The sequence below is a fragment of the Accipiter gentilis genome, chromosome 31 (assembly GCF_929443795.1).
Source record: "Accipiter gentilis chromosome 31, bAccGen1.1, whole genome shotgun sequence".
Lineage (NCBI taxonomy): Eukaryota > Metazoa > Chordata > Aves > Accipitriformes > Accipitridae > Astur > Astur gentilis.
This window is the reverse complement of record NC_064910.1, coordinates 4282475-4354563: the sequence shown is the minus strand read 5'-3', so window position 1 is coordinate 4354563 and position 72089 is coordinate 4282475. Positions and strand designations below refer to the sequence as shown.

General features: G+C 41.3%; 1 protein-coding gene across 1 annotated transcript; it reads left to right on the top strand.

Annotated features, from left to right (window-relative positions):
- The first annotated feature begins 42296 nt into the window (after positions 1-42296).
- SLC5A7 (solute carrier family 5 member 7) lies at positions 42297-71401 on the top strand. Its single transcript, XM_049834359.1, has 9 exons — positions 42297-42330; positions 43321-43543; positions 50190-50303; positions 53329-53484; positions 58316-58464; positions 62423-62566; positions 64448-64601; positions 65819-66036; positions 66786-71401. The coding sequence occupies exons 2-9, from the start codon at positions 43366-43368 to the stop codon at positions 67407-67409; spliced, it is 1737 nt and encodes a 578-aa protein (XP_049690316.1). The 5' UTR covers positions 42297-42330; positions 43321-43365; the 3' UTR covers positions 67410-71401.
- Positions 71402-72089: the final 688 nt, after the last annotated feature.

Genomic DNA, 72089 nt, shown 5'->3' with positions numbered 1-72089 from the left:
AGCACCTAGGGGGATGGAAATACAGAATAAAGTCTCTGGTTTTTCAGTTTTCTGTATCTCCTATTAGTTTCAGTCAAGATCAGCCATAACACCTTTAAGAATATCAAGGTGCAAAGTTGAATTTACATGCTGATGTTTTCAAATACGGCTTATTTTCCTGCTTTATATGGACTGCCTGTGGTTCTGCAAATTGTGTCAGTTCTTTCGGTTGATAAACCTGTAGATCAGCCAATTGGTCTTAAACTAGTCCTCTGCTAGGAATGCCACATGTTTCACTGGAAACAATGTGATCAACTCTATGAAACTCACAATCTATGTCTTGGTTTTTTGGAATTGAAATTAGATTTAGTGGCTTCAGATTTGTGAGTTTGGAACAATACGGTCTAGCTATTAGAAAATAAAATGAAAGATACGGGAAATAATATTACTCACACAGAGAAATTGATAGGACTGAAATTTCAACAGGGTTATGAATAAAAGTTATTCCCTGAGTTTCTTGAAATATCATCCCAACAGTTACTTTCTTCAGCACTAAGACCACCTCTGATCACCCGCTTCATATGTTGAATTTATTTCATATTGGGTTAAATTGACGTCTGTATAGCATTTTCACCCTCTTCCCCTGCCTTCTCTTCATCCTGCCCCTGTTGCAATCAGCGGGGCTTTTGCTTTTATTTCTAGAAGTCTCCATTTTCATTACGTAGGTATGCCAAAACCGTCCTGGCGAGTTGGCATCAGCAATTTGCTTGAGGGAGGCACCTACGTGGAATTTCAGTAGCGGTCCCTGCTGAAAGCAGCGTCACAGAGCTGGGGCACGCTTAGCCAAGAGAAACAAGTGCTTTTTGGATGCTCCTGCTACATCCATGAGCTCCTTTGGCCAGTACCAGCCAGTTGAGTGGTCAAAGGGAATGCCTTCTTCCCTCCCTGCTCCTTCCCTCACCCTCCTCTCTGCAAGAATAAAGCAGGGCAGCGGGATAGGTGGGGGGAAAAAAAAAAAAGGTTTTTTTTAGCTTGGTGAATTTTAATCCGGAGCTGGCTGGCTGCTCTGGTTTGCTTTGTAAGTGACACAACCACAGCGGCTGGGGAAACACAAGAGGAGGAAGAAGTGGGCTTGAGAGGCTGTGGAGGGAACGGAGCGTGCGTGGAAGGGAGGATTGCTCCTTTCCGCAGCACAGCCCTCGTGCCACCTGGAAACATGCAATGTGGGAAGGACTCGTTGCTGCTTCATGCAACACCTAAAATGTCTCACCTAAGTGAGACAGACTGGATCCCATCTTATTATTTTACAGCAGAGAGTGCTTTGTTTACAAAAGGAACGTATAGTTTTTTAAAAAAATTATAATCTTGCTACCACATCTTTATGCAAGCCAACAACAATGATCTTGTTTTAACCTTGAGGTTTTGTTCCTCAGACTTCCTAGATACTGTAAGTCAATTATCAGATGAAGACGTAGGTATTTGTCATTCAGGACTGTGCCACGAGGAACCTGGGGCCACGGAGTAGCTGCATTGCCGTGACCCCAGTTCTGCAATCAGACACCAGTGCGGTTCTGTGTAAGAGCTTACCCAAGTGGAACTGATTGCAGAGTTAAGACCTAAATTTACCCATTAGAGTGCATAGCAGTGGCAAGGTCCTGATGAATAGACTTTAGCTAAATCCCTTGTTTCTCTGAATATTCTGATTAAATAAGAATGGTTTGGCTTTTGGTTGATTATACAATTTATTGCAAAAATAATTTTCCTCTCACGAAAAGTCAAGGTTATATTGGTGATGTACATTTATACTAAGGAAGCCTTTTTTTGTGTGTGTTCCGATTGGTTCTTTGAGGCTTTCAAAGGCTTTTATTTTTGCAAACAGAAGCCCTAAAGCTCAGGAATGAGAGTAGTTTGTCACCTTCGGGTGAGCAGGGAAAAGTGCGTTAGGCTCACGGAGAGGCTGATGCTCTCTCGCCAGCCGTTGAATGCACCGGGTCTCATACCGATCTGTCCTATTTGGTGGTATTTTGGTCTGACGGCTAAAAGGTTTTAAGAATTTGAATAAAAAAATCTCTCTGACAAGGAGAGGGGCACACCCAAGACCTGCAGCAAATGTGCCTAGGGTGAGGATCATTGGTGTGGCTAAAGGGTAGCAGAGGGAAGGGGATGCGACGGCAGAGGGAAGGGGATGCGACGGCAGACGGGACGAAGCAACCCGGCCTGTAAAGACTCTGGGAAGTGCAATGTCCGAGCCAAACCTGGGCTCCAGCCCCTCATTCCGGACACAGCGACCGTGACCCCCGGGAACGGCGACGCAGCCTCCTCTCCGGCGGATTGGGATAAAGTTTCAGACCGCCCTGTCACAACCTGTGTGTGTTGGATGTAATAAGGGGATTTTGATTTGATGCGTGGACAATGTTGTTGATTATCATTGGCTTTCCAGATTAATTCCATGTCCCTTTCCATTCTTCACCTCCAATAATGTTTTCTTTGTTTTATAGACTTGCTGCTTTTACAGACTAAACTTGGTATTTGCTAGGAGGAAGTATTACATGACAAAAGTATTTAGTTTCCCAGGGACCTGGATGAAAAATCAATCTAATACCCTTTGGTATTTATACAAGAAAGAATCCCTAGAAAATTAAATAGGCCTTTTTTTCTTGCCAGTAGCACCTGAAAAAAAAGAGTTACAAAAGGGTTCTTCTTCTCATTCATTTCCCAATGGAAAGATACTTCATTATTGCTTTTGTTACTGTAATTATCATCATGCAATCTGAATAATTACAACAATATACTTTGGCAAACTACAAATGCTGAAAGGAATTAAGTGTAAGAAAATCTAGACGGCATTTTTTCCTTTGCATAATGCAAAAGAAAGTTATATGAACAACATCTATTTACTTTTCCAAACCAGCTGCTAGTAGTATACTTAAAAAGCGTGAGAAGTTGCTTCACAAATACTTTTCTCAGCCAATATCTAATGGGTAAAAACCCACTTATTCACCCAGGTGTCATAAAATGACCCAATCATAAAATGACCAGACTGCATGAAGTTCATTATCCGATCCGCTGACTTTTTCACGAGAATCAGCTTATTTATAGTATGGTGCAGTGTATGAGCTGCCAAGAGTATGCGTATAGTAGTATTAAACTGTACAGAAAAAAAAACATTTTGTAGCACATTAGTGAGATTCCATTTGTGTGTGTTCCTGACAAATGGCTCCCCTGCAGTTGTCTCAGCATTTACTTGCCAGACAAGACCCATTTACTGCTTCATTTATTGATATGCAATGGAAGTTATAGAATAAGTATCATATCAGTGAATCTAAAGCAGTAATTCACGCGGTTCTTAGAGACATAATGTCTGGAGAGTCTAAAACTAAACTAACTCCAGGAGATGTTTACGAGTACTGTGAATGAAGGAAAAAAAAAACCCACCCAAGAGCGATAACTTGATGATGGGATTTTAATTTAATTTGAAGTAATGCAACCAAACTGCATGAGGGGAAGGAATGGAGGGAACAATCAAGTCTCTTAACCAACACTATTTTATCCTGCCATTAAATTGTTATAATTACCCAGTATTTGACCAGATGGCAAGTCATTTCTAAAGTCAGACCAGGTGTTCAAGATGCAGAGATAATCACAAAGCTGATGACTGTGGTGAAACTAATTAAAAAGTGTGTTGCAGTGGCACAGTGGTGCTGTGGAGACAGAGTGACCAAAAATAACAGGCTAGAAAAGATCTGATGTACACACAACAAAGCGATCTGGAAAATAGTAAGCAAAACCAAGCAGAATTTAATTAATTTAAATCATGAAGTTCAGAGGAGCATTCTAATAAACTATTAGATAGTGCAATCTATTGGGGGCTTTCTGGGGTTTTGCTGCTGGTTTCTGACACAAATGGGAAGACGGAAGTGAAAGGCAGAACTAATAAAGATGAAAACTGTCAACCCGATCAGAAGAAGGGCAAAATACGGGCACAGATGCACATCAAAATGAAATATGGGCACAAAAAATCCTTTTCATGCGGATGAACGCTGATTACATGGCCACAGCTGGAAATTACAGAGAGCTTTATTCATTAAAGACTAACTATCTTCAATTAGGCTTTGCTTTCATGACAAAACAACGGAGTAGCAAAGAAATGAATTGCCACGCTGTGCCTGCGGCTCCCCCGAACACGCTGCCGCCAGCACGCTGCTTCTGCTTAATAGACACCTTCACCTTCCTGGGACCAAAAAAGCAATTCGGACACGAGGGAAAATGCATTTAACTGGGGAAGGGTGAGGGCGAAAGCAAACTTTAAAAACAACCCCAGCAAGTAAACGCCCCGGCATACGATAAGAGAAATCAAAACGTCTTATTGCCAGCTCGGTGCACGTCGGTCCACCCTGCCGGCTCGGTACTTTGTGATCCTCTCTGGCTGTCTGCTCTAAAAATGTAAGTGCGAACGCTCACGCTGTGCCCGTGGCCCTGAGGAGATCACTAATTGGCTCCGTGCTATGCCCATACACGAAGCCTGATGCTAAGGGGTCCTGGACACAAGTAAAAGCTGAGACCTATTAAAGACAGCTCTCCATGAGGTTTTTTCGGTCAAGAAAGGAAGGCACGCCCGGCTGGTTGTCTCCTGCAGAAGGGGTGCTCCTCTCTGTGCCCTTGCTGCCTGCTCCGGAGCCGGGGGACACCCACGAGGGATGGGGGTTGCAACATCCACAGGCCGAGGAGAGCCTAAAAATCTTCATTTTTTTCAGTGAGCATTTTTGCCATTACGGAACGATGAATATCAGGGGCACCCCTTCACCCTGTGCTGCCACATTGTGCCGATGATGGATTTTGGCAGAGTGGCACGGGGAGGTTTTGCTAGCAATAGCAATTAGGATTCCGAGTCACTCTGCTGCTTGGCTTTTTTCTCTGAGAGTTTTCAGCTGTGCGAGCTTTGCGCAAGGATGCTAGTAGCGTTTGCGGTCTCATCCAGCCCTCCAACATTTGGGAGAGTTTCTCCTTGTTGCGGGCGTCTTCGCCTGCAGAAAAAGCTGGAGATTTCTTGGTGCAGAGACGCTACGATCTGAAATAGGAACAGGTAGCAGACGGAGTTGATAAATCAGTTGATAGTCCAATTAATTCTGCCAGTAAGAGTTTTGCATTCACATTAGTACTAGCAGTAACATCTTGTTGGCCCCTCTCCTGATTGGGGCGACAGACCGCAGGAACACTGCTCCTGCAAGCAAGTGTTTCTTCATATCTTCTCCAGAAAGCAAAAGGGATCAATAAGTCAATGGCTGTGAACAACTGGTATCTGTTGTACCTTACTTAGTCATTGATGTCCAGAGTAGAATGAGCTGAAAAACAGTCTGTTAAAACATTCTCTCCCTGTTTTTTTTATCAGTTCTCTAGCTGGCTCAAAACCAGAAGATTAATTTTTAATCTATTCCTCTTTTTTTTTTCTTTTTTTTCTCTCCTTCATTTTTGGTTTGGTTTTTTTTTTTTGGACCCTGGATTTTGGAACTTTTCGGCCAACTCTGGTTGTGACATTGATGTTGGGAACACATTTCCCTCACTGGAATGAGAAAAATAAAGAGCCATAATTGGAAACAGGAGTGCAGACCCCAGATAACGGTGCAAGTCTATGGAAAACAGTTTACCCAGTTGAAAATACAGCTGCATTCATTCCAGCAGTGCTTCCTCACCACGGAACACACACTGCAGGGTATGTAGCTTTCCAAGAATTTCTAGCCTTTTAGGCAACTGGTATTCTGGCAAAAATGACCCAAGGCATTTCATATGCGGTGCTTTGCAGTTTCTAATGGATATTTTTCTAGGGATGATTATGAGCAAGTAGCCCAAGGACTGCAGCTTCTCTGGAAGCTGGTGCAGGCACAATGCCTTTTGCTACTTTTATGATTATTTTCAACAAGTTCATAACCTCCTGCACTAGCTGTTGTTTCTATGCTGTCTTCCTGCTGCCATACTTGCCTGTCGTTTAAACAAGCAGGGGGGGTTGCTACTTTTTCAAAACAGGAAAATAAAGGTAATTTTAAGGAATTTGGAAATAAAAGTTCATATATGGATTCAATAAGAACACCACAGGCTTGAACTAAGCACGCTGCTAAGTGGGGGAAGAAGAAAATTTCCTGTTAACCTACAGATTTTTTAATTAAAAAGGGCCACATAGTTGGCCCTCTGGCCAAGTCTACAGTGACCTGCAGAGGTCTTTAAGGGCAACGCAATCAATTTTTAGTGTTCCATAGGCTTTGCCACCCGCTCACATTTGCATGCAGAAGTGAGCGAAAGGCCCTTTTCCCCTCTGGCCCTGCCATACAACGGTCTCTGCTGGTTAGTGGCAGGTAACATTTCGCAGAAAGAACTAAGATTAGGTTAAAGTCTGCTGTCTTCCTTGCACAAGAGAAAGCAGGTAGGAATGTAGGTTTCCCTAAATCAGGTATGTGCCTTGGCTGTTAAGCATAAAGAGGGAAGACGCTAAAGAAAGGGAATACGGGGAGAGAAAAAGAAGGACAAGAAAATGTTTCTTCTTTCCTTTTTCATAACTGAGCATTTCCTTATATTAGGAAAGTTTAAAAATAATCTCTGGCTATAACTTGATGCATGATATACCTGTAGGAGCCCATCTCGTTGCCTTTCACAGCCAGATTCAACCCCAGGTGGGCTTTGGCTTTCCAAACCCCATCCCTGTTGTAATGACCCTGGGAGCATCCCCCGTCCTGGGGGTTTGGCTGCAGGGGCTCACGGCCAGCTCAGAGCTGGTGTAACCAAGGGCAACCCCCATCCCATTCAGACAGTGTCTTTATATCCCTCCTGGGTTTTCTCTCCCTGCTTCCACCTCTTGTACGCTTTGGTTTTTACTGTCAGGATCTCCTTGCTCACCTAGCAGGCCTCCTGGCACCTTTACTTGACTTCCTTCACGTCAGGATGGACCAGACTTGAGATTGAGGAGGAGATCCTTGAAAATCAACCAGCATTCCTGGATCTCTCTGCTCTCCAGGGCCATATCCCATGAGACTTTTCCAACAAAGTTCTTGAACACGCCAAAATCTATCCCAAATAGGGGATACAGAGGTCCTAAGAAAACTCCACAGCCTTCCAGGTTATTGCAGAGCAGACATGAGGTCACCAGACATTCATGCAATTTAATGTAGCCTTGATAGTCATCCGGCCCTAAGCTCACAGACATGGTTTAATTCATCACACTCTGCGATGAATTTCCATAATTCGTCTCAGTATCTGCTTTGGATTTGCCCTTTCAAAATAAACAGTTAAACAAAATTCATATTTTGAACAATACAGTTTGAGGTAACCTTTTTTTCCCCAAGAGGAAACCTAGAGGCTCCGTGCTGGTCCCATGCTGGTTTCACAAAAATGCAGCCCTGCTAGCTTTGTGAAAGGCATCAGTCCTGCAAACCTGCTCAGCTGTGACAATTCTGTGCCATTTAAAATTTAATGCATGCTCAAGGACCTCAAAAATCAGGCCCCGCATCGGGTTCTCAGTCCAAGTAGATGTAACCTACTGTCATATTTACATATGTTAATTCTGTCACAGAAGGGAGAAGAGCATCTCAGTAATAACTGCACTCATGCTAATAAAACCAAGGCGTCTAGAGAGGATAATTACTCTATGACCTTGCTGCTTCACGGTGAATGACCTTGTAAGATTGGAGAGTAGAGGGGGTCGAAAATGTTCCGGTAGAATGTTTTTCCATTAGAGGATGATCCCAGAACCGGGCCATTGCATAAGAACATATATATTGTCCTGAAGATTTTGAAACAAAACGTTGTTTGTTTGAATAATTCTGCAGCTCGCAGCTTAATGGGATCGCAAAGCTCTGTTTGAACTAGTGCATCAGGATTTGAAATGCATAAGGTACAATATAAAGTTCAAAGCAAGAAGATAAGAATGGAGACTTTCAATAAAGTCACGTCAATGTTTCTTACACTTTTTAATTTGCTCTGTGAAAATTTTTTACTTTTCTCTCCCAACATGAAGAAGAAATGAAAGGTAGAATGTTTTGCATTTTTTAACTAGAGGTACTTAAAGGAGTGTATTACCAAGGCAAAAGACAGACCAACATCTCCTAGATAGGCAAAAAGGTGTCAGTTTAATTATTTTGGACCTCGTTTCAATTTATATAATTAAGGCACTGAGACGATAGCAGTGTTCTCATAGTTTGGGAAGAAATACCTGCATTCTGCAGAGAAAACAGATGTTTTATCAAACTCTGAAGATAATCAGCATATTTACATACACACTTTCATGTTTAACTGCCAATTTCTGTTTCCCAATTAAAGTGGTTTATTTGACTGTTATCTTTAGCTAATTAGTACTTATTTTAGCGAGTGAATACAGAGTAGGTTTCATAGGAAAGTAAACTCATTGGCTGCAAGTAGGTGGAATAGCTTGATGGCTGAAAGAGAATTGCCCCAGATAATGAATTCCTACGTGTTTTGTAATGTAACCTAATGCCTCATGCAGCTACTAAACTCCCAGATGGCCCAGCAGAGGCATATACTCATCAGGTGACATATTAGCCAATTTAAAAGATAATTAGTAAGCACCACTCTTTCTGTATTCTTTAAGCATTAGGAAGATTCACATTCTGCTCTTTCATGTACTGGCCTCCAATTCAAAACATATGGAGCAATTTCTTTTCTTTTTTTCTGGAGGTGCTGCTCTCCTGCTGCTCCCACTGACTTCAGCACACACTTATTTGCTAAAGATGCTGCTGTGCATTTTTGCTAGCGCGGCTTTGTTTTTCCAAGCATCTTCACTTCTTAAGGGAGTCGCGCTGTCAGGGTATCTGCCGTTGCAGATGCCTGTTCCGGATTTCAGAGTAGGAGCAATTTATTATTATTTCTCTTATATTAACAGTCCTGATGCTTTACTTTGCCAAGACAGGTATGGTTCAATTACTGGAGGATGTAAGTGCTGTGTATGTGTCGGCATTAGGACAAGCCAAAAGTTTGCTAAAATTATTCACCAAAACCAGGAGGCGGACGAGGGATGTCCGGGAAACGGGTCCACAGTCTGGTTTAATTCTGAACCATACTACGGACCTGGCTCCTCTGGGTTCCCATCTTTTTAGACAAGCAGATTAGCCCCAACAAACCAAGTGTGTAACTAGGTATATAGCTGAGGGTGTCCAGCTCTCCCTTGGGATTTAGGCTGGGCAGGCTCCGAACCAAAGGGCACAGCTGCTCTGTTCTGGTGTTAAGGAGATTACTAAATCCCTGTCCCCAAAACACCCCAGCCAGATTTCCTTCCCCAGGCAGCAAGCAATGAAAGGTGTGAAGTATTGGGTCAAGTCAATGGGAGGAACGTGCTGGGACCTGACCCTTCACCATCTGGATTTCGGACAATTTACCCTGGGTCTGCTTTGCATGCCTCGGGTGCTCAGCCCTACAGTTAATTTCTCCATAGAATACCCACATCCATTCTAGCAACTGTTTATAACTTGGAGGGGTTTTAGCTATAGTCAACATACATAGAATTGTTGCGTATACTGGATTCAGTTATCTGTCAAAAAACCTGTTTAGAACTTCTGATCACAGCTGTTCCTTCCGCCATTTTTTAACCCAATCACTTTTCAGTCATAAACTTCACTTTTTTCCTGTTTGCTCATACCTCAGTCTCAATTTTCTACCATTAAAATCTTGACAGGACAATTATATAGGTATTATAAATAGGAAATTCCATTTGAATACACTGTCATCCACCTACCAGTTAGTCTCATATAAGTGCTTAAGCAGCGGCGTTTAGTAGCAAAATCCTAGAGCCTACCTCTGGATCTGTAATTATTTTATGCTAATCCTTTATATGTAATTCGGGCAGTCCACAAACACCTCCACCCGTTTGCTCTATAGGTTGTGGTTCCTGCTGAGTTCAGTGACATGCAGGGGGAGCAGGCGGCCATCCCACTCCTCTCCCCAAATTCAGGCCCTGGAACTTTTGCAAGACATTTGCATTTCTGGATGGTTTGGCCTCCACCCCAGGTAAATAACCCACCGAGGGTGTTATTTTCCCAGGCTGCGGCAGGGATGGCACCCAGCTGATCAGCTGGGGGGTTTCCACGCTTTGTCATTGCTTCTTTCCTTTGTTATAAACTTATATATTTTGATATATCTTCTAAGCTTTCACAGCTGCTCTTCTCCAACAGCCAATAACTGTCCCTCGCGGAGTTGTTTATAGCTGTGCAGTCTCCGTTTATAGCCCATGCCCCAATTTTCAAGTCCTTCACTGTTAGCCCACACTTAAACCCCACGTCAGACCCAGGGACGCCCAGTGCCAAACTCCAGTTCAGATGCCAAACTCCCACAACAAGCTGGTCGCAAGCCTAGAAGGACACGAGCGGGGTCCAGCAGCGTAAGGCAGCATTAGCAAAATGCCTGTGACCACTCTTACTGGGCTTGCTACCTCTCATAAATGCTTATGAGGAGTAAGAAGTCTTTTGTGTCTGAGTGATGTAGCAATTACATACCTTCCCAGTCATCATAAGGACGGGATTCATGGTCTCTGCCCTTTCCAAACTCTGTATCCAGCAACTGATCGTTGCACACGCTGCTGATGTGCAGCGGCTCTTTTTTCCCACTGGGAAAAATAGGAAAAACGGTAGAAAGTTCCCTTCCCCACCTTCAGAAGTACCAAACCAGTTCAGCCCCAGTAATTTTCAGTGTGCTGGCAGGGAGCTACCACTGAAATTTCTGTCTCTGTGCCTCCTCTTGGAATAGGTCCCAACTGTAATCACTTAGGTGTCTGTTGCGGATTGCAGAAATGTGGGGAAATATCTGGATTTCATGAGCTGCTGCTTCTGCACTCCTTCAAATTAAGGACGATCATATAGATCTCTGTGAAATGTTGGGGGGGGGGGGGGAGAACTCTAAGACTTAGAAGTGAATTTTGTCACAGCTGTGAATGTATACACAGCCAAGTGTTAAAACCTTGAAAAGGAGATTAAATGTGTAAATGAGAGGCATTTCAAAAAGAGAGCAACAGAAGTCTGCACGGTAAAAATTAGGAATACTATGTAAAAAGTGTTATTCTGAAAGCGGGAACCTACAGGTTCCTGTGAATGGGGCAAGGTTTAAACCATAATTAGTCTTGTTGATGGGCTAGCAATTTTGCCTATCGAAGGCACATTGTTTATAAAAGCTGGTTCATACTAAGAGTATTACGTCTATGAAACTCTAATGATAACAGAGTCAATGGCTCAAATATTAGAAGACAAAGTTTTAACTGTGTGTTGGAGAGCACATAGTAATGATTGGACTTACAATTTACAATGCAATTATGAAACAGGTTTGTTCTCGGATATGTGTGACATTCAAAGGGAAGACTCTTATAGAAGTTTTGCTGTCCTTAATACCTTCAGGGATCTGCCAGAGGTTTTGCATTTTACTGTGCTTATTGAAGTAGGCAGCTTTTGGCCCTGAATCATGGAGACAGGTTCATTAATAGAAACAACACTGTTATGCTGACTTCCACCAGCTGAGAATCTGTCTCTTCAGGATGTATTACAGCCTCACATCATGAGAGGAAAAAAATGTACATCAAAGTCAAATCAAGGTGGCGGAACGGCAATGGGTCTGAGCCCGGCATCATCGCTCAGGAATAGCGCTGACAGGTGCCCAGCGGGTGCTCTCCTTCGGTAGGAGACACAGTATTGACTTCGAAGAGCAAAACCAGCTCTCCCTGAAATCAACAGAGACACCCACACTGACTTCAGTGGGAGCTGCCTCAGACACCGGTGCCCAGCTCTAAAGTTCAAAGACGTTTCATCAGTTTTCAGCTAGAGAAAGGGTGCTCAGCAGGACACAGCTCGGGCCTTAGGAGTAAATGTATTTACATCTGGTTGGTGAATAATTCTATATAATGCATATTTTGTGCTGCAGTATTTATGAATATATGTGGTGGAAGCCTACAAATTGTGTAGTAATGCAGTACCCAGAAGAGTGAGGTAATTTTCAGTGCATCTCAAATAAAGCAAGTCGAGAGAAGTTTAGGTAATATTCTGAAAAATTGGTACAGACTACTCTTTCAACATGGCAAAAATTATCTATAAGATTTAGGGAATAATTATATTCATTAAATTAATGGTTGAAAGCTTATATATTGCAGGAGTCTCCTCCTACTCAGCATTCCTATAAATTATAAATAACATTCAATTTCATGTGACTCCACAGAGAAGACAGTGTCCTTAATCTTCAGATGGATTTCAAGCTTATGCCTTCATTAATCTGAAGAGAAGGACTTCCCTTCACCATGTTTTTTGGCAGGAAAAAGAAAAGAAAATCTACCCATTTTAGGTGGAAAGTAAAAGTGAGATTTCTTTCCCAGAACCTCTACAATGAAGAAACAGAGGTTTTGCACATTCCTATATAACAAAACTATTTAGAAAGAGAAAGAAATGTACAATTTGCACCCTGGTTCTAATTTACAATTCAGAGGTCATAGCTGCTTTCAGTTCAGGACAACCCAAGAGCTTTATTAGTTTTGGGTTTGAGCAAATTTATAGGAAAAGCATTGTAAGTTCAGATCTGAGATCAAGGCAAGATTGGGCTTGATTTTGTGGTGCAGTGACAAAACATACCATTTCTTCGTGTTCTTCTGATGTCTTTTCATGGCTACGACTAATGATGGATGTCATGTAAGATTAGTTGACTTTCAATACCAGACTGTGCTGAACTGAGACTGGGTTTGAAAGGAGGATCCTTAGGCAAAATTGTCTGTATCTGTGCAAACCAACAAGGCCTTTCATGTTCCAGAGCTGACCTGTAATTATAACTGTAGGTTCAGATTCAAGTCAGATGATTCAGTATGAAGCACTTAAAAATGTGACGAGATTATACGTTGAGGCTCCATTACTCAATCCCTCTCCCCCTTCCCCTACACTGGAGTGCTTTACAACTTTTTTATTATTATTTTCCATTATAAGCGGTGCTTTCTGGTCTCCTTTCCCTTTTTCCTCTCATAACCTCTGAATGTATTGCTTTGTTCAGACATTAAAAAGCTGCAAGTATTATAATAAAATTGCTTAAAATCATTGGAAAGAAGCACTGGAGCACAGGACTTTGCATTCCAGATCGTAAAACCAACACAAATAATTTAGTTCAAATTGGGAGGACTGTAACTCACTGTTCACCAGAGGGGCCTGCTGCTGATCCATATTTTATGGAACGTACATTTTTAATGAATAAGGAGCGGCTTTCCATTTCGAAATGGAATGAAATACTGATTGTTCTGTAATTTAAAAAAAAAAAAAAAGGGAAAAAAGAAAAAGAAATCTCGCTGCTGCTGGCTGCAGTGACAGACTTGATTGCTGGTTTCCCTTGTGGGTCAATTCTATTGCCTCATTTCTCCCCTTCCCCAAAGAGCACTATGCACCCCCTCATTTTTTCCTCCTCTTCCTCTTCCTCCCCCCTCTCCCGACCCTTTTCCCACAGGTACCCCCCCAGGACTATTGCTCCTTCCCCCTGAGCGCGACGTCCACAGCGGTCCCCGGCGGGGTGTTGCCTCCACGTCCAAGGCCGGTGGAACAGATTTTCCATATCAACACTTGTCTCGGCCATCTGTGCTGAACACCTCCACACTTTCACTCCCCGAACAGCGCCGTTATTCAGAACCCAGGACCCCCCTTCCATAAATCCACGTGCCCTTCTTTGCCCGGAGCCCTTTGGGCAGGACGGTCTAAAGAGACGATTGTTCCCCTGTGGCTGGAACAAGTGGGGTTTGTGCTGCGAGTTTCATCTGTCATTGTGGGTTTATTTTGATTTAAGGTAGCTACTCTACTGTTCTCAGATTACCTTTCTCTCTTATAAAGGGTGGTGTAGATTGATGGCGTTGGCAAAACAACACAAGGAAAGGCGAACTGCAGATGCCAGCTCCCTGTCTGGCTTGAAGAGAAACTTTCTCCTTTCACAAGCACCGTACAAATGCCCAGTCATCCATTCCCTAACAGGAATAAGGGAGAAATTATCCCGGCCTCTGGCTCGTTGCCAGCATCCCACAGGGATTCACGGACTCTACGGAGCGGCGCTGCATTTCGTATATTTTTGACTCCCAGGCATTTCTGCGAGAGCCACCGCTGGATCTCTAGAATCGGCCACGGGCCCTTGCAAAAGGGAAGGGGGAGGATTTCGAAGGCCGATTATCAAGAAACCTTCCCGCAGAAGAAAACCTTTCCAGGGGCTAAAACCAACTGAAATCAAACTTTGCTTCGCCAAGCAGCAACGCCGCTCCTCTGCCTCCCTCTAGTGAACTGGCAGCGCCCGGGACAGGCAGGAAAAAACTTTTGTGTGGGGATTTTGCTCTGTAGCTCTTCTCGTACTCTTTTATTTCACTTAGCAGAAGTAGGGGTGATTAAGCCTTTGCTGGTGATTGCAAAACTCCAGGTGTTTGAAAAAGAAAAATCACTCCATAGTTAGTTCTCCTAATAAAACGTAAGCAAGATGAATGATTTAATAAATTCTGACGACAGCATCCAGGCAGCTGTTGTCAGTCCTATATTAAATCTGACTAGTAAATGGGATACGGTTATTCCCTTTAAAGAGTATCTTGGAGGATGTTTGGATCAGGTCTCTCTGTCAGCTGCATATCAATTAATTTTGTATTATAGAAAGTAGCAGTACAGAGACCGGCAGCCAATGCAATTATTTGCATCCTCCTAACACAATCTTCTGGTGCAACAGCACGTCAGAAATAGTAATTCACATTAGGTGAGTCATATGCCTTTCCTTTAAAATGCAGGCAGTATGTGTACACGGCCATGCAGCACCCCAAGACTACTGCAGTCCTACTGGTTTAAAGCCAACATTACTTTAAAATTAATTTAAAGCTTCATATCTGACCAGCAAGTACAGCACGTGAGACATTTTCCATCCTCCGCCAATAAAACACTCATTCTAATCTCCAGGTCTTTTTTTACGGCAAAGCCAAAGGCAGAATCTGACTTCTTGCATTTGATGAATGTTCTTGCTGGAGCAGGAAAGTTAAGAAGCCGACTTGCAAACTCCCCAGCTGCTGCGAGGTCCAGCGCTCTGTTTTGGACTGGTCCTTCCTTCATGCACTGAGTTACCGGTTGGTCACTCTAACGAAAGTGCCCGTCAGTCACGTTTCAACAGTCCCACACAAAGGGCATTTGGTTTTATCTTTACACCCTACAGAAGCGCAGTATTTTTCTAAGACAATAAATTTGAACTCAAGAGGGAACACTTAACCAGTTCCACAAGGTGGTATCGCTCTCCCTGATCAAATGTGTGATTAATATATAGCAGGTGAGAAAGTGAGTCCCAAGAGGGTGATGAGGGAAGACTAATGCTACCTTTACATCATGGTTAATCTGTAACAAGAATCCATTTAAGCCTGGAGATTTGATGAGCCTTTTCAATTTGTACATTTATTCAGCTACAGATTGATTTTAAAATATGTTAGCTGGCCCTTTTGAGGACAAGTGGTTCTTCTAATCAGTTCCACCACAAAACTAGATACTGTTTACATACTATAACTGCGGGCATCCTTGACTTCTGCAGATTTGCATTCCACAGATCTCTGTTCCTTTTTTCTTCTGGCACTGTTATGGCATTACAGAAGCAGAAGACTCATCTGCCAGCATTACTGATCCTTTTCTTTTTCTTTTTCTTTTTTTTTTTTTTTACTGTTGCTCTCTCTCTGTGTATTCCTGACATGCACGAGATTTGTTAGAAACATGCTCACTAATTGGTGTTACTGGTTTTCTCTGCTGCAGGGTGTACTGTGAGGATGTACATTTTAGAGAGAAAAGGGAAATCAATGACTTTCTAGCGGTCTATAGACTGTTTTCAAATATTTTCTACCTTACTTCCCATTCAACATCCCGGAGGAGGAAAGAAACTTGGGTGGAAAATCAGTGGAAATAATGTTACTAACTGCAATACTATATGTTAGATACATTATGTGCACATAATATGCATATAGATAGAGTTTTATATATGTATATACTTAGCTCCTCTTTCTTCCAGGAGAATCCCAGCATGGCGGCAAATTCCTGCACTGGTTTTGCCAGTGTTGTAGTGGGGCTTGGAGTAGCTGAAATCCCCAGTATGAGGCAGTACCTGCCCCAGGATGTCTAAAGACAAAGGACACAACTTGAGATAAAAATCACAAAGAGGCAAAATGGTGCTCCTCAGATTTCCAAACCCTGTCACCAGACAAGGTCATGCGTCAAATCAGGTGGGATCTGCAAGAGGTTCAACCAGCTGTACCGGTATTTCGGGTAGTGATTGAAAGGAGACAGAAAAGCAGTGATTTATTATCCAAGTTTCAAATTCCAGCTTCTAAAAGTGACAAGTTCCTGTTTTCTGTGACATGTGAATAATAAACACTGTGCCTCATTTTTCCATGCTAAGGCATCAGGTTAGCTCTGGCTCACAAGAAAAAAATATAAATCCTCCTATTAGGTAATGAACGTCATGACCTGCAACTCTCAGCACCTATTAGTGACAAGGGAAAGGACTCCTTAAGAGCTGTATTAGTTAATTCAGCAACCAGCAGTAGAATAGACAGAACAGTGTTTTTTGCATGTAAATAGATCCGAGCTGATTGCTTTTAGGTCTGTAGCTAATTAGGAAGTCTGGAAACCTCTGATACTAAGCTGCTAACCTCAAGAGAAAATCATTGCAAGAGAAGACATTACAGAAATCTATACCCAGCTGTGACTGTTGTTGGGTATGGCTAGCAAAGCTGTTAGCCTGTGCTGCTAGTCTCTCTCTGCCTCGCACAGGTAAAACCACAGACCGGCAGATGAAAACCTTCCCCAGCCCTTTTTCAGGAGCAATCGACTTAATTGTTTGTCCGGCAGGTGGAACCCTCCTACTTCTTTTCTCCTACAAAGGCACTCGAAAGCAAAAGGCAGTGCCCTGCTCTCCCTCCCCATCTCTGCTCCCACTATCACTACCACCAGGAGATGTACAGGACCTTTCCAAAAAAAAAAAAAGAAAAAAAAAAAAAAGGGGGGGGAGATAAAGTTGTTTCCTGTGGGCTGCGTTTCATTGCCTGGCTGCAAATGAAACTCTGAAATACTATAAAAATAGAACGAGCAAATGTGTGTTAATTTTCCGTCCTGTCTGCGGATAAGGAGGTTGCTTACAAAGCTGTATGTTATTAGCCAGAAAGGATTCACACTAACCACATCCACATTTCCCCAGCTTACCTACATGTCTCTCAAACATCTTCTTTTCCAACAAGCGAGACAGAACCTCCTCAGGTCCCACGACCGGGGATGCTTTGCCTTGTCAAATCGGAAGATGCTGCAGGGACCATAACGGTACACGGCGGCTGGGACGATGGAGAGGGAGGCTGAGAGGGTTTTTTTGGAAACGTGGGGTTGCACGTCAGAAGGGGTTGGTGACAGCTCTGCACTCCGAATATCTGAAGTTAAGGCCTGGCTGAGGAGGAAGATGAAGAAGGACCTGCAGTGGGACAGTCGCCCTTGTCACCCACTCACCTCTCCTTTCACCAGTGGAGGCTGAACTTGGTTCCTTCCTGCCATCCCTGTCAGGTTCCCCCAAAATTCATCGTGATTCAAGGACTATCTAGTCAAAGAGCTCTAGGACACTGATTGGAGCTTTAGCATTTACAGCCTGAACATTCAACACCTTTCACACAGAGTTTCTGATTTAAGCACAGCTTTAGACAAGTGTTTTTTCAATATTGTTTCTTTATTATTACTTTGCTTTCTCACTGTCTTTTTCCATGTTCCACACAGGCATTGACTCACTTTTCTCCCTTCAAACACATCACATTTTCAGAATATTCCTTCTGTTTGTCACTATAGAATTATTTGATTGGTTAACATAGAATAATAATCAATTCTTTCCCTTGACATTTTCGCCTGTCAATTAATTACGAATTGGTACTTCTGCTGAGCCCTTTCTTCAGTCAAGGTATATTTATTTTTTTCTCTTTTTTTAAACTTTGTATGTAAAACAGTCCCTCTTACCTCTGGAGTCACTCTAACCACGTGTAACCACCAAGGCCCAGAGCCAACAGAGCCATGCGGGAAGAGAGCTGCCGCTTCCCAGCGCCTGATGTATGTCCTCGCATCCCCCCTTTCCCCTCCATCCAGCTGCACGTTCTACCAGCCTTTTCTTTTGAAGCTATATTACATTGCAAATGCTTACCTCTACATCCTCTTTGCTTTTAGCGTTACTGCGCCAGAGGTTTTTCCTTCCCACTGCATACACGTGTGTCAGCTTAATTTTTCTCCAGATGGATTAGCTTCATGTTTCCAAGTTCATCATCGCTCCTTCCCCACGAGTACTTGCAACTGCTCCCCAGTCTCCTTTCTGGGAAGCTCTATCACTCCTAAGGGCTTCAGTGTTTAATGCTCCTACTCCTCTTTTCCCTTTAACTTTCTTCTCTGAGACAGATCTGTCACTTCCTGGCTTGCCTCTAAAGAATAGTTAATGTAAAGAATGAGAGACACAAGTCTGAAGCTCTTCTGGAATTTTTGCTTCATTATTCATTGCTCTTCAGGAGCTAACACTTTTTTTAGATATTGAATTCAGATTGCCTCCTCAACTACACTTAAACACATACCGTATAGAAGTATGCTTTATATAGTCTTATATCAGAATTCTTGTTTTCTTTTTAAAAGTTTAGTTTACTATGATTTTTTTTTCTGCTTTGTCACTGCAAATTATTTTGTGTTTTATTACAGTGGGCTGTTGTTTATACCTTGCTATAAGGTATTTATATTTTCTCATAAAATAAACAGGAAAGGCAGCACATCTAACTTCATACTGCTCTGACTATCTTCCCTTTTTCCTTTCCCAAACTTTTTTTTTTTTTTTAAACTTTAAAATTTGAAATAATAATGCTACATCTTCATCATTTGGTGAGGAGACTTTTCACTTCCAGTCTCTGATGTTTTCTGACTGACCAATGGCTGGACCTAAATTCCCACTGTATTCCAAGAGGGAGTTTTAAGAAACTCATGTTACCAACATTACTCAAGTGAAAAGTATTTTTTGAGGAAAAATGTATATTCACATTTGTATATTCAATGAAATATGATATCTATTCCATGAAAAAAGAAGTATATTCAAGACATACAGGAGTTGTATCAACACTCATCTGAAATTATTAAATTTTTGGGAAGCTAGAAAACCTCCGCTATCCTCTGCTCTGAATGACCACACGTCTCGGAGCATGACTACAGCCAGGTCTCCTGCCCACTTGGCTTCCAGCTGTTTGTGGATGCAGCCAGCTCTGACCCTCTATTTTTTTTTTCTTTTGGCATTTCTATGAGTTTTGAACTTGTAAAAGGTCTCTGACTGGCAGCATCAGAAACGGGACATCTGTATTTATTCTCATAACAAGCCTAGCACGAATAGCAGCACCAGCGCTGCTCTGACGCTGGCTCTACCACAGAAAAGAACAGGTCCAGTTCCCCCCTTCTACGCCAATGGATAAATCATCTCAAGTGCAGAGGGAGATGCACCACGTAAACAAACAAAAAGCGGAGCCCACTACCACGAAAGCTAAATATATCCTTAGAATATGTCATTAAAGTAATGGTGTCTCTGCTGAAGCTGAGGTCGCTTGCCAAGGAAAGGAAGAGCCGCACGTGACGGATGGGAGGCACGTCGTTTTGGCTATGAGGACAAGAATAAGATACTACAGCATAAAGATATTGATTTGTAACGTCAGCTCCATTGTGGTAACTGCTTGTGTTTACCACAAGATAATTGAGAGGCAGCTTCTTCCTAAGGAAACTGAAATCAAGCTGCCCCACGTTTACCGATGAGGCAAGATATGCCAATAAGCAATAGCAGTGGAAGAGTCAATAGTAAATCCACTGCCTCCTGTACGTGGTGTCCATGCCTGTAAAGATTTTCTGAGGTGTGTACGAAGTCCTTGATGATGAGGATATATGAGAGTCTAACCAGGACTGGAAGCGAGTGCCCATCTTCAGCAGCCAGTTCTGGATATAGTTTTGTTCCGAGGTCCCTGAAGATTGACACCGAGAGCAACAGCTCATTCGCAGCAGACCCACAATGTTTGCAATATGTTAATACCTTCTGCCTACATTAGGTCTGAATTGTGAATTGGAACCAAAACAATTTTCCCAGATTATCCCTTGCTCTTTACTAGCTTATTTTGCTGTAAACAGTTGTTTTCTGTGATTTGGTTTGGAGGCAGGGGACAAAGAAAATAGTGTTGTTCTGTCCTTTTTTCCTTTCCACCTGTGGATATAGAATAAATTCGGTGAGATCCAAACCCATTCTTCACACAGGCAGTGAAAAGCTGGGTTTGTGCTGAGTAAAGCTATATATATCATCACAATCTTGATTTTTCCAATAGTGTCCTCCGGTTTTCCCACACGAAAGATCCAATAAGGCACATCTGTATGACCTTGTTATCCCAGTATCAGCTGGGATAAAGGGCTTAAAAACCTGGTCCTATTTTTCACACTGCTGCTTCTAAACAAAAGGTCTGAGGAAGGAGTGAAAACTCTTCCCCTCTTCTCTTTGCTCTCCTTGAATGAGCCAAGGAGTAGAAGCCACGTGAGAGTATCTCTGGTAAGAGAATTAAAGAGCGAATTTCCCATCCATGGCCCCTTGCGCCCACTCAGGGAAAGGAAGCCCTGTTTCCACCAAATGCTGAGGAGAGGTGACAAGTGTTTTGTTTGCCCACCAGCCCCGCGGGAGGTCATCGCTCTGTGACACTGCAGGAGCAGCTCCCCTTCCCTGAGCCGCCGGTGCTGCTTGGTGAGCAATTGTCTTCACCAGTTCCAGGCTTTTCACGCTCCGGCAGATATCATACACTTAGCTGTAATCTTTACTCGTCTCAAGTGGCTCTTCTCACACAAAAGGTCTGGAATCGCAGTACCTTTAAGCTGCTTCTTTCTTTTTCTGCTCCTGGAAGAGTTTGAGATGCAGCCGGGTGCCTCGTGTTGACCCCATGCTCAACGCTGTAGATGTATAGCTGCCCTCCGCAGACATCATCCTGCAATATCACATCCAAACTACAGAGCATACAAAAGCCTTTTCAGCCTGTCAGACTCACAGAAGTCTTCTTTGGGGTCCAAAATCCAAGCTAGCAGCAGGATGAAAGGATCTGTGAGAGCATCTCCAGTTGCTCCCGCTTGCTTCCAGTGCCTCTAGTACCTCACTGCTGCCCCATGCAGGGCCTTACCTGCAAGTAGTTGTGGCAAATCCAACGGAATTATTTCAGAGATTGTATGGAAATACAGTATTTCACAACTTTGGGGGAGTTATACTGTGGTCCCAAACCCAAAATGGACAGACATAAAAGTAATCACATCAGTAGCCCTCTTCTGTTTTAATTAAAAATCGGTACCCCTCCTCTGTTTTAATTAAATTTCAGTACCTCAAAGCAAACATCTAATGACTATTGCTCAGTACTGTTACTGCAGGAGACTGGCATTTTTAAAACCATCTAACACCCAGTGGTCTATCTTAAAAACATCAGGATTCTGGGGCCAAAATTTGGCTTTTTGTCATGAAGAGAAGATGAAATAGACTAGACAACAGGGTATTTGTTCCGAAAAAACTTTTGTAAGAAACATAAACAAGTGAAACATTTTGCAAGGCTAGATGCCATTGAAAGATTAGATAGACAAGATTTCTATCTGGGAAAGAAAAAATATTCTAAACCAAGTGGCTACAAAAAACTGAATTTTCCAGAAATTTTGGGAATTGTCAAAGCAGCTGAATTATCCTAGTGGAGTTTGGAAGGTACCTACATTTACCCGGCTAGGAGCTAATCACAGCTCTCTTAGCAGCTTCCCACCGCCATTAATATAAACCAGGTAAACAATCAGATCCGGTGTCACACACTAACCACGCACCCTTCTCACCGCCTCCAAGGTCTGAACCTCCATTAAGAAATCATTTTATGATACCGAGACACTCATTCTCACCTCTGTCGAGCATCGCATGTCCCTGACAGAAAAGCAGCATGGATTTTCGGGGGTACCCCGCTGATGAGATCACACCTATTACCAGGTGGGCAGCTCTATAACGGGGTGTCAGCAAATCCTCTTTGCCTCTTCTGCTTGAGTCAAAAGCATCTCTGCCTGGGGAGGTGGGAGCCTTGCCAAGGGCAGGGGGAAATATTTTCCTGGGGCAGGAAAATAAGAAGAGGGAAGGTTTGTCTGTAGGGGCACAGGGAAGGAGTGACAGTGCCAGAGCCATGGCGGAGTGACGGGCAGGGAAGCGGCTCTCCCACCGAGCTCTCCTCTGCACCTCCATCCCTTGCTGCCGAGCCGAGCTTTCCCAGACAATTCCTATTACCACCCGGTGATTTATAGGCATCTCTCTCTCAGATGGACCAAAACACGTCTCCTCTGATGGACTGTGTTCTGCAAAGCGTGAGGTTTCACGATACAGCTGCTACGTGTTGTCCTCCACAAAGCAAATGGGGGAATATTTATATGTTTTTTTAATACAACAAAAATACTTCCCCAGATGCTCTTGAGTGCACATGTTGCTAATGGGAGTGTGTTCAGCTTTCGAGCATAAAATGCCTTTAGAAAAGAGAGGAAAATATTAAAAAGCTCAAGAATCAAAGCTGATTTTTAAAAGTAAAACAAGCTTTCAACTGCATCTGTGATTCTTTCTTCTCACAACGGCTCTAAAATCGACATTACAATATTGCTCATCAGCTCCTTCTTAAAACTTAGCATTGCCTAGAGGAGATGGGTCATACCAGCTGGGTAGGTTCAGCAGAGCAATGGAAAGCAAGCAACGCCCTACCATGTGAGCAGGCACGTCGTATGCTCACCGTTGAATATACGTCCCACGAATGGGCTGGAAACTGAGTCAAATATTAAACAACACAAGTTCTAACACTCAGGTGTTGGACAAAAGCTTTGCTCTAGTTATTTCAAAGGTTATATGAGCACCCTCCTTAAATGTCCATAAGGCCATTTCCATTTGTACAGCTTGTTTACTGAGAAGTGTTAATAGATGCCAAGAAGTCAGACCATTTGTTGTGAAGTGCATCACCATAAAATGCTTCCTTAAACTGGAATTAAACAGATTACCACAATCAATTCCTGGATATATAACTTGATGAATGTTCCTATTGATTCTCAGTCTCGCTGAAATGAAGGAAGCATATTTCATTGTGAAGAATAAGATATCTCAAAGAATTTGAGAATCACCAAGTATATCATGACGACTTCAGAGCAAGTGCTTTCTTGACAGTCCACTTTAGAAAGAGGCCGCTTTCACATTTCTATGTGATCGAACAATTATAACTTGTCAATTTTTTTGTGATCCACAGTCACTTGAGCCTTCCTGCCACAATCGCCAGGTTACTTTACTTGACTGAGAAATGCTTATGATATTATGTGCTAAAGAGCTATTTGCAACACAGTTGGCAATTGCTGTTATTAGCGCACCTTTACTGACCATCTTTAACGAGCTTATCTTTGCCAGCTGCCCTTTTTGTATTTTGTCACGTGTGTTATCAACATGCAGGCTGCTTCCCCCGTGGTCCACTACTCTGCTTTTATCACAGAATTAAATCTAAAGGACACACATCCCTGCTCTTGTGCTCAGCCCACTAAATCCCCTTCCAAGATTATTTTTTTCCTAGTGAAATGAGGCTACTCCTACTTAACTTCTTTGGAATTCTGTAACACTTTGCAGCCTTGGAAAGTATGTCTAGAATAACAATATCTAGCTATTAAATATAAACTAGTAGCTTGCTCTGAAATGTATATATGTGCTACTAAAAACCACCATTCTCAAGCATTTAGTATAAAGTGCAGTAAATATATATATATATATATGTATGGTACTTTATGGATGCTAACAAAGAATTTTAATTAGAAAGATGCTTAAATTTCTCAGATTTCAAGGTAATGTTCACATGATTAATTTCTCTATTGACCTATCTTGCAATAAATTCTAGAGTCCACTGAAAACAATGGAAAAATTGACACTGAATTCAGTAGAGAAAATATATCAATATTTAATTTCTAGCTGTATATACTGAGGTACACAAAATGCAAAAAAAAAACAAAGCAAAACAAAAACAAACAAAAAGTGAGGAAAAAAGAATTAAAATTATAAACCAACTGCAAGCCATATAGCTGTTCGATACAGCTGCAAAAGGAAAAGCACCATTCTGACAAATATTGAAACAAGATTACAGACTCTGAGATATTGAAGTAATCCACCTGATTGATAGACCCAGCTCTGATGATAGGAACCTTACTGGAGTACTGCATTTTGCTTTAGGCACAAAATTTTGAGGAAAATAAGAATCCATCAAAGAGAGAAAAGCAGGGAATGACCAAAGGCCATATGATTTTATCTATGAGGAAAAAAAAGCATAAATAAAAATAATTATAAAAAAGAAGGAGGAGATGACCACATTACAATACATAAAAAGTTGTCTTAGGAAGGAAGAACTTCCTTTTCACTGGTGGGCAGCAATATGCTTAAATAACAACAACGAAGATTATGGTTAGACATTAGAGACCAGATTCTAATAGTAGACCCAGGCCCTGGAATAGATTGCCTGGAGACGTTGTCAAACCATTGGCAGATCTTTGGGCAGACATTGCCCAAATATTTTTCAGAGGAGATCTAGGTATAATTAATCCTACCTTGCAGAAAGGCATGGGATTTTTTGGAATTTTGGCCATATTTTTTCCTTTGATTTTATGTTCTTAATTTTAAACATAATATTTGCTAGCTTCAGTGGGTCTTTGTACTAGTTTGTACTAAAATGGTTTTGTGAATTGAGACAAGCCTTGAAAGAGTAAATTAATTTTTAAACTTATGTATGCCAGGCATTCAATATAGAAGAGCATTTTTGAAGATTTCCTAATCAATACTGTTTTCAGGTGGCACTAAAGGAATTAGGTGATCAGCTGCTACTAAATTTGACCAGATCTGTGTGTTGAACCTCCTCGGAACAAACCAGATCTAAGAGGTACTTAACCACATTTGAAGATTTTTTTTGTTGTTGAGAGAAATTCCTGCCAATTCAGAAGCTAAAGGCTAAACCAGAATGGAAAACAGACTAAATGGCCTCTTGGAGTGCCTTCTTGTAAACATACCTTTACAAATAAGATTACACTATAATCTTTATATGCTTGCTTCTACTGCTGGCTGTTTGCTCCTGATATCTTCATGGGCTGCAGGAACATTTGCATTTCCCAGGCTGTGTTCATACCTTGAACAGAGATAAGGCTTTGTCTCCAAACTTTATTTGGATACCTTCACCATCACTAAACTGTGTACAAAGAACCCAAACTTCAAGTGATGTATGTCAACAAAGTACGAAGAATGCCATGGCAGCATGGTAATTCAGAGCAGTGGAAGATCTAGTCTAAAACTGTAATAGAATGGGGAAAAGGGCTCTGCCCAGATTTACAAATCGTGCATAGAGTAGTAGGATTACTGTTCGCATTTAGCATTTTAGTGTTTTTATAGGCATGGATAAAAGTCCTTCTTTAAGCAAACCTGTTTGATAAGAATAATCTCTTGGTTAATATCTCCCCTGCAAATTTATTTGCATCTCACATTTTGAGAATGGTGTGTACATAATCATTTGTGTTACTGCCACAGCCTCTGTTTGCTCAATTGATTGCCTTGTTATTGTTTTTCTGTCTGCTCATCTATACAAGTGAAATTATCTTGCCCTTTTCTCTTTTCTGCCTGTTTTCTCAGATCATTTAACAATGAGCTACATTTTCCATGTAGTTCTTTCAAAAGAGATGAAAGAGGGGAAAAGTATGGGGGGAGGGACAGAAAACTGAAAAGTCAGCGTCAGATCCATATGAAGTAATTTCCTTTCTGACAGTGATATTGCTCGGTCTTTCAAAAAATCATTGTGTTCATGGTTACATTAATTTCATTGTTTCTATGGGGTCATACTTCAGTGATTCATTACCACAATTTAGCTTTATTTCAATTTGGAAATGCTGAGAGTGTATTTCTCTTTGGAAAAAAAATTAAATAAAGGTAAAACAAAACTGTATTTTTGTTACAGTTACTATTAAATTGCACTGAAAATTACAAGAAGCTATTAAATCATTCAACTCCCACTTCTTTGACCTTTTTTTAAAAAATGTTATTTACAGTGATATTGCCACCTTATTCCTGAATAACCAAAATTGTATGCAATAGTCTGCAATGAGGGCCTTCTTGAACTCTGCTACTGGGTCTGTGCCGGATTGTAGCCCGGACGACATGCCTGCTCAGGGGATACTCATACTTTGGCATCACCTCCATATCCCGCAGGTTGGGGTGCTGGGTCCGGTGGTTGCTGAGTACTCCGCTGACTGACCAAGAGAATGGGTAAGGGAATGGCACGTACCCAACACCAACTATCCAGGTACGTTATTTCTGCTTTTTGCCTAGCCTGATAGCAGATGGGAGCAAAGCCAGAGCCAAAGTGGGAGCACGTCTGTCTGAGGGGGGATTCCTTCCCTTCGCTGTGCCCCACGATGGCACCCGTGCCTCTGCCCTGACCCAAGGCAGCTTGCGTGATCACGGTCTGACACATGAGGCATGAGCTCCACGGGCTTAAACAAATAGTAAGCATTCAGTTCCCTGAGTGGTAACATGTTAGTCTGTAAATTATCTATGACACTAAATTGTAAATGATAACTGAAGAGTACATTGTGCTGTGGGTAGTATTTAGGAAAACCATAAATAAACAGCTGACTTTTTTTTTTAATACATCTGTCACCTACATAATGTACTGGTCTAGGGCAGTACAATACCATTTAACTTCATCAAATCAGCTTTCAGTGTTGCAAGCCTGACACATAAAATAAGAATATTTCTGTGGTCTGCGACTCTTCCCTCTGTGCGACTGAACTAGGAATAAATAGAATGAGGAACAAAGCAGGAGGGGGAATGGCCCCTCAGCGTAGGCTGGCTATTGAAGAGTGGGATTCAGTCTAGACATAAAATAAGATTGTCACAAACAATTTCCCCTGAAGCAAAGTAGAAGCAGGGAACCAAAATGTGGCCATTGCTTTTTCTTCATCTGCTGTTATTACAGCACAGCTATGCCCTATTCTGCAATGAGAGGAAATAATATTGTTAGGAGGAGAATCACATAAGGAGGAAAAGAGGAGAGGAGAGGAGAGGAGAGGAGAGGAGAGGAGAGGAGAGGAGAGGAGAGGAGAGGAGAGAAGATGAAAATCTGCTCCATGATCCCTGATGTCCCCAGGTGGGTCTAAATTCTGTGGCAAGAATTGTAGAGGTGCTCTGGGTAACAGAATGGAAATGCCACAGCAACTTCCTTATTATAAAGAAGTAATATATTTCCAGTATTAAATGTGAGCTTTATGAATACATCAAGTGGGACAGGGGGCCTTTTCCATTTCCAAAAGGAAAAATAAATGTTTCTTGTACTTTGGGTCATTATCAGATTTCCAGTTTTAAGCATACCATAGACATTAGTAAAATCTCTGGCACTACAGATAAGTGTTCCTGACTATGGCAAATATGGCAACACATTATTCAATCCTTTCTATACCAAGAAATTTGTTTGCACTGGGTTTACATAACAAGGTTTTAGTAGCAGGTGGGCAATCAAAATCTGATGGCATCAGAAAAGCTGATGACTGCATCAAAGAAACTGCCCTTTTGCCAGAGGAAAAGCTGAAAGTTATAGCAATTGCATGCCCTCCTTTCTGGCACATAAGGAGTTTAGTCAACAGCTTTGAACTCTGGGATAAGCACCTCAACTTAATGTCCTGAGATGATTTTTCATTCACTAATTTGGATGGAGGGAGGCAGAGAAGAGGGTGAAAAGGAGTGTGTGCTGTATAACTTCTGGCAGTGAATGGAAGTGCCTACAGAAAGAGCTTAATCATGTACAATTTCCCTGAAGAGTGAAGGAGACAGAGATCTCAGTAGATGCTCCAGTCCCATCTCTAGAGGAAACCATCTGTCTTCCTTGTTTGTATACATAGCCTAGGAAAAACTCAACTTTTGGCTCAAGTAGCTCTGTCAGACAACTAAATTTGGGTAGCACATTTTCAGCCTTCACCTTCAGTCTTTAGCATTTATCCACTTCATTGGATGAGTTTAGAGCATCCTTCCCATTTCCTGAAGCAGAACTGTTGCTTCAGGCTGTCTGTAGATTCAAGAGGACAATACTGCATTAATTTTTTCTGCAATTGATTTTCGTTGGACTAATAGGAAGAAGAGGTTTCATTCAAAGCAGGACCTTAATCCAAAAGAGGGAGTTTTAAATACTTTTCCTTTAAATACCTCTATCCTATAATGTAAATTTTATTTCTATCTTCTTACTCTATTTTTCCTGGATCAATAGTAGATACCTAAAAAAAATGGGGTAGTTGAACTGAGACATATTTTTCAGCTTTCAGTGTCTCTTGAGTCATTTCATTTGTTTTGACTGAAATTTTTAGTGGAAAGGATGTTGAAAAATTATATAAACTAGTGAAGTATAACCAGCATCCAAGATAGTGAGGAGAATGTAAAGCTAAATTAGTTACGGTCTCATATATAACACTTTTGTCAGAGGCTTATATCCGAGATATAAAATGCACACAAAGAAAGTGTAATGTGTGGGTTTTCGCCATGAGGTTGTATTTCAGTATGAGTGGAAGTATTTGAACAAGTCAGATACTATTTATCATGTGATGGCATATCCTCCAGGCAAGTGTGGGGTTGTGTGGGGCTTCCCAGCAGCCTCCCCACCCCTAGGTATTTAATCCTCCCAAAGACATTGGCACTTCTAGATGCTTTCCCAGTTGCTTGCATACTGCTTAGTGTCAGTGTTCAAGGGCTCTGTTTGGATAAAAACAGGCATGTGTAGTGAATGTGTCTACTTCTGAAGCAGTTACCCTTGTGTCCCTTTTTAACCAATGGTAAAAAATCAGAGTGCAGTTTGTCTTGTCCTTAGCAGATGTCTTCAAAGATTCAGGTGACCTGCACCCTTCACTTCAGGTGAACACACACTTCACTGACCATAAAGGGAGTCTGGAGTGACTAGCTCACATGAAGATGCCTATGATGGTGATGTCTAAAGTTAGGTAAGAAGGCTTGTTTTTTTGTTAAGATTGTCACAGATGAACCACAGCCACTATCTACTGCCACTACAGTACCTGGGTTTGATACAGGCTTTCAACTCACCTAATGGAAAATTTACTTCCCCAGTCATTCTTGGATCAGAATCGTGAGAACTTAATGCTATTGACAAGATTTGGGGTTTGGTTTTGGTTGTGTTTGGGTTTTTGGTTTTTTTTCTTCAAATAAATGCAGTGTCACATGTAAATGCAGCTTTGACATTTCTGTTTTGTGGGAGTCTAGCCCACCTCCTAGTGAGACTGTCCAGTGTTATTCTTCTCCACGGGAAGGGAGGAAGAGAACAAAATAGCCTCTTAATTTGACTAATGTTGTCATCTGATGTTGCTCAGGAAACTTTGCAGTTCAGTTGCCTAGTAGTGGTCTAGTCCATAATAACTGAAAGTTTGTTACCTAACAAGTAGGGGGGTCATGACTAATATGACTTGCTCAGAGATGTTCCCTATTGTTTTTCAAGAGTATCTACAATATGCCAGACTGAAAAACAAGGGAAAATAAAGTCCTATCTGAAAGAGTTAACAGTGTCAGAGTAGTTTCTTTAGCTGGTAAAGCGCGATTGACTTCATTTTTCACTGCAGTGTATATTCTGAGGTCTTAGAACTCACGAGACCTTCACATGCAGCAATCTTTCTCTCCTGGCTCCCAACACACGGGTTATCTGGGTGCCTGGACCTGGTCTGTGATGCCAGGGATAGGCTAAGATTTGCTTTAGGCCCCCAGTCCCTTGGGAGACTTTGGCCATTCCATGGGCTCGTGTCCCAGCCCCGCCGCCTCTGTCCATGGTGCTGATCGCCGCCCACCCGCCCGCTGCCTGCGGGGGGCGGGGCAAGTAAAAATAATAGTCTTACTGGAAAGTCAGGGAAATTATGGGGTTACAAAATGTACAAATTCATTAAAATAATCGATATTAACCCTTATAAATACAAGAATTTATAATTACCATGATGCTTAATAATTAATACGGTAGTATAAGTATCAACGTAATCCCTTGTGCCAATTTGTATGTCTCGGAATTCCAGCACAAATTTGTATGTCTCGGAATTCCAGCACAAAATCCATCTACAAACTACAAAAACAAGTTAAAAAAATGAGGAAAATTCATGAACAAAGATAAATATGTGCCTTTCAGTTTTCTTCCATACGCTGGTATTTTTGATTACCCTAAGCAGAGAGGGAGAGATTGCATTTCAAATGCTTATATGCAAATGTATTTTAAAACAGTATACAGCCATAAAGCACATATATTGAAACACTAAGTCAGAGTCAGGAGGCAAGTGGGAAGAGCTACTGAGTTTCCGAAGAGCCCATCTTTTGTTGCGATGTTTCACCAGTTTTGTGTGTAAAAGCCTTCTTTTTATATTGTTTGAAAGTTACTTCAGGTTTGCTATCTTCTGCTAAAGCACACAAGGTCTTTTTCTTGTTCTCATTACGTCTAACAGCTGCAGGATGGATAGCCCGTATACCACAGGGTATGTAATAAATAATGAATCACTTTGAAACACTGCTTTCATGAAAAGTCACATACAAATATGATGTTTACTTGTAATTTGTTTAAGTTATAAAAACACTAGCTGAAAGGGTGACTTCTCAATAAATCTGCTGGAGTACTGGGTAATGGAGCCTAGCTTCTTTTCTTTTCTTATGTTTTAATTTTTCACCTCAGCTAATTTATGAGCCCTTTCCAAAATCATGCTCCAAAGCACATTTTTAGCAAATTCCCCAAGTGAAATGCATCTATGGAATTGTCACTGGGTTCACTTCAATTTTTAATATCGTTTTCTCCCAGCTTCAATTTCAATGAACAACAAATCATAGAAAAATACCAGCTTTCATGCTATTTGCATTTGCTTCCCAAATGTGTCAAAGCACTAATACCTTAAGGATTCATTCACAAATGTGAGCTTAGTTATTTATATTTTTCATAAATAAAGCAATAGAAGTAATTATTCTCATTAAAAATGGACTGAATTAAAACTGCCAAAGAAAGTTGTTCTGACAGTGTCGGTTGCACCACTGCTTTAGTAACAACTACATATTTTAAACTACTTAAGCTTCTTACAGATCCACAAAGAAGTTTTGCAAGACTCTGAAAGCTTCCTTCTTTCTGGGCCTGCTATGACCCAGGTCTGCAGAAACCACAGATCTTAAAAGGTTGTGTGCTCCTTTATGACTATGAAGTGTGGGCTTTTGACACACAGAACGCAGAACACCTTTGCAAACAGTACCAAAAGCCCAAGAAGGTAAGTAGCTGTAGGTACAAGGTTTTCTGGCCAACATTGGCCATTCCAATTCCAAGGTCCTCTTTCAAAATCCTTCTTGCTGATTAAAATCATCCAAATCAGATGCTCTTTTATCAAGTATCTCTGTCTCACAACCTGGAATGTTTTTTGCCATTTACACTATACTTTGCAAACTGTAATAAATAAAGAATTCTGTAATGAATCTGTGGCATTTGGGGACTCAATTTTATTTCTCTAATTAACCATTTTTTTACATCCTGATCCAAATTTCACTGCAATCCGTTACAGTAATTCTGCCAGGCACTGGAGCAGTCCCCCTGAATTGGGATTATGGATTTATTGATACTCAGAAGCTACAAGAGTGTCCTGGTTTTGGCTGGAATAAAGTTAATTTTCTTCTTAGTAACTGGTATAGTGCTGTGTTTTGTATTTAGTGTGAGAAGAATGTTGATACCACACTGAAGTTTTCAGTTGTTGCTGAGCAATGTTTATACTAAGTAAAGGACTTTTCAGCTTCTCACACTGCCCTGCCATGGAGGTTGGGAGTGCACAAGAAGTTGGGAGGGGACACAGCCAGGACGGCTGACCCAAATGAGCCAAAGGGGGGTATTCCATACCATATGATGTCATGCCCAGTATATAAACTGGGGGGAGTTGGCTGGGGGGGACCGTGGCTCGGGCACTGGCTGGGTACCGGTCAGCAGATGGTGAGCAATTGTATTGTGCGGCTCTTGTTTTGTATATTCTATTATTGTTGTTGTTGTTATTTTCCCTTCCTTTTCTGTCCTATTAAACTGTCTTAACTCAACGTATGTGTTTTACTTTTTTTTCCCTGATTCTCTTCCCATCCCAGTGGGTGGGGGGGGAGTGAGCAAGCAGCTGGGTGATGCTTAATTGCCAGCCGGGGTTATACCACAACAAAGAGACATTATTCACAATTTTATCAAAATGGATTTGTGTGCCAAACGCTTTCTGACTGCATTTACAGTACAAATGCTTTAGATCAGAGAAACACAGAAACAAAAAAGTGCTTTTTGGATGAAAGCATTCTTACACAAAAGAGGAGCTAAGACATTTTTGTCCACAGTCAAGAACTTTTCACTGAGGTATTTTATAGCTTTGACTTATCAGTTTCAAAACAGCTGTAGGTGCTGAGGTTCTGATTTAAAGAGTTTTGTAAACCTGTTAGTGGAACCACTGAAATCCACCAGATTAGCCTGATTACCAATTAGTTATCCATAGGAGGACCTGAATTACTGAAAGCAAAGCCCAGCCACTATATAGTGGCAATGGACATCAAAACACAGAAATAATATGTTTTAAATAGATTTCATTACAGATACAGTAAACGTGATGTTTGTATGTAAGCAGCAATGACTGAAACAAATGACAAAGTGATAAACACAAAAGAAAGAACTGGTTTGTGTCAAATACATCTGTGTACAAGGCAGTGTCTATGCACAGGCAGTGTCTAAGTTTCACTGAAGCCCTTTACTGAGAAAAATATTTTTATATTGTATCATTAAAAACACCAAGGTTATGATGTTAATCCAGTTGTCTCCCCATTCCATTCCAAATCCTTTAAAATTACTGTTTGATTTTAAAAAAACCCACTTTTTTCTTGAAGTTAGAGGTGTTGTTTAAATCCCATCCATTTCAGTAAACTTGTTCTAAACCAAGCAGAAATACTCCAGTCAACTTCAACCAAGTGTTATGGTACTGTGTTAGACAACATTTATGAATGTGCATTAGTAAACAAAAAAAATACAAACCAGTGCACTTCTCCCGTGAAGTCTGAGGTCACTCAGCAGTCCTAAAATAATAACTTGTGGCTAAAAAGGACTGTCCTGGTGAAACCAGGCAGTATTTCAGGCCAGAAGTATTGGCTTTGTGAATCTTGTCATTAAATGTGCAGGTGTTCCAATTTGACAATTTCACATAAATTCAGGACATCTTTAATGAGATTTAACTACTGTAGACCATGCAGTTAAACAGTATCTTTATAAACTCCTATGTATTCTGCCTAATATTATTACTAACCCCCCTCAAAAACCCACCACATTTCCTTCACATTGCTCCAAGGATATATCTACTGTGATATTATTTTCCCACACTGATTACAAACCCGGTTTACAGATTCCTGGTAGAAGTAGATGTGCTTATAAAATCATCTCCTATCAGTTGAAGGTGATGTGAAGAATGACTTCAGAGGGGATAAAATCAGAATTATTTTACTGTTTGTTTTCATTTTGGCTGCAAATACTATTTTAAGTTGTCTGGCTTAACAGTAGTGAAATGATACCTTTTCCATTTTTATTTAGACAGATGATTTAATTTGAAAAGACCAAATTGCATTTCTCATAGTTCACTTATAAATTAGATCACAGAATTCAGAAAACAGCTCTGAATTGTGCCCTGATGACTGTATGCAGCTCATTGGCTACTGAGAAGCTGACACATTTTTTTTTTCAGTATAAGTGGCTTTTACAGTAAGGATTACTATTTTGGTTCTCCTCTGTTCGACCATGCACTTTGTCTTGTGCGTGCTTTTTAAGACATCAGTAAGTAAGTACATACTTTAATTTTCCTGAAAGAATGGAGCAGTGGAGCAAGTGAGCCGATATGGATGTTTGAAGAGAAACTGGGTAACTCTGAAGACAGAATAAATTTCAAACCCCTGCAGAAGATAAGTCTTATGTTTACTCTGAAAGCTTTAGAAGTGCAAAGAAGCACAGAGATATTATGGCTTAATGGGTTACTGCCTGTCAATGACTGACTATCTACGTATGCCTCACTTTCATTGCCTCATTTTCACTGTGAAACAAAACATGCTAGCTTAAATCATATTCTGTGTGACTTTCACAACAAGCTAGGCAGGTATAGACTTTATTTAGATTCCTGTAACTATTATACAGAAGATCCATAAATTGTTCTGGCAAGAGTTGTATTAAAAACTAATTTAAAGCTGATATATTTTTTTTCTCTCTCAGTATTCTGAAATTGGCTGACACTAGTTTCAACTTTTTCATTATTACAGACCATGCACATAGCAACAGATGAAATCCGTGCCCAGATAGGGTTATCCATCTGACTTATGTTGCATGGATATTTCAGCTATACTACTCAAAAGTTACTGCTATTTAAAAAAAAAAGGGTTGATTTATCTAATCCTAAAATCCTCACAGAATCCAATCAATATTTTCAGATTTTCCCTCACGTAATCATTGATTCTTTAGACAAAGCGTATAAACATGAGTGAAGAGAAAGTGAGTCCAAATAGCACCAGCTTTTGATATATCAGTCTACCCAGTGCCATAGAGAAAATGGTTTTATACGGGTTAGGATTAGTTACTGGCAGCGATGCCTGGAAGACGAGTTTTTCACGCTGCCCTCACTAGATGTTTCCAAGGAAATTCCCATGGTTAAATCTCAATGGGATTTTATTCAATTTTTTTTACCTGTTCCTACTTGATCAAAACTATGCACTGAAAATGATCACAGGGTTCATTTAAACATATCTATAGTAAGAACATAAGCACCATGTCTATTAATAATGGTAACATTTAAAGTAAAATTTATACAGTATCTTCGGCTCAGTTAACAAAATACAATTTCTGCGTGGTTTCATTTAGTGCTTAACATTTTTACCATTTTTTTTTTTGCTTTTAATTCTGTTTGCTTTCTGATTTCTTAGTAGAGGGTGGTATCCATGGATCTATAAAAGATATATTGCTCAGGTGAAGTTCATAATGAGAAAGAACCGGTGATGAGAGGCTTTACCAAAACTTTTCACAGAGTTCCTGTAAAGGCTGAAGTCCTGTTAGAGCAAAGATCGAAGCAGCATGAAGCTGGGTGGGTGGTTTTTTTCAGGGAAGTACAGAAGCACTTTTTTCTAAATTCCCCTAAAACTGCCTTTGTAAAGATCTCTTCCATGCTATCACCAAAAAAATCCTCTCCTAAACTAAATTTGAAAACTTAATGTCTTGAAATACTTTCTCATTCCTACTTTTTTTTTTTTTTTTTTTTCCTGCGACAGCAACAGGAAATTGGCTGGTAAATAACGGACGATTTGAATTCAGACAGAGTAACCTACAGCCCTCGCGACTGGCACTGCAGAGCAAAGTAGCAGAGTGTAAACAACAACTGAGACTGGCTTAAACTCACCTGCTAGTTTTTGTTTTTTCTGGCATCCCTTCCAGTTCAAAGCCAAATTTAGGACTACGAGCCATCTTCAGCATGGGTTAAGAATATTCACATAGTCGGTAGGAGCTCCAGAAGTGTTTCAGAAACTTCTCTCCCTCCTTTGCTCTCCCTCTTTGCTGTGATATGGCACTTGACCGTCTCCAAGGTGTGCAGACAGACCTGTGGCCCCCTTCTGCATCAGTTCACTCATGACTTTGTGACTTTATTTTCCAGGGTAAAGCTCTGGCACCCTCCACTCTCCACGCTCCTCTTTTCAGCTTTGGGTTATATTTGGATTTCTGTTTCCCGTGGGGATGTGAAGTACTAATGTGGTTTCAAGGCCATAATGCCCATGCAGGCATGGTCCTTGCCCTCTTGGGTATGTGATTGGGCACTGACACACTGTAAGTCGTCGTACAAGGCAAATTAAAAGTGGCAGAAATGCTAGCCTAACTGAGGGTGTTCCTATGCCAACTGTCCACCAGTTCAAAGGCCTTTTGCTGTAAGTTTGATAAATGGTGGGTCTCCGTTCAGACAGATTTATTGCTCAGGGATAGATTTCCCCAGAAATTCAATAAGCATTTCAATCAGCTAAAGCTCATTTAGTTCAAGGCATGCCCAAGAAAGGTGGATCCTTGGTTTGTCTATTCCCCTTTGTTGGTCCTAACTTGCCATCTTTTTCAAAAATCAAAAGAAGACAAGCATTACTTCCGAATAGCTTGCCAAATAGTTATTTTGCATTATGTCCTAGATTAAGAATCACTAATTTGCATTATAGTTTTATTTTGTTACAGTTATTTCGTTTTGCTTACTTCTCATGTTGTTCAGTGATGCTGATCAACAATGCAGAAAAGCCTAAAGGAAAACATGTAGTTTCTGCATCAGGGTCTTCACGTTACAATACATTTGTGTAGCACTTATTGCAATGGAGCTTTGATGTGACTGGCTTCTGGGAACAACTGGCAATGTCAATATTAAATAATGACAATAATACCCGACTTCCTCACTTGCTTCATTTTAATCATACGCTTAGTATAATTCAGATATAGCAGGTCACCATAAAGCAGTGTATGTTTTTTATCTGATTCACTCTTATTTACACTAAACAGGAACAATGCAATACAGCTGGTGTCGGAGAATGAAAAAATTGAACACATTCTATTTTCTCTTTCAAACCCTTAATTTCAAAATTTTTATGACAGCTTTCATACAACAGGTGTTGAAAAGCTAGTTCAGTTCAGGTTGCCTGAAATTTCTCACAATAAAAGCCTTACTTTTAATTGCATACAACTTTGCCAGGCATCAGGCTACCAGCTGAAATTTTTCACACCAGATGTCTGACTTCTAGATTGAATATTGATTTTCTTTTCTTCAGCATTTCAGCAAAAACAATATCAGTTGCTTCTGAGATTTGCGTAAACATTGAATAAAGCAGCAAGAGAACTTGACTGGAGCTATATTCTAAGTATATAAATCTGTACAAAAATGCCATCATCTATTCCCTTAGTGAGCTCTGTAGGTAAAATTATCTGTATTTGTGAAGCACTAATACTCTGCACTGCAGAAATACCTGGAGAAAATCACCAGTTTTGTTTTCATTGCAAAGTTTGAATAAAGTGTAATGTGGAAGGCCACATGATTAATGAGGAAGATAAATGGAAATAGTGAAGATTTACTCTTACTGAAGGACAGACATCTCAGGGAAATAGTAGTGCGTGATCATACAGTTAAAGCCTATCATAAAAAGTACGTGGAGCAGAGAACTGCACTAAGATTTCACACACAGTCTTAACTCTGTTTTTCTTATATTTTTAAGTACTAAACTTTACAGTCTTTTTTTTTTTTTTTTTTTTTAATACTGTAGACTGACAGAAACTGTGGCTCACAGTATTAAACAATATGTCACGTGTAGTATTTGCCACAGTAGGAAACAAAGAACTGTTTCTTTGACATTTTATCCAGTTTACTATCAAAAGAGTCGCATCAGTGATCTACACTGTCTGGAATCCTGAACGCCGAAAGCTCAGAACCGCAGCTGTATCTGTGTCTTCCCGCAAGGTAACCAGGGACGGTTAATACCTCTCAAATGTATCTTCCAAAAGAGTTCTCATCCAGGTGGTTTTTCTGAACTGTTGAGCAAATGGATGCATAATTTCTTTGGGGACTTCATGGTTAATAAAGAAACTGCAGAGGGAATCTAAGATGGATACTATCCCAAAACCCACAAACTGATCAAGAGGCCCTTTTTTAGAATAATTCTAACATAAACCTTTCTGTAGCATCTGTCTCTGGAAAGTTTTTATTACAGACCTTAAAGTAAGCTGTAGTAAAGGCTTTCATACTAAGGGAATGCTCATCAACCCTGCCTTTTTCTTTTTTTTTTTAATGGAAGCTGATTTTTTTTTTAAGTAACCCTGTAATCCAATCTTATAAAATGCATAATTACACCATGCAAATTTTAAAGCATAGAAATCTATCAGAAAATAGAATTTTACCTCAAAGGTATATTTAGCCAGATAGATATTTATTCCTTAGAGGTTTTACATCATGACTTAAACCTGTGGCTTCTCAAACACTGTGAATTACAATCTTTGACATAGATGTTCACTGGGGTTAGACTTCAGCTTCTGTCCCTCACATTTCCTATCATTCAGACTCCTCTGAAAGACCAACTAGCAGGAAACATTAAGAAAAAGAAACTGGGTGGCAGTTTAGCCTAACTGGCCCTAAACAAATGTTTCTATTTTGATCAGCTCCATGAGTTGTATCCAGCCTGACCTTTTTCTAAGCAAAGACTCAGTGATGGACATAGGTTTAAAATGCAAAAATCTTTACTGTTACCAAGAGGGAGTTCAAATAACTATATGCAGGTTCAAGAAATCTTTGGAAATATTGTAACATCTTTGCTTAAAAAAATGACAAATATTGTACATGAAAGCTAACTTCCATCATTTCCACAAAATAGCTGCGTAAAGAAATTAAGGAGGAAAGGGCACCACATATAGCTGCAGAGCAAGGAATGATCGGAAAAGTAAAAGCTCAAGTTAAGCCATCTAATTTGGGATGAAAACCAGTTCTGAAACAATCTGAGTAGGGACCTCTACCTTCAGCCTTCTGCTCCTTGATAGGTATCCTGCCTCTGCACAAACTCTCCAAGAAAAATATCCAAAGGATTTGACTGTCACTGAAATAAGCATTCCTTTTAGTATTTGAAAAATTGCCACAAAAAAAAGAAAGAGGACTTGAGGCCAGTTTCTGTCAGTGGAGTAAATCTCAAGTGCATTCAGCAACTTAGTTTGAGTTTGCACTGTGGCTAATTAAAGGAAAACCTGACCCTTCATCAGTGTTTCATAAAGCCTATAAGGTAAAATTAAGAGCCGGATAGCCCAGTGCGGGATGAGCCTTTGGAAGCTTGCAGCAGGCAGGAGTGAGGATGCAGGGTTATTTGCAAAACTTTATTTGCCAAGGCACCAGTATTCATCGGATTACTCTGTAGCCCTTCGTACAGATTGATCTAACTTAACCTAAAATGAAAGAGCAGTAAGGGATCTTCTGTCGACCCACCCTACCCGCCAAGTCCGGACTGCCGCACCATGGGGTTATCAACCCTACGACTGTCTCTGTTCAGGGCCAGACTTCTACGAGAGGCAGCCCATGGTGACGGGCAGCCACGAACCACCACCAAGGATAGAAAAACTTGAACACGTAAGTTCAAGGTGAGTAAATGCAGGCTTCTGTGCCAACTTACTATGAAAACTATGTTTTAAGGTTTCTTTTTTGAACAGCATGTTTTCAAGCTATTTTCTTTAAAAAAAAGAAAATTATGTTCAAATGAAGAATAATTGTTTTAGAAGCCACAAACTGCCAATAGAGTACCTCTTTCCTGGAAAAGATGAGCTCAGTTCTAAGCATTTTGATAGCAGAAGTAATTCTCCTTGGGAATGTGGTCAGATCTAGTCCGGAATCTGCCTTGCAGTTGCAATCAGTATCTCTAGCATCACAGCGCATCTTTTCCCAAGACCCATAAAATTTACTGGTCCTCATTTGTGCACACCCTCAGACACCATGAGAAACGAGTTTTGGGTATGGCTGTGGTTGATGGATGCTGTTGGGGTGCAGCCGGCAGAATGCACACAGGGATCTAGTGTGGCAGGGTCCTTTCCCAAGGGAAAGCACTGGAAAACTACCTGAAATAGTAATAGTGGATGAGCAAAGAAGGGATAGTACATTATCAAATCAGCTAATGTTCACACTTCACTAAAATTATTGTCTCGGTCTTTCCCAGCTACATCCAGGTGAAGGCAGCTTCAAAACTCAAAGCCGTATCAGCTGAAGCAACCTATAGCTTAAATGAATATCTTATGAGAGAACGTATGGTTTCACTTATTTGTGGTTAAGTAATTACAGGAGTAGATACATGTGTAAGGTAAAATTTGGCCAGTGCAGTTGTTTTGTTGGGTGGAAGGTTGCAAACCATTCCCGAGTACCAAAGAGACAAAACTTGTCAAAAGAGGCTATGCAAATCAAAAATAATAAATTTTCAGGATTCATTTTAATGAATTTCAGTAAAAAAAAATTTAATTTATTTCTAGACATGAAAAACACAGTTTCCCCACTACAGTGCCATAAACAGGTGCTAATGATGCCCACTAAGGACAGCAGGAATTTGTTATAGTCCTCAGTGAAGACCAAAATTGGGATTTAATTTAAGGATTAATCTGAATGTTGTGGTTTAAGTCCATGTATTGCAGGTGCTCTGGAGCTTCACCCTTTTCTAGGGCATGGGTTTAAGCCCAGCTGGCAACTAGGCACCATGCAGCCACTCGCTCCCTCCCCCCCACTCCAGTGGAGAAAAAAAAGAAAAAAAAAGTAAAACTCACATGTTGAGATAAGAATGATTTAATAACTAAAGTAAAATAAAATGTAATGCTAACAATAATAATAATAAAAAAACATAGTAATAGTAATAATAGTAATGAAAAGGAATATAATGTTTTGGGGTTTTTTTAAAAGGAAAAACCAGACTAAAATGTAATTAAAACTTTCTGTGAATTTCATTTAACATCCATTTTAGCATCCAAGCATTTCCTATTACATTTTAATTGCTGGAACTTGTTTATTTATTCCTAATTGAAAAACCCTCAACATTGTTTCCAAGGTCTCCGACTTCTACTTACTATTTAGATTGTATTTACTTATGACAGGATTTCTGTTTAGAAGGCGCCTTGATGCTCGCCTGTGTCTAAAATGTGTCTCCGCTGCCTTTTACTGGGAGGAAGTTTTGACTGCAATCTCCCAAAGCAAACATTGCATCACTCAACAACCCCTGGGACCGGCTGACAAAAATCATAACATTTCTAACCTTTAATTCTTTGGCCACCTTTATTTAGACTTCTTCAACCAAGCCCAGGGACTTGAAAGCAGTATTACGCACACGATTTACGAGCGTGCGATCGTAATTTATTGCACATAATGGACGTAATAAATGGCTGGGGCTAACATGCTACTTGGTGTGATGTGCTCAGCGGTCGGTGAGCAGGCAGCCGAAGCCTTTCTGCTGGCCAGGCAGTTGGCAAACAGGAGGAAAGTGCCAGCCCTTGGGTCGTTCCTTGCAGTGGGACGAGCTTTGCTGATTTGCCACCGTCCTCCTGGTTGTTCTTACATCTTCCCACGTTGCGTTTTCCTCTTGAGTCTAGGATGGGTTTCTATTTTCTGCTTTACATTAGTTCTTTTACCAGTCTCAGTTCTGCACTCCTGTGGGCTTTTTATTTCTACTTTTCTATCCTTCATGAGCCAATGGCCCACGTTAGCTGCCTCTCAAGAGCGGGCAGTGCCTGCTACAGCTCAGCACCATCTTCCCTTTGTAAAAACTGGGGCAAGGGCACGTGTGGGTCCTCTTTGCACGTGTACCCTTATTCTCAGCACATCGAGGCTCATTGTCAAGCATCATTTGGAGACAGAGAGCAAGAGTCCTTTCACGGCAAAGCCGATACTACCATAGCTGGGCAGGTGAGGTTTAGAAGAGGCATGGCAAAAAAAAAGGGAGAGCCCCGAGAACTAGCCACCCCGCAGCTGGGGAATTTGGCTGCACGTTCAAACAGGTTTGGAAGGGAGCTGTGGGGAAAGGTGGTCCTGCCCAGCCCCACGCAGCCGTGCCTTGGCTTGGTGCTTGCCCAGCACCTTGCTTGCCCTTGGTTAGGCCCAAGGCTGGGGCAGGATGGGTGCCAGGGAGGGCACGGATTGAGCAGAGCTCCCCTTCCCGCTCCCACCTCCGCTCTCCCCCCTTCCTCCAGCTCTTTCTTTTCGTCCTCATCCCTGTCGGTTTGGCATGATCCCGTTCCCTCCTTTCTCCCCCCTCATTCCCTTTTGTTTTCTCCCCCCGATTTTACTTCCTAACCCTGTTCCCTTGCCATGACACGACAATCCCTCTCCCTTGACTCATCCTTACATCCCCCCGACGTCCCCCAGCCCTCTGACGTCTTTCCCCCTTCCTCCCCCCCAGCTCTGACGGACACAGTCCTCTCACCCCACTCAACCCTCCTCCTTTATAAAGGGATTTTCCTCTTTTTTTTTTTTTTTTTCCCCCTATCCACGATCTCCCCCCCCCCCCCCTTCCCCTATCGCAGCCTTCACCGCTCCGCCAAGAGAGACGATCCTGCCTTTTGCTCTTTTTCCCCGAACGGCAAAACCCCACGACGGGAACAAACCCCCCCACCACCACCTCAACCCTGAACTCCCCCCCCCCCACACCCCACACCCCCCACCCCCAAAACCCGGGATGGGCGACCGTGCCCCGGGGGCTGCTGGCCAACGCGGCTGCGGAGCGCAGGTGGGGCGGCGAGCGCGGAGCCTGGGGGGTGGTGGTGGGGTGGGGGGGGGACACACGGGACCCCCATCGTGGGTGCCGGGAGGGGGGTCCGCGGCCGCGCAGAGATACGCGGTGCCTCCACGGAGCGCGTCTGCTCTTCCCCCCCCCCCCCCCCCCCCGCGGTAGGTAGCGCTGGGTCCGCGCAAAGCTCCGCGTAAATCTTGGTGAGGGATTTTTTTTTTGGGGGGGGGGGGGGGGTGTCTGGGAGGGGGGAAGGTTGGGGATGGAGGAACCGCTGCTGTTGTCGGCCAGGAGTTTTTTTCTTCTATCCGCCCCGGCTTGTAGTTCTCGTGGCTCCAAAATTTGGGGGGGGGGGGGGGGGGTTTCGACGGGTTTTGAGTTGGGCGGTCAGTTCTCGGGTGGAGGGTGGGAGCGGATGGGTGCGTTTCATGTTGGACGGTTAAACGGTGCAGAAAAAAAAAAGATTTTTAAATGCGGGAGGGGATAGAAAGAGGAAAGGAGGGCATTCCGACACAAAGACTTAAAAGATGTGTTTTGCTGGCGGAGCTATCACTTATCCACAGTTCTCACACAACTTAAAACAGTTCTGTGGGTTGACTTCTAACTAAATAGAGACTTTGGTAACAGCCCACATGGCCAAGATTTTCTCTCCTGTTCCACGTACCAAACTATTTCTTGACTGAAGAGCTCCCAGACACCGGGGACCTGGTGACACTAAAATAATTCTGTGCTCAGTAATTGATTTGTAAGAAAGACCTGCATAGCTTTCAGCCACATCATTCATTTCCCATCGTAATCACAGGTTACAATTATTGGTTGTTGCTCCACAGGCATTTTAATTGGCATGTAAACTTATTTTCAATTACATCCGAAACACTCATTTCATAAATTCACCAGAACAGTCCTTTGCACGGTGTCCTTTGCACACTGACTCTAAAAAGCATCTTACCAGGTTTGCTAACAGCAGCCGTATCGCTGCATTCTCTCCAGAGCTCTTAATGAAATAGCAATCAAAGAAACAGTCGGGACTTCAACATGGCTTTCCATGTGGAGGGGCTGGTGGCCATAGTTGTATTCTACCTGGCTATCCTGGCAGTGGGGATATGGGCTGCTTGGAAAACCAAGAACAGCGGCAGCGAAGGAGATCGGAGCGAAGCTATTATAGTCGGTGGAAGAGACATTGGCTTGCTAGTTGGTGGATTTACAATGACCGGTATGTAAAAAATCACTTTTATTTTTTTTGTTAACCAGCGTATAACTTGTCAGTTTTCTGTCTGAATGAAGAAGTGTAATCTGCACGTTGAATAATGCAAAATGGAGAAAATATATATACTTTATTTCCAATTGCTGCTAACATTGTATAGTGAACAGCCAAATGTAAGATCTGTATAAAAACAACAAATATTTTAAAATCATACAGGAAGAATATATATTTCTTATTCATTGCTTTCATATTCATCTGTAGATCAGATATGTTTGGGACAGAAGTATAGAATTTATATAGATTGACAAGAAATGCAGTTTTAAAATAACTGCTATTGTTGTTAAAGCCATCCAAATTGGTGAGTTATTTTTGTTTAATCTGAGTAAAACAAAGTTTATATGCAAAACAATGGGGGGGGGGGGGGGGGTGCAGCAGCAAGTTTCTAAAAGAAAACTGGCATAAATCCAAACTTGTAATTCCACTGCTTTCAGCAAACTTATTCTGTGAATTCTTTTAGCTTCTTTTACAGCAGGCTGACAAAATAATACATTACTATCAATAGTAGAATCAGTAGGAAAAGCCTGGGTGAAGGACAAGTTCTTCACTAATTTGTAAGCAGTGCTGTGTGACTCCCAGAGCCAGTCAAAGCAGGTGTCTTACCTGGGTAAACAAGATATTCACAATATTGTCCAAAATCTCAAGTCTTACAGCTAACATATGGGATAGGAACAAAAATGCATTAAAAGAAGAGTGAATTGGCCCACCGTTTTTATTTAAGCAATTTAATTTTTAAATATGCCTCTTCTTTTTTTTTTTTTAAATTCTAAATCCTATTCAGGCAGAGCCCCTTCAATTACTAAATTGGATTTATCAGGTTATATTTATGTTTTGCTGGTTTGCCCTGTTCTTTTCTCACTGTTATCTAATAAGGATAAGACACATAAAAACTTGGGCCAAATTTCTGTGTTCTTGAATCAAGAAAAATTCCGATCCCCTTGCAAAGGCATTTTGCTCATTCAAAGACTGAATATTTGGATATTGAGTAAAGAATGTTTGTAAAAGTCAATAAAGTTTGAATCCAGGCAGACGTTCTACTTTTAGCACTTTGCTATAATTTACTCTATCACATACCCATTGGCTACTGAAGCATCAGATATGACAAGATTCTGCTTATAACAAAAGCTGGTTTGGTTGCTTTCTGCTGAATGAAATGTTTTCAAGAGTACTGAAACTGGAATATTTTGCAGAGATATTGCTTGCCACAAAACCGTAATCATTACATCAGGGGAGTGGAGACAAAACAAGACATTCCCCACGTGAGTGGTTATGACTAAAACAGCTTTGCCTGTGGAAGAAGACACAAATTCTGGTCTCCTTAATCCCATTTTACAGGAATATTTTTCATAACAGCCGAAGCAGAGATGAGACTTGAACTGGGGCTTCCTATATTGCAGGCAGTATCTATAACCACCACAATTCCCACCCACGTACGCTCGTCCCATTTCATGCAAGCTCGAGAGGTGGCATAGTATATCAGCTCTGCGGTACGACATCAAACTGATCCTAAAGCCTTTGTGCGGCTAAAACACTCATGAATTTTATACTGTCAGGGTTCACATACTTTCTCACTTCTGCCTTCTGTAAATATGGCAGTTAAAGCTGGAGGTGGCGAGTAAATTACACTTTCAGTTTTGGGGAACCATGCCTGGCACAAGAAGTTAGGTGTGGGCACAAGTCTACTGAGTCAGGGGTTAGTCTGAGTTTCGTCTCGGTGAGGGTGGTTGGGATACTTTGTAAAGCCATAACAAAATGATCGCGAAGGCAAGCTGATCAAAATCCACATTAATTTTTACTAAATGGTCACATTATTCAAGGGCATATTTGCTTCTTTAAAAATAATAGATGCAGATTTTGCACCTCATAGCCATGCCTCCAGGGATATATGGCTATTCCAACATAGGCTTTATATTTTACAGATTTAATTGACTAAATATGAATTAAAAAGCAAAGCCTGCCCCATAAAAGGAAAATAAGAAATTTTTAAAGATCTTCAGAAAGGATATTGTTAGTATGGACATGAAGTACTTTGGGTTATGAGATAAGACCTAATTCTGTCTTTCTTGCCCGAGACAAACACTACCACGTTCCATAGCTATTGGCTATAAAAATGGTAGCAGTTTGGGGGCTACTTGGTGGGGTGACAGAACTCAGCCTATAAATTTAAAATCAAATTCAGGGCACAAGCATCGTGACTTCACAGGGACAGACTCAAGATTCCTATGTAATTATAGCTGATTTTCTTAATGGCATTTAAAAGCCTTAAAACCAGAGCACTCCTTACAAATAACGGCTGTGGACATACTTGGATGTATATGATGATCCTGAAGAAGCAGCTGTATCAACTAACTGCTGAAACGCCGAAGGCTGAGTGTGTCTGCAATTAGCAAAATCGGAAGAGTGGGAAGCTTCAGTTGGGGATGGATCACAGCAGCTCATGCCTTTAATCTGTGTATCATTTTTACTTAATTATAGTTAAAACGTTGCATTAAATATTAGCATTCCTTAATTTGTGTGGGTGAAATTCTTAGGAAGTGGTATCTGCAACAAACTTGAGTCTATTCTGATTTTGGTGACTGAGCTTAAACCCCAAAGGAAATATTTGAGATGACATAATAAACTGCTTACAAATACAACTAAAAAGGTAGTCATTATTGATGTTATTTCTTCATTTTAGTTGGATGGAGCTACGTATCCTTCCATAAGAAAAAAAAAAAAAAGAATATTACAAAATTCTATTTTTCTGTAATCCTTAGGTCAGGATTTTCATTTTACAGAACTTGATGGCTTGAGTCAATAATTTGAGTGGTCAGACAAGGGATCATTCACAAAGAAGTGCCAAAAAATCTGATTTTCTAATATATATCAATATATATGAAGAACTCTGAGATTAATTTCTGTGTTCCTCATATGAACTAGGAGCAGAATTGCACTCCATATCCTTAATATTTGTCTGATCACTTTTTAGGGTGCATGTTTTAAATGGATGTTGATATTTGCTGCATTTTTTGCCCCTTCAGACGGCAGGCAAGGAGAGGATTAAAATAGATTACCACATGAGTGTTTCCATAGATTACTGAATTTTATATTCCTTTTGTCTGATTTAGAAAAAAAAATAATTTCACCAAAAAAGGTATTAAACTAACTTTAAATTGTGGCTTAGCAAACTGAGGATCAGAAAATTAATATCTAAGGTTGAAATCCCATCCTATCATATCCCATTATTTCTTTTCTAATGTATTTACTGATGTCAGTGTACTTGCTGACTACCCATTCACCCCCTCAGAAAAAGCCATCTAGCACCTTTCTAGAGCTCTAGGGTCCTTGGCAGATGTTCCAGAACAGTCATGTGCCCAGAAAAATTGATCAGCAGCTGTTTTTCAAACCCTAATCCAGAAATCAAGACAGAAAATTGAAAATAAGTGCTAAATCCACCATGCCACCTTACCCAGCGATACCTGCCCGCGGGACATTGTTCCCGTCCGCAGCCAGGGGAGGGCAATGGCCCCCGCAACATCACACAGAAGGGAACTGACCCATCTCCCTCCAGAAGAAAATCAGGGAGCTAGGCATAGCGTCCAAGTGCCCCTTGGAGAACACCCCCCACCTCAGTAGCAACCCCAGGCGAATCGATTCCAGACGTTGAAGCCTCCTTGCACCACAGCTGCAGCGATGCTGGACATCTGTCCTTGACTATGGGATATTATTCCCTGTGTGGAAGTGGGTATCATTCATGCAGGATTGGTGCTCATGCTGTTTCTGGGGAAGGAGACAAATACAATTCCCTTTCTAAATATTTACTGTTGTTATTTTATACACGTGCTTACAACCTATTCCGTAAGTCTGTGCTGCCTGAGGCACAATAGGCAACACACGTCCCAGGTAGTCATGGACTCAACGGTCAACGGCTCAACGTCTGGGTGGAGGTCAATGACGAGCGGTGTCCCTCAGGGGTCCGCACTGGGACCAGTATTATTTAACATCTTTGCTGGGGACATGGACAGTGGGATTGAGCACAGCCTCAGCAAGTTTGCAGATGACACCAAGCTGCGTGGTGTGGTTGATACTCTAGAGGGAAGGGATGCCATCCAGAGGGACCTTGACAGGCTAGAGAGGTGGGCCTGTGTGAACCTCGTGACGTTCAACATGGACTAGGGTAGGGTTCTGAACACGGGTCGGGGCAATCCCAAACATGGATACCGTCTGGGATTGAGACCAGCCTGTGGAGAAGGACTTGGGGTTATCGGTAGATGAGAAACTGAACATGACCCAGCAATGTGTGCTTGCAGCCCAGAAAACCAATCACATTCTGGGCTGCATCAAAAGAAGCGTGGCCAGCAGGTCGAGAGAGGGGATTCTGCCCCTCTGCTCTGCTCTGGTGAGACCCCGCCTGCAGTACTACGTCCAGCTCTAGGGACCCCAGCATAAGAAAGACATGGTCCAGAGGAGGGCCACGGAGATGATTAGCGAGCTGGAGCACCTCCTCTATGAAGACAGGCTGAGTGAGTTGGGGTTGTTCAGCCCGGAGAAGAGAAGGCTCCGGGGAGACCTTACAGCAGCCTGCCAGTACCCAAAGGGGGCCTACAAGAAAGCCAGAGAGGGACTTTTTACAAGGGCATGTAGTGATGGGGCAAGGAGTAATGGCTTTACGCTGCGAGAGGGTAGAAGAAAGAAGTTCTTTACTGTGAGGGCGGTGAGGCACTGGAAGAGGTTGCCCAGAGGGGTTGTGGCTGCCCCATCCTGGCAGTGTTCAAGGCCAGGTTGGATGGGGCTTGGAGCAACCTGGTCTGGTGGAAGGTGTCCCTGCCCATGGCAGGGGGGTTGGAACTTGATGATCTTTATGGTCCCTTCCAACCCAAACCATTCTGTGATTCCATGATTCTATGATTCTAGGATGCTGGTAACCAAAGTATCATATTCCCACCTACCTTAATTTACACCTTCAAGAGGCACAAAATCCCAAATGTCTGACAACTTTTTATGTAGACTCTGTATCTCTGCTCTTCCCATCAAGGATCAGCGTGCACTCATCTTCTCCATGCGGTCGCACAAGGGCATCACTCGCCTCTTGTCTTGTCTCTGAAGTGCACATTAGATCTCGATACCCAAAAGTCTAGCAATAACAGGGTTCCTTGGGTCATTTCTTTTGTTGCAGACATTCTCTGCATGCACATCCCTCATAGAAGTCTATTATACTATTTCCAGCAAAAGAACGGTCCATTCCTGTGCTTCAAAATGCTGAAAAAGGGACAATTGTAATGCTCTGATTGCTGGAGATCTTTGATTCTAAAGCCATGGTGTAATTTTATATCAAGTTAAAAAAATACCCTCTGGTAGTATTTGAGAGATGAGATAGCACAGTTAAGCGGAAAAGAGTGGTTATTTACATTTTCATGAAATTTCTTTAGGAATCTTAATTAAATTTTCTTCATTTGTGTTTGCCTCCAATTGTTTGTCTTAAAGATAAAATCAGGTTTGCTTGTATGACGGTAGATGCTAGGAAAATTCTGAAGAATCATCAAGGAAAACAGAATTCTTACAATTGTGAATTTTTACACAGAAAGCCTGAACTGCTTTTATATGAGAAGGCAAAGGCTTCTGAGGTAAATCAAAATAGCATGCAAAAATTTAGTACTTTCAATGATCTGCCTGCCCTTGTTCAAACTACAGGCCCAGATTCATAAAACTTATTAGAGAAAATCAAGATCTTCTTGCATGGAATCTGCAAACAAGAAGACATAAACTTTATTACGTAATTTGTTATGAATTATTTTTGCAGATGTAATCACAATACATTTCTGTGTTGGAGACTTCTTTCATACATACTGTAGGTCACAAATTATCAAATGTAGAAACTTCTTTTCAAGGCAGAGAATTAATTCAGTAAGGGTCTGACTTAGAGAGATAAAATCAGAAATATTACAGATAGCACAATTCACTGTGGGAATATGTCTTCAGCAAGCACAAAAATAAATGAGTCAAAATTTCTAACTTTAATAGCAACACAGAACCACCAGAGCCCTGTATGGCAATATAGCATTTAGGGAAGTCAGAGTTCACTAAATGTGCTCCATGTAGCCACAATTTAAAATTTAGCAAGGTTTTAAGTGCAATTTTTTTCATGAAGTCCCTAGTAAATGATAGCTTCATTAAGCTCTTGTCAAATTTAAATGCTCTGAGTTTTCCCAGCTGGGATGACTTTATCAATGTATGTTTACTGTTCTTCTTCAGATCTCCCCTTACATCTCTCCTTCATTTGGAGTAACCTAAAGAAAATGGTAACGGTTAATGAGTTGATGTGCTTCATTCATTGTAAACAAATAGCGAGGGACTCAGCCCTCACATCTTTGCTGACTGTACAGATGCTTAGACGCCTTGATGATTGTCTCAGTGCACCCGACTTCTTTTTTCATATGCTTAGGTTGTAAGTTTTTTGAATTACGACTATCTTTTATGGAAAGATGCCGTGTCTGCCACTTGGACAGTACATAAAATAAAAAATAGCAATATTATGAGTGATGACAACTTCATTCTACAAGGTGGGAGGTTTTTTCTTTTATTGTGCACATTAAAGACTTTTCCACCTCTTCTTTTTCAGCCACATGGGTTGGAGGAGGTTACATCAATGGGACAGCAGAAGCTGTGTATGTCCCAGGCTACGGTCTAGCTTGGGCTCAGGCACCTATCGGATATTCCCTTAGTCTGGTCTTAGGTAAGCAAAGAACTAAACCTAATAGTCTCTTATTTTAAACTGTTCTGATGACAAGTCCATCATTTGAAATGAAACAACTAGAGTCTGATAAAAAGATACTGAGGTAAACTGGATCCTTTCTGCTGATAGCTTTGGCTATTAAAAAGAAAAACAGAAAATCACTATAAATAGTTTGAATATCTTAAGTCTCCTGAATGCCTTGGAAAGATGTATTTGATTATTACAACCACAGTGATCTATGGAGTTCAAAATAAGAAAGGTTTTGTTGTGGGATTTTTTTTAATTATATATACTAAGCTTTAGATATTCAGAGTTTTTTGAGTGCCTATATGATCTAGAACATGACACTCTCAGGGCATCTAAGAATCTTGGAATTCAAGAGTGGCAAATATGCTTTCAGGTTAGGAAAGTGCTTATACCTTAAAGATTTCACCAAGAGTCTAAGTAACTTGTTGAATTTTGTGTAGGAAGTCTGCAGCAGAACCAGTCTATTCCCTTAAAATTGTACCAAGCATCCCCTTAAATGCAGTACAAAACTCCAAATCACCTGTCAAAATGCAAATACACAATCCTGTTATATAAAGGGTCAGAGTGTAAAATACAGACAGCATTATAAATTTAATGCTGTGGCCTCTAATTCCTGAAATGTAGTCTCAGAAATCACAGCAAAAAAAATTTTCTCACCGTGTCTCAACCTCATGGAGCAGCTTGCAACGAAAGTATTGCCTTGTGAGCCATGAGGAATACTCCACAAAATTGTCGGCTACATCCTCTCAGTTTGTAAACAGATGACGTCCCTAAGGCAACTACCGATGTAACTGTTTAGAAAGAATGTTGTTACAAAAAAGATCCTGTGTTTTTCCCCTTTCATTAATATGACCACTGCATTAGCTCTTCTAATAGTACTTGACCTCTCAGTCTGCTGTGAGTCTTTTCTCGTGGTCCTCCTTCCCAGTCTGTCCCTTCGTTTCCTTTGGTTGCTTATCCAGGTCGTTTTGCCCCTTTTATTTCTTCCTCTACAACTCGGTTTCCATCCTGGCTATTTTTTCCCCCGGGAAAAGCTTTCCTATGGCCTGTCCTGGCTGTCGTCTCTTCACAGGCAGAAACCTTCCCCCTCGTAGAGTTCCCCTCTGGCACGCGTGGGCCAGCTCCAGTTCCAGTCGTAGTTCCCATCCCTGAGAGCAGCTCTGTTTCCTGTAAGGAAAAGAATACCGGTAGATGTCTGCCTGGAGATCAGCTGATGTCATTATGAGGTCATGAGGGTCATGATCCATTGATGTCATTAAGCGGTCGTTAGGATTGTAGTCACAAGCATCTTCCTGACTCTCAGCCTCTGTAGAATTGACACAAATTAATAACAGCCTAGAAGGGGTTGAGTTAGCCTCTTCCCTCATTTCCAGCTGGTTTTAGATATCCAGCATTTTTTTCCTGGAAATTATCATGGCCATTGCAGAGAAAAGAAATCTGTATCATGTAATCATAGATCTCTCCGCAGAGCACAGAGAAGAAAGCATTTCTGTAGGCATGATCTGTACATGCAGGTTTGAGAGGGAGAGTTGTTTACGCTTTTTTAAAAACAAATAAATCAAAATTATAAATACAAGGCTAGAAGAAATATTACTGCTTCAGACTGGAAGGATTTAAGATTCCTATAATCTCCCTGTTAGTTCAATGTTGTGCCGCATACCACTCTTCCTAATTTTCAAGCAATTCAGTTTTAAAGGTTAGAATATCTCCTATTTCCTTTGACACTTGCTTGAACGTCCTAATAGATTGGAATACCAGTGACTCTTTTTTCTTCTTTTAGTTGTCTTTTGTGATGATGACATAAGAAGTAGAATAGGAACAGGATCCATGACCAATCCAAGAACAGTAAAAAAATGCTGGGGGGGTTCTGCATCCAAACAACCTTCCTAAGGACAGCATTAACATAAGCAATATAAATAACTTGTGATTGGTAAGCTGGCACCTTCTGTTCAGGGAACTTAATGAAATGAAGAAATATGGGTGATACGAGGCGATACATAGAAAGGTGGAAAATCTTCTGTACAATACGACGAAAACATTACACATCTTGTGATGAAGAACCTAACTAAGGGTCACCAAATACTGTACAGTATATTTTATTGGTAACTGGTTTTCCAGGTTTTTTATTGCACCTTATACATTGCGTTCAGCAGTTTTACTGTGGTAGAAGTCTACTTAGTTACAGTCATGGGCAGATCTCAGCTACACAGGTTTCTATACAAGGGCTTTTTCAGCTTTCCTGAGATATGTCCTTTTTCTTCCCCAGCCAGAAAGAATTTGAGGACTGTACATTAGAACGGTGAGGCCTTTGCACATTTATGTACATATTCAGCACATATGCCAGCCAGGCAGAGCGGAATTGTGATACATCAAAATTCCTGAACGTGCATAAGTGAAATAAGTGTATGACAAACGTTCGGGGAGCCTGACACCTGCAGAGCCCAGAAGGCATCTGACCTACCCTGCAGGTGTAGTAAGGTTGATTTAAGCATACATAATAAATCTGAATTGTCCTGAAAGAATCAGATCTGCTGTGTATGCACTAAACCATGTGTGAACTCGTATTTCTGATCCAGGAATCCCAGACAGTTTTATTTTTAGAGTAGGATCATGTGAAAATTCATGCTGGATTCTGCTCTAAGAATGAACAGGATTAGGTAGAAAAGCCATTCCCTTAGGCTGATCCAAAATTAGACAAACCTCTGACATCATCCATAATGGCAGATTAAGTAAACTGAACCAGACAAAATAAGACAAACTTATTTTTCATTATCAGCCATAGATGTTAATGGTGTCGATGTGTTTCCGTAACTCTGTAGACAGATGTAAGGTAAGAGTTCACAGAGGATATATAACTGTACTCACTTCTCTAAAAAACCCCAACAAACAAACAGCAATACTGATATTTTTGTACCCTTAACTAACAATCAATGTTTACCCCTTAATAGCAATGCATTTCTCCACTGCAGCTGGTGTCTTATGCTACTTTTCTTTGTAGGTGGCCTTTTTTTTGCAAAACCCATGCGATCCAAAGGCTATGTGACAATGCTAGACCCTTTTCAGCAGCTTTACGGAAAAAGGATGGGAGGACTACTGTTTATTCCAGCTTTAATGGGAGAAATGTTTTGGGCTGCTGCCATCTTCTCTGCCTTAGGTAAGGAATAAGCAGTATAAATATTAATTTATCACAGGTGGAAAGGATTAAGAAAACCAGAAATGCATTCAAATTCTGGCTTAAAATGCTAACTATCCTAGCCAAATAAGTCAGTGTGTGACGGTTCTCAGACCCGTGCTAACTAGTAATTAAACCTGATAATGGTACCCCATTAATTATTTTGGTGATGGAAAGACACACAAGGTATCTATTCATAGAATCATCGAATCATCAAATCACCAAATGGTTTGGGTTGGAAGGCACCTTAAAGACCGTCTAATTCTGATGCCCCTGCCATGGACAGGGACACCTTCCACCAGTCCAGGTTGCTCCAAGCCCCATCCAACCTGGCCTTGGACACTGCCAGGGATGGGGCAGCCACAGCCTCTCTGGGCAACCTGTTCCACTGCCTCAAGTACCTTCAAGTTTTCCCTTTTCAAAGGGCATAAAAAGATTTAACAACAAATTTCCTTTAATTGTGAAGGTGACATGAGTGATTGCAAGTGTCCCTTTTATGTCAAGGCTTCTCTTTTACACCACTGAGATCACAGAAGGCAGTCAAAATTTCCCTTAAAGATATGAAACATAATTGCCAATGCATCTAAACAAAGCAATCCTTTGCATATAGGAGACCTGCCTATACAGAACTTTCCACAGCACAAATGATAGAAGTAAAACAGATGCTGATCAATAAATTGAAGTATTATTCAATTGTAAATGGCTTTCTACTTGACAAAATTAAGAAAATACTTAGGATTCAAGAAAGGATACAGAGAATTAGTGGAACTATGACTCAATAGAAAATCACCCAACTACTCATTCAGTCCTGAAAAAAAAATCAGTTTCCAGGGTTTTTAATTATATTTCAGGCCTGGATTTAGCAATCCTTTCAAGAACTGAGAAAGCCCTTGAGCTGAAGCACCAGTAGTTGACTTTTACCGGCTAATCATACTCATAGCGCACATGCATGTGGTAATGCTTTCTAGCACAAGCTATTTTAAACAGAAAATAAACTTTGAAGGTACTCTCCAACTGTGCTCTGATGAACTGCAAAGCAATGGGGGGCTTGTTTACCACAATTTCATCACAAAACCCTAAAGGACTAAGAACAAAATACATGCTGAGGTAATAGAACTTGAATAACTTGAAGAACACTCTGAGTATTTGGAATATACTTTCTTTTTGATTGAGGAAAAGCTGATCTGTGATATTTCAAAGCAAATGGTGTGAATACCTTTCTAGTAGGTTTATATTAACAAGTGACAGTGAAAGACTGTCAATGATTACAAAGGTCATTGAAGGTTTTTATTTTAACTATTCTGTGAATATTCTGGTTATATTACACCTCCTAAATTGCACACTTGTCCTCACTAATGAATATTTAAACCCAGTCCTCTTCACTATTTGACCTTCCTCATGACTCCTTGCTCGGCAGCATTGTAGAAGGGAAAGACAGGGCTTCCAGCTTGTGAAATAGGTCTGTGCTTATAATCCTTAAGCACATGGACTTTGAGGGCTCACTGTACAGCAAAAAAACACCTGGCAGCTCCCAGTAGCTCTTATATATCATACATCATGTTCTGTTCCGTTGCCAGAACTCTTCCATCTATGTGGTCAAGAATATCCATCTACAATACCTGCAAGGACTAAAAATTATTGTAAGATGTTTCATTTAAATCATCCTAATTAGAAGGAGAGGAATTCTTTAAACATGCTTTTAAAACACTGCAATCACTTGAAATAACTAATACATCTAAGGGAAATGTATAACCATCCTGCTAGCTGCTAGGAGGGCACAAGAAGTTCAGGAGGTTTCTTGAACGCACTAACAAATTCCTGACACAAATGATCAGGGAGCTGATGAAGGGAGGTGCTCTGATGAACCTGGTATTCACAAACAAGGAAGAACTAGTTAGGGATGTGAAGGTCGGAGGCAGACTTGGCTGCAGCGTTCATGAAATGGTGGAGTTCAGTGTCCTGAGAGGAGGGAACAAGGCAAAAATCAGGACTGCAACAATTGACTTCAGAAGAGTAGAGCTTGGCCTCTCCAGGAATCTGCTTGAAGGAATCCCATGGGAGACAGCCCTGGAGAAGAGTCCAGGAGAGCTGGTTGATATTCAGGGATCACCTCCTCCAAGCTCACGACAGCCCATCCTGACAACCAGGAAAACAGACAAAGCTGACAGGACACCTGCATGGATGAAAAAGGCGCTCCTGACTAGACTCAGACGAAAAAAGGAAGAATTCAAGAGGTGGAAGCAGGGTTGGATGACCTGGAAGGAATACAAACACTGTCCAAGCATGCAGAGATGGGTTTAGAAAAGCCAAAGTCCACCTGGGTTTGAATCTGGCCATGAAGGGCAGCAAGAAAGGCTTCTATGAGTACATAAACTAGGGAAAATTGTCTGCTGTTGAATGGGTCGGGGGACCCGGTGGCAAAGGATGTGGAAAAGGCTGAGGTACTCAGTGCCTTCTCTGCTTCGTTCTTTGCTGGTAAGACCAGCCTTCAGGAATCCCAGGACCCTGGGAATCCTAGAAAAGTCCAGGGCAAAGAAGGCTTGCTGGAGGAGGATCAGGTTAGGAAACATTTAAACAGACTGGACAGACACAAGCTCATGGGACCTCATGGGATGCATCCCGCGAGTGCTGTGGGAGTGGCTGATAGCATTGCAAGGACACTCCCAGTAATCTTCTGAAGACTGTGGTGATCAGGGATGTTCCTGAAGACTGGAAGAAAACAGATGTCACTCCCATCTTCAAGAAGGGCAAGAAGGAGGATACCAGGAACTCAAGGTTGGTCAGCCTCAGCTTGATCCCTGGGAAGGTGATGGAGCAAATATTCCTGGAAACTACTTCCAAACAAAAATGAAGGTCAAGAAGGGGATTGGGAGGCATCAGCATAGATTTATGGAGAGGAAATAATTCCTGACCAACCTGACATCTTCCGTGAGGAGCTGACTGGCTTGGTTCACGAAGGGAGAGCAGGGCATATTGTGGATTTCAAAAAGGGCTTTTTACACCATCTCCCATAATATTCTCATAGACAAATAGTTGAAGTAAAGATTAGATAAGTGGACAGTGAGGAGGACTGAAAACTGGCTGAACTTCTGGGCTCAGAGGGCTGTGACCAGCAGCATGGACACCAGCGGGTGGCCAGTCATCAGTTGTGCACCCCAGAGGCCACTACTGAGTCCTGTATCGTATAACGTCTTCATTAATGACCTGGCTGATGGGACCAAGTACACCTTCAGCTAGTCTGCAGAAAATAAAAATGAGGAGGAGTTGCTGAAAGACCAGGCGGTTGTACTGCCATTCAGAAGGATCACAACAAGCTACAGAAATGGGCCAGCAGGAACCTTGTGGAGTTCAACAAAGGGAAATTCTAACTCCTGCACCTGGGGACGTGCAACCTGATGTCCCAGTAAAGGCTGGGGACTGACCAGCTGGAAAGTGGGTTTTCAGAGAAGGACCTGGGAGTCTTAGAAGGCAAGGATGTTGATCATGATCTAGCAATGTGCCCTTGTGGCAAAGCAAGCCAATAGCATCGTGGGCTGCGTTAGAAGGATCATTGCCAGCGGGTTGAGGGAGGGGATCCTTCCGCTCTACTCAGCACTAGTGAAGCCACATCTGAAGCACTGGATCCTGTGCTCCCCAATACAAGAGACAGGGACATACTGGAGAGAGTCTGACGAAGAGCCACAAAGATGATTAAGGGACTGAGGTATCTGGCATATAAGCAGAGGCTGAGAGAGCTGGGACCGTTCAGCCTGGAGAATAGAAGGTTCAGGGGGATCTTATCCATCTGCATAAATACCTGATTTGGCAGTGAAGGAAAGAGAATAAAGAAGATGGAGCCAGGCTGTGCTGCCCAGTGACAGGACAAGAGGCATGGACACAAACAGAACTATAGGAAATTCCATTTCAACTTAAGAAAAAACTTTTTTTTACAGTGGGAAAGGTCAAACACTGGCACAGGTTGCCCAGAGAAGTTGTGGAGTCTCCATCCTTGCAGATAGTCAAGACACGACTGAACATGATCCTGAGCAACCTGCTCCAGCTGACACTGCTTGAGTGGGGACTTGGACTAGACAATCTCTAGAGGTGCCTTTCAGTGTCAGCAGCATTTTGATTCTATGAGCTGTTTTGTGGAGACTGACTCGCCAGCTCAATATTGTGGTTTGCTTTCTACAAAGGAAATGATGGTGCTTGGAAAAGTTCTTGGTTTCTAGATAGACAATGGAGGACGGATTCTCCTGTTTGCAAAGAAACCCACCTTTGTCCCGTGTAAACAATTCAAAGGCACTTTAGAAAGGTCAGTGGACAATTGTCCCTATAGCTGATGCCTCCTCTACTGTTCCTTCCTTGGTCAAAAGGGGCTAGCTCAGAGCATAAGTGGGAGAGATACGAAAGGGTGTGATAAGTTGCAGCAGACCTCCCCTAGGCCTGGCCCGCGCTGCAATGACACACTTGCTCCCATGCAGCTGCAACTCACCCAGGGAGACTTCAGCTGTCTGAGCGTGGCTGCTTTTCCCTAGGCAGAACAAGAGTTTGTAGTCCTAACAGAGCACAAGAAATGTAAGGAAAGGCCGTTGGGACCCTTCCCTCCTCCGTTTCCTAAGAACCTGCAAAATGACAGATGCTAAACTTAGACCAACAGGAGCCTTCCTTTTCCCACTCCCTTCAAAGGTGCAGAACGGGTCTACAAAAGATAGAGGGGAGAATATCTTCATGCTATTGCCAAGTGTCAGACCAGCACCTTAACAAAGGTGAGCCTTCTCATCGGACATGCTGTGACATAAACTAACACACAGCGCTCTGTTTTTCCCCACAGGTGCCACTATAAGTGTGATCATTGACATTAATGTCAACATTTCGGTTATTATTTCTGCCCTGATTGCAACTATGTACACGCTTGTGGGTGGGCTTTATTCTGTGGCCTACACCGACGTAGTTCAGCTCTTCTGCATCTTCCTAGGATTGGTAAGTTTGGCTTTTTTTTCCTTTTTTGAGGATTATGGTCATTATTCCCTGAGCGTTATGACTGCTGAGACCTATTGCCCAGCTTCAGTTTTGGAACTGTGTCTTCACTGAAAGCGTGGAGAAGGCAATATCTCCACTCACGGAACCCTGACTTTAAAGACTTTGCGTTTACGTCAACGAGCAGCCCGTGCTTTGACAATAATGCTGACTGAGAGGCTCAATTCTTTGGCTTTTTTCCAACCAGTCTGATAGCCCAAAAATTCCTGCAATTTTCCTGCTGAGTGTACATCTAAGTCCAAATAGGACTGGAGCTGACTCCTTCCCTATCTGTCCATAGGACTGTGGCACAGGCACTGGAAGGAGGCATCGGACGTAGGAAGCAGTCGGTAAAGCAGTCCAGAAACGCTGGCATCGGACTTGCAGAGCTGATACTCTCCTGTTTCTCTTTCCTGTAGCTGTCACCTACTCACGCAGCTTAGTTAATCTTCTGCTTTAAATCACCTTCTTGGTTTTTCCCTCATTTCCCTCCGCCGTCCTTGGAGACCATAGTATAGGAAGTTTCACCAGATGACCTTGCTGTTTGACTATGGTGGTATGAATATCCCCTCATCAGCTACCAATGATATGCTAGAGGGTAGCCTTTGCTTTTATTTACTGCTGGTTTTAAGCCCTACTCTGAAAAACATCGATGCGACGGGGCTCAGATCACGGGGGTGCAATCAAAGAAGCTGCTGTCTTTGTTTGCCAGTGGCAGTAATAGATGGTCGCAGGTGTGCAGAGAACCGAGACGGGCTGAAATAAATGGGGTGGCTCAAGGTGAGGGAACTGAATGGCACCTTGGGGACCCAGAGTTGTTTCTCTGCTTTCACCAGAGTTCTTGTGCAGCTCTAGGGAAATTGCTTCAGCCAACCAACCCTGTGTGTGTCCTCACTCTGTGGCATCCCACTGTGAGGTCTATGGCCTTATATGCAGAAGTGCTTACGCATTCCCTATTGTAACTGACTTCATGGGAACGGTGCTAAATACCCTGAAAAAGTAAATCCAAGTGTTCCAGCTGGCCAGCTCAAATCAGGAGTTATTCCCGATCTTCTTCTCTTGTACCTTTGTTCTTCACCTGCACAGTGGGGAAAATACTGTCTCCTTCCCTAACATGCATGTTAATATTTGTGAACCATTCTGTTTCTACAGGTGGTGTGCATTACAGAAATTCCCAAAATTGTAGATAAATTACAATACAGAAATGCTTTTCCAGTGAGAACAACTCATGCGCTGCTAAAAACCCTGATCCTGTGGGAATAACATGCGATCCTGTATTAAAGGCAGCATGAACCTGACGGGGAGGGGAAAGCAAATGAAGGTTGTATAGCAGTCTTCTAAATGATGGGATCTGTAGCTTTAATAGTGTTCTTCTAATTCAGGTTGGGCTCTTTGTGTAATTTCCCATTTGAAATAAACAGCAATAATGTCACGTAGAAGAAACCATATTCATAACCTCAAGAGTCATTAGTGGGACTGGAAGCATCAGATAGCATCTAAACGGTCACGTTCTAGGTGAGGCAGTTTTAGATAAGATGGGAGATTTTCACAGTAGATATCATAGCAGAAGATGTCACAGGCTCAGGTATCCCAGCTTCTCCTCCAGGCTCTGGAGCAGTTTGTATTCCCACTGGCCAGAGCTTTACTGCTCATCCCTCTAATGTCTGTTCCTCTCCTGCTCCTTACCCAAGAGGAGATGCTTGTTGTAACCACTTCTGTTCCCTAGCCTGGCTCCTCATTTCAGCCACAGAGCTTCTTCCTTAGGCTTTCACAACATCTACCCCAGCCAGTACTTCCCTGGTTTTCTCCTTACAATCCCATGTAGTCTCTATCCTTCCCTCCTCGCTCTCCTGTATCCACATCTTCAATTCTCAGCTCTTTATCTTGCCTAGTGAGTCTTTCCCTCATCCTGCACTGTATCCCTACTATTTACAGACTCTCCATCTCAGATGTATTATTAATTCCCCATTCTAAACTCTTTGCCACCATGCAGAAGTCCTTTTTTTGTGATTTCCAACCCCATGAGGTCCAGGTCCTTCTAGCTACCTGCTACTTCTACCCCTAAGCTTCAAGTCCGAAGATAAAGTCCCAGTTTCTGCTTCACTTTCATGAACCTCCATTTTATTTGCCCTGCATTCAAAACAGGGAATTTTCTGTTCCCGTTAGGAAGAGCTTAATGAAGAAATCGGGTCTATGTCTATATTAAGCAAGTTAAGCAGTGCCAAGGTGAAAACACAGGATCATCCATAATGCTTAATTGTTAACAGAGTCCTGGCACTGTTTTGGCCCACACCAACTAGTATTTTCCCAGATAGTTCCCACGAAGAGTTCAGGGCTGTCCTTTTTGGCAGGGAAAGGAGTCTAGATGTATGGATGTAAACCATGACATGTCAGTGAACTGCAGGGCCAGAGAAAGTGTCTTGACTTGTTTTATTTACTAATGTAGAGGTAGTCCTTGAGACCACAGATTACTGTCAGGAACTGGTATGGATTACAAAAGCTCATAATGCATTTGCAATACAATACCTATGAAATCCTGGGCCGTGGCATGGAGGCTACAGGTGGACCTTCAGAAATTTACCCTACTGAAAATCTCAGCTGAGTGTGGGCAAACTACAGCTCTTCAGAAGCTCATCACTTGGACATGTCTGACATTTGAGGTTCACAAACAAGGATAAAAAAATCCATTTGACGTCCTTGTTCCCCATGAATTTCTCAACAAGAAGAGTATTAACATCCATTAATTTTGACAATATGTTTTTCCCTCAAAATATCTTGGAGACAGTTCAAACATTTTGGTGACCTTTCCCAGAAAAGCCCAAGCAGACAGTGAGAAGGGAATCTTTCTGCCCAAGTGCTTAAATTGGCAAAGTTTAACATGTAACTGAGAACAGAATACTATGGTACGTGATAAACAGCCTGAACAACAGGCAGTGCTGCAAAATATTCTTCACACATTATTGCAATAATTGTGCAACACGGTAGAGGAAGATGTTTGATTTCTCCCCTCCTTGCTCTTGTTACCCCACATGCTTAAAAGCGATCAGTTGGATTGGGGTAATCTGTGTGGGTTTGGATATCACTGGATCCTTAAGGATGTCATGCTTGTGATGGTCTATTCCAAATAGCACAAAGCCTGGTTTTTTTCGTCTCAGTAGGAGCTGCTACGGTTCTCTGCATAGAAAGTGAGTTACATCACTGCAAAATGAATTGGCAAGTAAATGCACAAAAAGTCAGCTGGTGAAGGAGATGAACTGTCTGGCAGAAACTGTCTCTGGGAAGGGTTTCTGAACTGATTTTTTTGGCCTAGATCAAAAACAGAGACTGAAAATAGTCAAAAGCCCAGACTGAAGTCACCCTCAAGGCAGGAAAGTGCTGTAACATTGGGCTACTGGGTGTTCTGGAGCAAGAAATACAGGAGTTCACTAATAGTACCCCTCTCTTGTCACAGTATAGTTTTGTGTTGAGTTAAAAACAAATTCCCAAGCCTTCAGGTGTGTTTGTAATGTCTCATGCCTGTATACTGGCAAATGCTGATGCTATTGCACACAAGTTTATATGTAGATGTTTCTCTACGGTGTGGTCCAGGAAAGGGTGTAAAGAACATACGTGTAGTTTAGGGAATATAAAATGAAGACGTATAAATGTGTCTTTCTTGCTGATTTTGCAATTTACACTGATTAATTCTCTGCTCATACTCATACTCTGCAGGACAGAGGTACGCTATCCATTACCTAGCTCTTTGGATTTTGGAGATGTTCCGCCAACACACAACCTGACTTTTCTGCAAGTCAGCTGAGCAATTTGGCATTTGATCTGCAGCATGCAAGAAAAAGAAAAACAGATCCATGTTAATATTAGAATTTTGCAGATTTAAAACGCCTTCTTTAGACCTGAACAAAGTGTTTCTCTTTGGTTGCAGTGGATCAGCGTACCCTTTGCGATGTCCCATCCTGCAGTGACAGACATTGGGTTCACGGCTGTGCACCAGGTGCACCAAGCACCTTGGCTTGGATCTATCAACTCACTTGACATTTACACATGGCTGGACAATTTCCTTTTACTGGTAAGTGATGGTTTGTATGAAGGAATGAAACATTTAAGCACTCACACTGTGTTACTGTGACAGCTGAAAATAATAGAGTCTAGTTAAGAGTTTCCAGCAAACTGAAAACTTTTGCCCTCTTGACTCCTTCTTGGTATTTTTGCACATTTGAATGATTTCAGTGAAATATCAGTAGAATATTGTAGCAGAGCTGTCAAAGTCAGCATTGCCAGGAATGCAATTTAAATATCATCAGGCTGAAAGAGTTGACTTATGCTAAAATTAATTAAAAGTATGCAGCTAATACTTAACTGATGTCATCGTTGGCAAAGGAATTTATATATTGCGGAAGGCAATAAATATGTTATACAAATGATTAAATATGCCTTAGGTATGGCTGATGTAGAAAAGCTTTGCAGAGATGGATGGATGAATTCATACAAGCACACATGCCAGAATGAACTGAGGGCTTTCGTTATTTAATACCTATGCATTACACATGGGATCGGCGGTTATTAAGTACTTTCCATTAGAAGATGTAGGAACACATGCTAACATTTTCCATTCTTAGTGTCCCTGAGAAACTCTACACTGTTTTTATTATCATGTTGTACTTTGGGATTCCTTTCTCTGCTTTTTTAAAAACTCTCAACCAAAAATCTTCAGAGTTTTCTGATAATTGGGCTATTAAAATATGTTGTGTTATCCAGCTTAAATTCTTTAGAGATTCTCAGAGAGCCAAAGAATGTCATTAGCTCAGGCAGCTGTATTCTGTCCGGTAAGCCTGAAGGTTTCATCTCTGCTGATGGCCAAAGGGAAGCTCTGATGTTGCCAAATTGTGACACATTTTCTTTTCATCTTGTTTGTTTCATTATAGCTCAAGAAATTTACCCATGCTTGGAAAGCTTTGTTAAAGGAACATTATTAAGGCTGCAAAGGAAAACAGTCATAAATAGCAAGTCAAAATCAGAGTTGCCTGTAAAACATTCATTTGGTCCCTGTGTGTGCATGAAACATGTATGAAACACCTGTATACACACTATTTGGTCCAAATGCCTCCTGCCTCATTTAGTGTGTAGAACTGGACTGTGCACGTTTAGTGAGCAATTTGCTTTATTTTCTTTCCATGCTGTTTAGTCATAGGCACTTATTTACTTAGTGGACACTATTCAAATCCTGCTTTCAGGACAGAATTGTTAGCACTTGGGGTTTTTTAGCCTTTGGTAATACTCTTTTGTGTCATATTTTGCAGACATCATTTTAAGTCTAATCAGGATCTTTGCTGTTTTATACCCAAAACGAGAGAACGGTTGCCACCATAAAAGAAAACTTTCTTTTACTGCTTTGTCTTTATTTTCTATTGCTCTCATGGTCGCTTAAGACAATGGGAGAATAATTTTTCAGATTCTTGTGTTCAATGTATACAAAACATGTTGCCTTGTTTAGATGGCCACACGCATTCATAAAGGAAGATAAAATCTTGCTTTCAAATCCTATTAGAGTCTAATCTAATTTTGGTTTGGGAGGGTACTGGAGACCAAATTCTTCAAATATGAAATATGAAAATAGTATTTTATAACCTTTCATAAGGCTTTATCAAGTATTTATACAGCTCTCAATACTTGGGAATTACAGACACTATGTAAGTGCAAAGTGTTGTTGCTAATTGTACAAAGGAATAACTTGTCTAAAAGAATGGGATTTAAGTGGATTTACAAAGGTTTGACATTACTTGTGAGAATGCAAGCTACAGCTATTACTGACTGATATTCAATAAATAAATGAAAGAGCAGCAACACAGCATTCAGCATTCAAGTGATGCTTCAACGTAGTCTCTATACTGTGATAGCAAAAAAATCCAGTTTGCCCCCAGTGATGGGACGCTGCCAATTGTGTTTGCAGACATTAGGAGGAATCCCATGGCAAGCGTATTTCCAGCGAGTTCTCTCCTCATCTTCTGCCACATATGCTCAAGTTCTGTCATTTCTGGCTGCTTTTGGCTGTCTTGTGATGGCTCTCCCTGCAGTACTCATTGGTGCAATTGGAGCATCTACAGGTAAATGATTAAAAATGAATAGTACAATAAATGTACAATGAGTAGTACAATAAATGTGTGAAAACCCTACAAAGCTTATGTTAGATATAATCTAGCCAGGTGACATCATTAATCAAGTCATAACTTCTTCAACAGGAAAGTGCACTGAAATATAATATTCTAGAATATTTCTCCCAGGAGAAATTGCTTCTACCCCAGTGGCTGAGATTAACTCATTTTGTACATTCCAGGTATCTACAGGCATAATATTTCTATTTAATGTTTAAGTTAGATACTGGTACTTTTATTTGGTCCTAATAGTAATAATGAGGAACAGCTGAGGGAACTGTGGTTGTTTAGCCTGGAGAAGAGGAGGCTGAGGGGAGACCGTATCGCGCTCTGCAACTACCTGAAAGGAGGATGTAGCGAGGTGGGGGTCGGTCTCTTCTCCCAATAACAACTGATAGGACAAGAGGAAACAGCCTCAGGTTGCACCAGGGGAGGTTTAGATTGGATATTAGGAAAAATTTCTTCACTGAAAGGGTTTTCAAGCACTGGAACGGGGAAGTGGTGGAGTCACCATCCCTGGAGGTATTTAGAAGACGTGTAGATGTGATGCTTAGGGACATGGTTTAGTGGTGGACTTGGCAGTGTTAGGTCAACGGTTGGACTTGATGATCTTAAGGGTCTTTTCCAATCTAAATGATTCTAAATTATTCTGTGATTTATCAGAAATTTCTTACCTTGACCAAAACATCTTTGTCAAGGTCTTTGCCGTAGTGAGAGTGATCCCCATCACAGTGATCACGTAGCTAAACTGTTAGAAATGTTCTGTTAGAAATATTTAACACATGGCTTTGAGTTCTGAGTCTGTAATCCAAGAGAACAGTTAAACACATCACAAACAAGCATGGATCCCAGACTTGTTTTATTGAGGAAAACAACATTTATGAGCAATGCAAAGCTTTAATATTAACCTTCCTACTGGATAACTACCGGCTGTGGTCAGACTGAGCTTAGGGATAAGGGAAAATGCTGAGCAGAATTAAATCTGCCTAACAGAAACCAGTGGGACGCTGCCTCTCTGAAATGCCGTCAGTCTGGCCCTGGTAACAGTTTGGCCATTGAATGTAAATGAAAATGTGGCACTACGAATAGCTTACTACACATGAAGTCAAGAGATGCTGTAGCTGATGACTACTAATGCTACTAATAACGTATCCGTGTCCGTATTGCAGCCTGGAATGACACTGACTACGGTTTCCCTGACCCTATGGCTAACAAAGAAGCAGATATGATTTTACCGATCGTGCTCCAATACCTTTGCCCAGTCTATATCTCGTTCTTTGGCCTTGGTGCTGTATCTGCTGCTGTGATGTCGTCAGCTGACTCTTCAATTTTATCAGCAAGTTCTATGTTTGCTCGGAACATTTACCAGCTTTCCTTTCGGCAAAATGTAAGGTTATATTTTCATTTTTACTTTTAGAGAAAATTTTAGGTGAGACCTTAACTAAGTGATGCATAGACTGTAATTTCATAATGAAACACCTCTTTCAAATTCCTGCCTAGGACTAGAAAAAGTGTAGCATTTTGTTCCTAACAGTATATTGAATAAACTGAAAGTCATAAAAGTATTTATGGTTGTGACTGACGACAGAGGTGAAAAGAGCTAGCTCAGGGGAGGCAGCTTTCAAGAGTTTTCATGGCACTGCAGTTCATCCAAGCAGCTCCTAATTATTGCTGCAACCATAAGCTTTATTTAAATGCTTAACAAAATGAGACATCTTTCTGAATTATTGATTTAACAGGAAATCATTTGACAACAGAATGGGCTAGTGAGTTGGAGTTTTTCTTAGGAAATGGAAAAGAAGAAATTCTGATGCTGACAGTTTTTTCTGGTTGAGCCATATTGTGCTTATATTTAAAAGTTATTTCTAACACTGCTGTTGGTTTTTTCTTTGATATGTTATCAAACTTCTCCTTATTCTCAAAGATTAATGACTTCAGGAATGGCAACCAAAGCTCTTGGGTCTTTTTCTCTGTGCTTGAGATGGAGACAGAAACAGATATTTGTTTGTAAATATTATTGAATATGTCATGCAAAATTTCTTTTACAATGCAGTATCTTATATAGACTATGTGCATAAATGTAGGCATACATATATCGCCGTGAAAAATACACCTAACGCTACCCTTTTTTTGCAGGCTTCAGACAGGGAAATCGTGTGGGTCATGAGAATCACTGTTTTTCTGTTTGGAGCGTCGGCAACAGCAATGGCACTGCTAGCTTCGTCAGTCTACGGCCTGTGGTACCTCAGCTCTGACCTTGTTTATATCATCATATTCCCCCAGCTCCTGTGCGTGTTATTTATTAAAGGAACCAACACCTACGGTGCCATTGCAGGATACTTGTTTGGCCTTGTTCTCAGAATAACTGGAGGAGAACCGTACCTCTACCTTCAGCCCTTGATCTACTACCCTGGCTGCTATCCAGATGAAAATAATATTTATATCCAGCGATTCCCATTTAAAACACTTGCTATGCTTACCTCCTTCTTTACTAACATTATAGTCTCCTACTTAGCCAAATACTTATTCGAGAGTGGGACTTTGCCACCAAAGCTGGACTTCCTTGATGCTGTTGTTGCCAGGTACAGTAGAGAACACATGGACAAAGCAACTCTTGTAAAAAGTGACAATATTGTATTAAACGAACTTGCACCTGTGAATCCACGACACAGTCTAACTTTGAGCTCCACTTTCACAAACAAGGAAGCCTTTAATTATGTTGATTCAAGTCCAGAGCTGTCCAACACTGAAGATAATTAAAAAAAAATCCGACAGCCACAGAAAAAAACAATACAAAGCAGGATATTCTACAAAGACTAGTAACAGGCATTTTATCAGAAGAAAAGCAAGATTTGGGAATAAAATGCCACTGCACAATTCTTTAAGTTGATTCTAGGAGCAGGAGCATCCCAAGGGAGGAACTCTTTTCTGTTATTATCTAACATGTTGGATTAGATCATAGAGTGTGTTTCAAAAGATACACTCAGATCCCATTCTTTCCACCCAGAACTACATACTGTGTAATTAAAAAAATATTTACAATTGAAAATATATGTAGTAGAAAAAGTGCAACGGTTATTTAGCTAGGACATCATATGAAGAGATTATAGTACAGTCATTCTGAAATACTATCAGTCAACATTTTATTGGCATTAAGTGAAAATATATTGTTACAGCTATAAGTGATTTATTAACTAAAGAGCTAGTTGCTTGAGCAAAGACAGATAGATAACTTCCCTGGGGTTTTGGTCTGGTTGGTTTTTCTCCTCATAAAGAAATTAAAATAATACAAATCTAGTATTTTATTATTTGTAAAAGACAGTAAAATGCGCAAATAGTAATAAATTCCTTGTAGGAGTGCTAAACATCATATATTAATTTAAAATGTTAAAATGAAGTCACCAGTTTAACATAATTATACCTAATGCAAGACAACCTTAAGCAAAATATGTTACTATAGGTGTTCTTTTTTTCCTGTGGTTAGTGGCTGTCACCAATGGAGGATGGCAAAATTTTTAAAGCAATAATTGGAGTTGAAACTCAGCTTGTGAAAAAGGACAGAAATCTTACAAACTAAATAGAACTTTTCAATGTTGAGAGAAGAAACCTTGTCTTGACTTATCATCCAAATGAACACTGAGCAAAGCAGTCTGACACCAAGCAACCGCAGCAATGGAACAACTATTAAAAAGTAAGGAGAGTCAAGAAGGCTTGAAAAAACAGAGAGGGTTTTCCATGGGGAAAATTCCCTTTTTTCACTTAATAAAAAAAGTCTTTTCAAAGACATTAAAAAGTCTTTGGGGTTGGTCTTGCTGGGATTACTCTGGAAAGTGTAGATTTTCCATGGAAAATCACATTTTCTCAAAAATTTGATTTCCCGTGGGAAAAACAGCCTTGCTGGACAGTTTTCCACGTCTGTAAGCGTCTACCTCCAAAAGCAGCAGCAGCTTGGAGGGGAACTGAAAGGAAAGCCGAACCCACAAGTGTAGTGAAAGGCACAGCCGTGTCTTCCCCGAAACGCTGGACTCCTTTATCACCCGCTGTTGTCCTGGGCCATCCCGGTGACTCCGCGGAGCACCAGCAGCGGCCAGGCACGGACGAGACTTCGCTCAAGAACGGCAACGTTGGCCAGAAGCAGCAAAGCAGGGAGACGTGGCCTCTTCCCACTTTGCCCTGGCCGGCAGGGAACACGCGATGTCGTTTCCATTCGCCCCCGGCCGAGATGATTGTGTCTGTCCCCATTGGTACGTGCCTTTCACAGCGGGAGATCTAATAGCTAGATTTCTATACAATTAAGAGTTATGCTCCAATAATTCTTTTTAACATGTCACAAAATGTTCAACCGAAATCCAGATATCCTCCTGTTGCCGGTCACTGGTGAAATTTCTTCTTTAACATTCACGGCACGAGGAGCTATACTGGAGGACAGGAGACGTGAGAATAGGTTTTGCTGCTAAAGGAAGAAGCCATCAACTTGTGCATTCAATGTTGACATAAACTTTCACAAGGTTGAATCTTTAGATGTGTTTTTGCTCCTTTTGTGGAGTTTTAAATGCATATATATATTTTATACGTAGAGAAAAGTAATATTAGAGATGTTGATTTTTTTTCTCCATACACTGCATTTAAAAATAACACTGCATCTCAGTTCCGAATATGCATTGCGAACTGCGGTACTACTGTGCTAACAAATATTGAGTGTGCTCTGGGTGGAGGGAATCAAAATCAGGATCTGCTCTAAAACCCCAGAAAAGCCAATATAGCAAAGAAATGACAAATCCCTGCAGGGTCAGCAAAGAAGCTACCGATGAAATTCAGGGTGCTGAGGGTCTCACAAACCAGACGTGAGCCCAGCCATATTCATTCCCCCATGAACCATGGAAAAGAGAAGAGGAAAGTGATTGTATGGAGGAAAGAGAGGGGAGAACAGAGTCACTGCTGAATTATTATCCATTTCTGGCCCAAATCCACTAGACTGAATCCCTTCTTATGAGAAAATATCAAGCCACTGGTTTTCCCACTTACACAGACAATGCCTTATGCTGCAGTTTCAAATTATGGGATCCCATTTTACAGCCACCTGTAGGTCTTCCTAAAAAAAAATTTTCTCTTACTACACTTTTGTCTAGGAATTGCTAGAATTTCGCTATGAGAAGCTGCATAGTGGCCAGATGCTTTGAATACAGCATTAGTTCTGTATTATTTATTTCAAAATGCCCAATAGTGGGAGGAGAAGGAAAGGAGAAGGGGATTCAGCTGGAATCATTTAAGAAATTTTGATGAAAAATTAAAATCTTTCCTTTTCCCTAGTACGCCCTTGTTGCCACTAAAACATAAAGGCTTTTAAAATACTCAAAAAAAAAAAAAGTTAAGTGGAAAATTAAAATGCGTTAGTCAAAAAATTTCAAGCCAGATGCTTTCAACATTATCGGAAAATTTTATGCTGTTTATCGCGTTGAATATGTTTGTGAAATCACTGTGATTTTGCAAAGTATTCCTGTTTAGATGGAACTATGCATTCTCTGGTGGAAAACGGTTCCAACAAAGTTTTCCAGTCCTCTCTGCAGAGACTGAAAGGTTTATTGCACTTTTACAAGTAGCCCACCGTGGAAGCTTTATAATGCGAAGGAGAGAAGTGACACTGAAGACTGTTCGTCGTGTGACCGTAACTTGCTTTCCACGTACCAAGTCTCTGTGTGTGTCTGCGCGAGTCCAACGATGGCTGAAGTGGTGGCCGTGGTGGGCTGTGTAGTGGACAGGACGAGTCCAAAACCAAACTAAACAGTCCCATGCAAAGTCTGTTTACAAGATTATTGCCTTAGCTCAGCTATCCTACCATTACATTGATACAAAGCTGTTCATATAACCAAAGGCCATATCTAGGATTGATAGCTGGGGGGGGGGAAAAACACAACACCACACACACACACACACACAAAAGACAACAAAATGCAACCAAGTTACTTCCACAAGCAAAATGTCAACAGGACGTGATTCTTGAAGTAGATTTTATTTTCATGGGAATATCAGATGCTCCTTCTCCACTTTTTCAATTTGTAGACAGTAGTACTGTGCACTAAATTGGATCTATAATCAGTGAAGCAAACAGCTCATTTTCAGACACTGAGGTTATTGTTCTGAGCCTACGATTTCTAGATAAAATATTCATGTCACAATCATACATTTTACTTTCATATTCTTACATTCGTGAATAACACTTATTCGACAGGGTTTTTTTACCTCCTTTGCATGAGATGTGTTCATAAAATCAAGGTTAATAACATAGCTGAGATGTCAAAAGAAGTTATGATTTCATCTATATTTGTCCATATGGGATGGTATATGTATTATAAATAAAACATACTTTTGTGAACCTGAACTGAATGTAAACATTAAGTGGATCAAATAAAGTAAAGTAAAATATTTAGTCTTTTATTTTCATATAGTACAACAATTTAGGATTTCAAATATAAGTATAGGAAAAAACCTGTTACTCATTTTTCCTTCTGCCCTTCAAGCGTATTTGATCAAGTACCATGTGCAGTTAGACAGTAAGTTATTGTAAGTCTGCTATTAATCAGGGCAGTATTTGTGGCTGTTGTTAAAAAAAAAAAGTATATTTTTGTCTGTGTCAGAAATGTTATATTAAGACTATACTTAACGAAGCGGATAGGAAGCATAATATAGATATATATGTTTTAACTTCATTTGTATTGTATTCAGTAGTGCCCATGCAATTCAGGAAAATACTGTCTGGTTTGGGGTCTGTTTTGTCCATCTATTAAAAATAAAGACGTTTATTTTATTATCACTCAGCATCCCCTGAGGTTTTGTGTCACGGGCACAGCCCCCCAGAGGTGAGGTGGCCCGGGCAGAGCGGGATCAGCGGGGCCACCCCCTGCCCCAAAACCCGGCTCCTATGTTGGAAACAGAACTTTCATTTCAGTCACCTCTTCCTTGTCCTCACAACCACGAAGAAGAGCCCCTGAGCTCCAGGGAAACCTACATCCAGTGGGAATCCCTCCTGCAGACCCCTCGCCAAGGACCTTTCTCTTGCGGGTGTTGTGCGGGGAGGATGGGACCCGAAGAGGGGCCGCGGTTTGGGCAAGGAGCAGAAAATGTGCTACGGGAGCGGGAATGCGCGTGCCTAGAGATTGCAGCTGGGTTCCACCTTCCGTGCGTGCGGACTGGAGCAAGGGTTTGGTAATTTTTCATATAGTGGAGGAGCCCTTTGCGGTGGGACATAAAGTTATCCTGGATATTGCATGTGTTATAAATACAATTATTTAGAAATCAAGATTTTAGCTGACCGAAAACCAAATCTGTGCTTTTATCCTCCCAGTAAGAGTTTGATCTAATGTCCACTGAAGTCAAAGGAAAGACACAAATGGGTGGCTATCCAAATGCTACTATAATGACAGTATATGTGGTATATTTATC

Excerpts from the sequence above, each read along its gene's own strand:
- SLC5A7 (XM_049834359.1), top strand. The coding sequence starts at position 43,366 with ATGGCTTTCCATGTGGAGGGGCTGGTGGCCATAGTTGTATTCTACCTG. Across the intron at positions 43,544-50,189 it reads TGGTGGATTTACAATGACCG|CCACATGGGTTGGAGGAGGT; the intron begins GTATGTAAAAAA and ends CTTCTTTTTCAG. Across the intron at positions 58,465-62,422 it reads TCTGCATCTTCCTAGGATTG|TGGATCAGCGTACCCTTTGC; the intron begins GTAAGTTTGGCT and ends CTTTGGTTGCAG.